Consider the following 64,842-nt stretch of genomic DNA (forward strand, 5'->3'; position numbering starts at 1 on the left):
TTTAAGTAAGTCAGGAATGAAAGTAAATGGAACAAAGGCCATATATTTTACACTCCTTTACACCAAAACTACAAGCACAGATCAGCATCCTCTTTCAAATCTTGTGGGATTTTTAGCTGTCTCCAGAGTAAATAAAGCTGTTGTTGCTATTGTTCCTTCTCTTCAAAAATATCCACAGTTCTGTCAAGTATATGAAAGTGATGGTGCAGTAAGATATTATCTCAAAAATCTGATTCCATATATGCAACAAACACCCTTTATTTAAAACACACATACATTTGTATTGCTTGCTCAGAGCTACACAATGACTAAAACAAATGGATAATCACATTCAGGAAATCTTCTTTCTAGTCATACATCTTAGCATCACATACTTTGACAAAGAAAACAGCTTATTAAGAACCTGCTGTAACACCAGTGCCAATATGGAACTGAAGTATCTTAAAACAGTTGCTCCTGCATGATCCAAAGTCAACTGAAATCTTTGGATCCTGAACTTAGTCCTCGCCAGTGATCACAGTCTACCATGTATTAATATAATACACCCACCTAAATAAAGTTGAAATGTTTGTGCATCAGAGAACAATTTGTCTCAGAAAAGCAAGAACAAAAAAATACTTTCAAAGAACAGTTTCTACTAAAAGCTTAATATTAATATTTTACCACTAGGCTCAAACACCAGAGAAAACAGCATATTATAACCTTGAATGGTGACATAAGAAATCCATTATAGTCCTAATTAAAGTGCATTTAGCATAACAGCAAGTCTTGGCTGTGCAAGTCTACTACATCTACGAAACGCTATGAAATGCATTTGAAATTTGGAAAGATCATGTGCAATTCTTTTTTTAAAAAAAATATAATCTAGCTCAAGAGACAAGGATGTTTAATAGCATTTGACTATCCTAACATTTTAAATTTGCCTGAAATTACATATTCATCATATAATCTGGTCCTTATAAATGTTATTATTTATCCTACTGAAAGCTATCAGACTGTCAAGCTTGGGCTCCCAGTAATCTACTACTATATAGGCAGAAAAGCCACAGCTTTGTCCAGAAAAGCTTAACATATGTAGCTCTGATCCAACAATTGCTCTCCATCGTACTCTCTTTGGCATTAATAATTTATTACACTTAATGAGATTTCTAACATGCAGAAAATTAGACAAGTCATTACATCTTCAAAAGATCATTTCCTGCCAGGTGAAAGTAAGAAAGCAGCAGACAACAAGGTAGAGGAACAATCAGTCTGGTTTAGACAAACAGCTCACTAATTCTATTTTTAAGAGTATGAATTAATCATCTCCAGTTACCTCTTAGAAAGCCACTGTTACTTAGTTTTTATATATAACTGTACACCTCAAATCCTTTTTTCAAGTGTTGCACATCTGTCAATTAGCATTGCTGTGATTCAAGGTTCTGTTAAGGTCTGTTTGCTTGATAAGCTTTTTGAAAGCTTAAAGTAATTTCCTCTCAGGTTGCTCCTCAGCACCAAGCCTAATTTCAAATCAGTAAAATCATTCTTCTCTCTCTTTAAACCCTTCATTTATCTCTTTGTCAGAAGCAGTTCTACTTCCTTTACACAAATATTGGTATTTCTTGACACTGTGACGGCCAGTTCCCACAGCAGTAAAAATATGGTCCTTCTCCTCTTCTACTGCTTCTTCCTTTCCTTCTGATCTCACGTACACCAGACTGGAGTTAGACTTATAGGATCTTCACCAAAAGGGATTACCCCAGACATGACTGGTTCAGATTAAAACCTCAGATTCAGAAACAGAAAACAGAAAATTGCTGTTGTTTGAGCCAGCTCATCTCAGTCACACACACCCAGATGAGGAAGTTGTTCTTGCCATGAAGGAGGGTTATTCCACCCTTGTGAAGAAATTTTAGGAAAAAAGAGATTGAAATATCCTAACAGAGTCAACACCTGCTCCTAAACCTTGAGCCTCTGCGGATACAAGCACAAACACAAATTACCTTCTGGCTCCACAAGCAGATGCTGCTAAAAACTGGCAAAGCAATAAGCATGGGCACTGGCAGAGCAGTCTCTTGACTTTAGATCTCTCTTCCCCTGAAAAACAGCAAACTGGAGACATTCAAACTATCAGCAAAGCTGAGACACAAAATCTTCCAGAACATCTTTGAAAGCAGCAAATTACCCTTGTAGGAAAGATCTGAAAAAGATGTCAGCATAGGATGCTGCGGGTGCTAACACTTACAAAACTTAATGGTTTTGTAAATATACGCCCATATTCATCTGCACAGAGGCTAAATCAGCCTGTGCACTCATTGTGCTTTCTGGGTTTGGTTTCAGTTTTATTTTAGAGTGAAGCTTGCTCAATAAACCAGATAAAAGGAATCCATGAGAAAAATAGGAAGATGCTAAACCAGGGTTGAGGTCAGCAAAGTACAGATGCCAACTTAAGAAGGCAGGCCAGTTTTAGAAATAATAGGATATGGATTTACACTGAGAAAATTGCTTATGGTAGGATTAAATAATGCAGACAGATATAAGACTCAAGTGCATGGAGCTTAGATTTTTAGCCCTTTCTTATCTCCAAAAGATACTAATTTTCAGGGTATGATCTGCTTTCCACTTTTCCATTCAAATACCACAGATCCAGTTACCACTTCTTTAGACTACAGGACCAGTCTGTGTGAAAGGAGAAAAGTGGGAGACAAAAATGATCTTTACCAATTGTAGAGAATAAATACTGGCTTGGAACTGACCACTGTTTCCTTAAGGGACTTTGGAGGAAAAGACTGCAACCAAGATACAAGATTCATCTGATTTGTTTCAGCATTTTACACTGCTCCAAGACAGCACAATTTATATTGTGTGCAGAATTAGAGAAGACCTATTGAGCCACCAACTTTTGCCATATTTTGTGACCAGTATGAAACAAGTGTTGGTTTGTTTTGTTGGGGTTTTTTTTCTTTTCTTTCAGGTGGGAAGGGGGATTTAGCATCTGGGATGTTTTTCTGTTGTGATCTTTTAACCACTGCATTTAAAATGTACCAGAAAGAATGCAAGTCTCAATGCTTCTTGCTGTTTCATCTGCATTTACCTTTTCTCATTAAAATTTATGTTAATAATCACACATTACTCCAGAGCAGCAAAAAAACGTGTCCTTGTTTCTGTTAGAAATATTGCACTTAGTATGGAAAGTTGTTTTTAACCTTCAGATTGGGCTGCATATATATAGATAGCGCCTTACAGCATTATTTTTGCAGCCTTAATGGGGAAAATGTACACACTGGGGCAAAGTAATTGGATTTCAGCTGAGAAGCAGCATTTGAATGAAATCAATAAAGATTCTGTCATCTAATATTTTAAGTTTGGTACAACGTGTATACTGCAGGTCAGTGTAAATTCATTAAAAAGATCAATGTGATGGAATTTGTCTTGGGTGCCTTGAAATATCCTATGCTGGCTTGAGAGGAAGTTGCCAAGGAAACAAGGAATGCAACCCAGAGAAACATTTGGGTGTTTTAAGTTGATGGCTGAATTCTACTCAGTTTGTATGATAGTATAATATAGGAAGTTGTCATGGAAACAAAGTTCAACAATGGCTAATGAATAGCCAAGCTGGGCAATTACATCAGGTGGTTAGTTTGGGCTAGAACACCCTTAAAAATGTGAACACTCTGCAGGTTCTTAGTTGTTTTTTACACCATATAAAAAGAGCTAATGGTGCTTAGGCACCAACATGGCAGATCCATTAGCAAAACTATTAACAGATATATCTCTTCATAGCTGGGTTAATTCGAGATATTATAAATCACAACTCCTTAACTAGCATCTAGAAGCTTTGCTATAGGTAATAAACTTGCCTGGAATTTCAAATATACTTCTCTTGTGTTATTGTTCACATTAAATGAAACATTTTAATTAGAAATACTTTGAAAACTCAATTAGTGTCTTGATTGGTGTCTTTTCTCTGCTGAAGGCATTTTGTTTGTGGTGATGTTTTGGCTTTTTTTTTTCTGGGTTTTAGTCCCACATCTAATTTTCTTCAATAAATTCTTGCTGAAGTTATTTTAATTTCTGTAACAGAACATAACAGTCATTTTCCAGGATCATTCAGGCATCAATGTTTTTCTTCTTTATTATTCCGTTTCAGCTTTTCAATTTCCTTTCTTATAAAGTATGATGCATTTCTTAGCTTGTGTACAGTGCTTTAGGCTCTCAACACTAATGTGAAAACTTCTATAACTTTCTATCAAAATCAAAGAAGAAATCCAAGAACATATACCGTAACATGCAATTCATATTCTTTTTTAATGTATTAGAGAAAACCATGACACTTGCACTCTCGGGGAGATTAGCTGATATAAACACTATAACTGAGGATGTAGAGGGCATGCTTTCACTCTCTTAGATACAGACAGACTACATCTAATGTATAGATGAATTAGATTAGGTAACACTTCTGCATGGAAATTCCTTTCCCAAAGCTACTCAGAATTTATAATAATTTTACTTCTCCAATGAAACCCCATTTTTAGCGTTCAAATACTTGTTCCTGGGAAGTTTTTTCTTATCTAATACTCATCCTAAGAGCATCATTCCATTTAATTTGCTAAAAAGCTCCTGGCCATTATGTACTAGAATCAGCCCGTCACTTGTTAAAAATAACAGCTTTTTGAGATTTTTCACAAACATTTTTGTCTGCCTTAAATAGCAAGGAATTAAGATGCCAAATACTGTATAATAACATTTGTATCTACCTCATCATTTTAAGTTATAGCTACAGTTCTACATTTTACATTATGCCATTTCCTCCATCTCCACAATCACACATGCACAATTGTACATTTTGAAGTGTATCTGTGCTTGCACATGAATGGAGGTGAAGAGAGCTTGTGCCATTCACATGGCCAGTATAAATGCTGTATGTCTTTAATGAGATTCAGCTTCTTCCTGAACAAAAACCTTCCCTTTGGCTCTCTCACCTCCTCCTCACCATTGTACCCCAAAGGTGACATAGGTTGGTGGAGTATCCACATACCCTGGGTCCTGTCTGCTCTCTGCCTTGCTGTCCCAGGTTGCTCCTCATCCAGTGCAGCATTAGCTGCAGCTACACTGATGGCTGACAGCAGGAAAAAAAGAGATCCCGTCCTAAAGTGCAAAATTTTCTAGCCCAGCAAGACCTCTCTGGTTTCATGTACTTGGACTTGGAGAAAGGGAATGTAAGATGGAGTGTTACTTTCACATTCATCTTCACATCAGCCTCACAGAGTCCAGATGGATTCTTGGGTAGAAGAAAAAGGAGACTCAACCACTCACAATTTCATTAAAAGTCTTGAAATTTCAGCACTTTCCCAGACCTTTGAATAATGATTTCCAGGAGAATCTCAGCTTTTACATATGTTTCTAGACTTCGTGGTCATGCAGAAAAGGTGTTTAAAAGGTTTAGAAAGAGAGGACAAAGAAACAACCCCCTGTATAGGATTTTTGGGTAGGCTTTTTTTAACATCTCTGTATTTTTGAGAGGCTTAAATCATAATACGTGAATGGTTGGGACCGGTCAAGAATCAGAACTCTAAATGTAAACCATTTTTAGCATGAATGCATGCCCTTGGAAACTACACACGATTTCTTTTACTGTCATTCCTTCCAGAAGAAAAACTAAATAGAACGAGGATTTCACTGAGCACCAGATGCTGTCCCTGCGCTATGAAGGGCACAGTAAGATAGAAGCAAGCAAAAAAAAATTCATTGTCATTCGCAACATTCTAGTTAAGCCTACCTTGCCCTTAAATGTATTTTGCAACCTGTATGATTTCGTAATTGTATAGCTTTGTGTAAAGATAATAAAATAACCTTGAATTGTGCTTCATAGCAACACAATCAATTAACTACTTACATATGGACAAATACTTGAATATATTGTATTGCGTCTGGATGCTATGTCACACTTCTCTCGTACACTGCATTCAATTAACTCAAGGCTGTTGCTAGTTCCTGAGCATGCTGCAGAATAAAGGCCTTTAGAGAAAGGGCATTTGCCTCTTGTAACTGAAGATATTCAAACTTTCAACTTGAATGAATCCTCTGAAAGTTTAATTTCAACACAATTAGTGCTAGAAAGTATCATTTTAAGGCCTGTTGCAGTTTAAAGCAGCTGAGGAAGCAGATCAGAATCTGGCTCATTGCTCATCGCCCAAAGATGGTGCAGTCAGCTGGATAAAGGCAAAAATGCTTCTTTTTGTTTTCCAGGTTTGCTGTGAAGTTAAATGCCAGGTGTTCTCTGGTTTATTATAGAACTTATTAGAAGTTATTAACTTCTTGAGACCTGAAGGGCATGGGAATAAGAAAACTTAAAATTATTTTTCCCTTTGTTTTCTCAACTATTCGCATTAACTAACAAGGAAAAAAAAAAATGAAAAGCTCAGGTGCCAGAGCAGTATTTGCCAAGCAACTGATTTTACTTGATGTTATACAAATACAAGCTGCAGCTCTGGGAATCCTGGGATACACAATTGTGCTACTTTAATAATTGTCTATCCGCCTTAAATGCTCATCTGGGTTAGCACTTACACAAAAATTACTGGCATCACTGGTGTTTCTCATGTTCTTTGTAATCATCAGTGCTACTAGATTCACTCAGGGATAACAAATTGTGCTTTACATAACTAATATGGCAAGCATTTCAGACTTTGACTACTCACAAAAGGTTATCTGCATCCCTCAAAAATATTAATGCTGAAATAGGCACAGAAATTTAATGTATGTACCTGTGAAATCTGCAGCAGGTGTATAAAGGAAAACGCAAAATTTCTCAATTGATTCCTTATGAATAAAGTCTCCAACTGTAAATATGAAAACTGAACCTTATAAAAGTCAACAGTCCTCTTTATATTAATGTAACTTTCGAAATTAATAGGTTTGCGAACTTTTTATTCTTGAAAAACGTTCAAAAAGCTCAATCAACTTGAAAGGCCAGAGCTGTCTTCCTGGGAGAAAGTCTCTTAAATAATAAATATAAAAACCAATAACTTTCAGGCATTTCAGGCATGAAATACAGAAAACTCACAGTAGTTATTCAGTGTATCAGAACCAGGGATTCAAGCCATTTTTATTCACTAGTGCAACTCGGAGAAGTTTGTTTGTCATGAAAGTGCTGTTCACAACAAAGCATCCAGAGCAGAGAAACATTTTAAACATCTCGTGTATGGGACTTCCTATTAGGAAACACAGCCTGTGATATGGCAATTAAACAAAAAAGAAATCATGTCTACACATGACCCTCTTAAAGGAGGAGCAAAGGAAGGATTGTGTCTTCCACTGATTTGGGGAAAATCCTCCCATTCCTTACATGCTCCTTCAGAAGACTTCAACTCTCTTCTAATCTGCATACCTCTCTGCATTTTCCCAGTATGGACTCATGGGCAAATTTAAGCTATGGCCAAAAGACCTAGCAGGGATCAAGCAAGAAAAGGCTCATAAACAGTGCAGGTTGGGACAGAGAATCCAGTAAGTCCCTTGGTTAGCATCAAGACAATGTTCTTGCACTGCAGGAAAGACAGCGTGCACAACTGTGAGCTAAGTCTATATCAAACTCAGTATGGTCTGGCCTCAGTGAAGGGTGGTGAGGAGGGAGCATGGAGGTGAGGCTGTTAAAAGCCAGTTGTCACTTGTTGGGAGGCTACAGCCTCCAGGGTGGACATCTGCAGCAGTGGCACCAGCTTCTCCTCTGGCTGAGGAACAAGACTACCTGGTCTCAAATCCATCTGGTGTGGGGCCTGCTGGCCCTGCCAGTGGCATTCTTCATCCTGGAGGCAGAAATCCCAATGTCTTTCATTCTCTCCCAGTCATTGCAGCCATTCCCCGTACCAGAGTGGAACTGCCAAATCAGACATTCAGAGACCGCCTTTCAGGAGCAGCTTGGCTTTAGCCTGTGCAGCCTTGCTGGGCCAGCAGACATCTGTCCAGAGCTCAGATAAGCCCAGGTGAAAAGTTTAAGTGCTCTGCTGACAGAGAGATTTGTACTAAAATGTGGGTGGAAGCCTGAGTTAAGCCTGCAGTGAAGACATGCTCTCAGTCTAGATGATCAGTCACAAGAATGGCATATCCAACCTGCATCAATGTGCATTTACTGTCCTAAATCACACTGTTGCTAGTGTCAGGAAAGAAAAATGAGTGAAGCAGAGAGAAAATACCAGGTAAGGACAACACACAAGTGAAAATACATATATATGTACACCCAGAAGTACATGTACACGCCCCACACATACACTGTGTAACATAATTGCATTTCACCTAATAATACCTTCAGGGAGATAGTTCAATTTCAGCCATAAAATACAGCTTCAGTATGTCATATATTTCAAGTGCTGTAGTTTCTAACTAGATTGAGGTTGAAATGATCACCTTCATTCATTTCACTGAGAGTAATCACGGTGTACAAACCAACTGGTTAAAATGATAACCTAAAAAACAAAGGGCCAGAAGCGAGAGAGAACCTCTCCACTCCCCTCTGCCTCTACTTGCTTCCCACTCCTCGGCGCTGGATTCCTTAACCTTTGCCACAACTTGCTGGTAAATAGTCTGGGCTAAAATTAGATGTATAGCAAAGGGTAGGTGTTGCCATCTGCTGCATGTTGTTAATTCTTGATGGCCTGATAACATCTATTTTTGATGTTCTTTATTAGCTTTCTGGGGAGGAGAATAGAGGGATAGGCCTCTAGTGCCACCATCAGTGGTTTTCAGTATTTGCCGCTTTCCTCCAGTTGACAACCAGTTTTAACACAACAGAGGGCTTTTAGAAGAACATGCCAAGTAAGACAGGAAACCATGGATACTCGTCTTGAGCACACAATAAAAGAACTGGCAGTAACATCTGGATCTGCTCGCAGTTCATTCGGTAACCAGCACATCTTCTTTCATGCAACTGTGGACTGTTTTCTCTGCTGGGATCTTTTTGTTGTCATTGTAAGCAATAGTCAGATTAGAACTGAGCATTAATAGTGTCCATCCATCTTGGTTGTCTGGCAAGTCAAAACCTCTCCCAGATACTGAGCACGTTTAAACACCTGTGCATACTGCGAATATAAGCTTAGACTCTCAATGAGTGACCGATGGCTATATTAGCTGTTAAGGAAAGTAAAGTTCACAAGCAAAATAAGTATTATTTTGTTCTATTAATCAGCTGAGGAATTACCAACTGTACCTGCTAAGCATTTCTACTGTTTAGAGCTAAAGAAATACAATATCCTTGTCTCAGCTGGATTTTCAAGAGTCTGTTCTGTGACTATGTTCTGTGACATGAAAAGTCACATGAAAGTATAAATAAGTCCCAAGCAAATCTAGGTCTAGCATGACATGAGACCAATTGCTGTGACCAGCACAACCTACCACAACATTGTCTAATAGAACACCATCCCTTTGAATTACATTATTTTAGACATTACCTTTCATTGCAGTGTTTTGAAACCATCACTTCTGCTTTTTCTTGTCTTGTTCTGGACCCTCTATTTTCATTCTTCACCTACTATCATGCCCCCAAAGATGGAGTAAACCAGAAAAATGACTTAACACATATGTCTCTTACTCGGTAATGAACCTGTGAAAAGTGGTTCTCGAAAAACAACAGCTGAAAGCCTGAGTTGCCTTTCTGATCTTTTCCATTACAAATGGCCAAGCATTTTGTATCATGAATGGCTGAGCATACTGCTAACATAAACTGGGAGAAGAAAATAACCTATAAATGAGTTCAGACCACACAAGATAAACAGAATCTTCATCATAGGTAAAATTTTCAAGAAATAAGTAAAGGTTTGTTAATTATTTTAAAGGTTAGTAGTGGAGACTTGCTTTTTTAACACGTTTGGCATTACAAGTTTTCATGAAAAATCCTAACCTTTCTACTGACCCTTTATTTTGGGATTCAGTCTTTATATAGACTTCTTACATTTCTCTTGGAGATTCTCATAAAAGCTCCCTCATTGCATGCTACGTACAAGTTATCTCTTCCTAGAGGCCCTGTAGGTCCTACTCAACAATTCTTTTTCTTCTCCTACATGCTAGAGATTCAGTCTGACACCACATGTAACAGTTGAGTGCTTCCTCCTCTAAAGAACCAGCACCAGTCCAGCTCTCACTGTCACTGAGCTATGATCCTGGCTGGGTGGCTCTGTCATCCTGACCCGTCTGCCCAAAACCCTTCCTGTGAAGGCTTCCTTTTGTCCTTCCAACTGCATGAAATAGCGAACCAATCAAGCACTGCTATCCAGACTGGCAAGTATGTTTGTTTTCAGCATCTCTGTGGTGAGTCAGTGAGACAGATGTACTCCACAGGGCTAGCAAAGTCACATTGCGTTTTTATGAATCGCTGAGGTGTTTGAAACTGCAAAATAACTTCCCAGAGGAGGCGAGTGAGCCTCAGCCTGAGACGGCTCAAACCTTCCTGGAAGACTCACTGCCTAGAAACATTAGAAGGTAAGAAATGGCAACAGCAACTGCAAATGTCAAAGAAGAAACCTACTACTCACAAATGATACATTAAAGATCCGCGTCCAGTGGGAGAACTGCATGATATTAAGCTCTCCCCAGACACAGAGGTCTGTTAGATAGAGCTGGAATACTTTTAACCAAAGTAGATAAATTCTTTAGCTGCTTTTAGAAAGCCTCCTGAAATATTTGGTCTTTTTCAATCTAAACAGTTTTGTATCGAAACATGAACAAGCTATACTAGGACAAGCAGATAAAAGGGAATGTCTGCAGGTGAAAGTGTTACCGTGAATGAGAGAGCACAGCTCCAGCACACCGTGTGAGATAGAAGCAAGAATTGCTAGACACTTAGCTCAGTACTTCTAAAACCGTGGTCTGTAATGTTTCTGATGATCAATAATAAATATAAAAGATGTTAAAAGTGTTAGGTAGCAAGAGCAGCTGTAGCTCATTTCTACAGGAGGTGGGATATGAATCCCTATCATAACAGGAGGCTGCAACCTTCACGAGACAGGAAACTGCACAGACCCTTAACTGCTGCTAGCAGCACAGTTCCTTCAAAGCAAAGGATTAAGTATAAACACATGCAGCCTGTAATTATGGTTTGGTTTGATGCCCCTGCAAAACATGGAAGGATCTACTTCTGATGCAGCGAGTAAAAAGGCTGGGGTCACATGGAAAAAGATGAATCAAAAAATAGTCACAGATGGTTTAGAAAATACTATGCCTGCCTTATACCAAGATATCTGTTGTTTTCTACAGTCCAAATAAGCTGAGAAATTCACAGAAGAAATCATCAATGATGGAGAAAGTGGATACCAGGAGCTGTCAGGCAAAGGGGTATGGTTTTGCTCATGTAAACTAGCATTTCACCAACTTCAGTGAAACTGCCTATGTTCATACCAGCTGAGAACCATCACATGTACCTCCAAGTACTACTATGCAGAAAGGTGAGAAAGAATAAAGGTTTTTCAAAAAATTAAGCCATCATCTACAGCACCCACTGAGAGAAAGAAAACTTAATACTTGCATCTGTAAACCTTACTCACATACTCACTTCTCTCACAAACACACAAATCTATAGAGTATGGAAAAGGATAACGACTGTTTGCTAATCCCTGCCTATTACAAAGGAAGATAAGTAGTCCTCTATAATCAGATCTGTTGAAGCTTCCACTTCTTCATAATAAAACATTCATGTTACAGATGCCCTGACAGATTTTACCATCTTGCCATTTTATTGATTCTTAAATAGGAAAGCTATCGTACTTCTGACAGCTTCTCATGAGGAGACTAATTAGATTATTTCATCATCTGGTTTATCAAAGCAGGAAATACTTAAGTGTCACAGCTGGTCTCAGACTAAATATCTAGTACCAAGATTTTAAATGAAAACTATTACATCTTCACTGGGTAAGCATTTCATAAATGGCTAGACAGTAAAAGATGATCTCACATCTCTGGTGTACAAAGGGAGTCTTAACTCTACAAGTACTTTTGGATTTATTTTCACTTTCTTTTGCTACTACCATTATCAAAGAGACTTTGCATAATGATCAGATCTGGAAAACTCAAGTGAGCTACTTAGATTTCTGGCAAAGATTTATGACTGAGAATTAAAAACTCAGAGACAACACCTTCATTTTAAGTGTATCCCCTGTTATTGATGCAACCTTTCCAAGCAGAATACTCACCACTACGGAGGGATTGACTACAAGGAAGCGCACCCCCCACAGAGAGGACCACTGTCTTATCTCTATTCACTGCCCATCATTCCTCTCCGAATTTGTGTGATATCTTCCTCTTTTGCACACACTACTTTATACAATAATCAAATCCTCCTGTAAAGAAACACATGTGACAAAGCCGGATACTCAGTTTTATTGTTCTTCACCTACTTATATGTGTATGCAGGGAACAAGAATAGACAAGCTACACATTTTAAAGAAGTTTGTTCACCATAGTGATATGGAGTGAAATTGCCAACTATCACCAGCAGACAGCAAAAGGCCTAGGCTTTGGAGGTCTACTTAAGACCTCAAAAAGAGCAGTGTGATAATGGGTAAACCATTTCCTTTGAAGAGCATTCTCATAAAATCATATATAAAAGCAGAGTCTTAGTATAATACCAAAGCCTCAGTAACTTTGTTATGGAATAATATAATCCTGTTTCTCTTACAGACCTATAATGTCATTATGTAAATGGCTATACAAAGCCATGATTACATCAAGAAAATGAAATTGTTGTGTAAGACAGTTCCCAGTCTCTGTAAATGAGGCTTTTCAGCACTACAAAAACAGAAATTTTCCTCCTATAATGTTAGGAAGGAACATTAACATTGTTGATTCTTGTTGCATTTTTTACTTTGAGGGTTATCACAATTAACCTTGAAGATCACAGGACCCAAAAAATTATAGATATGTAAGTCACATCATGCAGCGAAAATTGTAATAATATTTAGATTCCTCTTATGTTCTGCACTTCCTTGACCTTATTAGAAATTTAGAAATCCTTGTAACTTTGCCTGCTCTTTAGTTGGTCAGAAATAGCTCTTTGTAATCTAAACCCTCTTGGGTTCTTTTAACGAGTTAGGCCGTAGGCCTCATAAAATTTTAGATGGAAGTTTTGACTGGGTCACTTTGATGCAGGAAAATGTAATTTTTATGTCAGAACTGTCTTTTTGAAGTTATATGAACCAATAGATGAACCATGAACCTCAGAAAAGGACACATACTTTCTTTCTGAACTCAGCCTAACTTTTGGTGTGCATATAGCAAGGAAAGATACAAAGGTCACATAGTTAAAACCACTCACTGAACAGTTTGAGGGCAGTAACAGAGTCATAAAAATATTTTCAACAAGCTGTCTCCTGAATTAATAGCATATAAGACAGTACTATTAAACAAACCCTGTAAAATTTAGCTACAAACTTCAGTTAATGATCCTGTAAAATCATGACCCACATTGCTGATATTTTTAGCCTGTTACATTATTAGCAATTATTTCAATTTCTAAGTTATAGGTAATTTCTGCTTCCTTGTGCTGTTTTTGGCTGGGATAGAATTAATTTTCTTCATAGTAGTTGGTATTGGGCTATGTTTTGGATTTTTATTGAGAACAGTGTTGATTACACAGGGATGTTTTCATTATTGCTGAGCAGTGCTTACCACAGAGCCAAGGCCTCTTCTGCACCACCCCACCAGCGAGCAAGCTGGGGGTGCAAAAAGAAGCTGAGGAAGGCACAGAGGGGAGAGGTGACCCCAACTGACCACAGGGATATCCCATACCATATGGTGTCATGCTCAGCATATAGACTTGGGGGAAGAAAAAGGAAGGGGGGGAGGATATTTGAAGTGACAGCATTTGTCTTCCCAAGTGACCATTAGCATGATGGAGCCCTGCTTTCCTGAAGATGGCTGAACACCTGCCTGAACATGGGAAGTAGTAAACAAATTCCTTGGTTTGCTTTACTTGAGCATGCAGCTTTTACTTACGTTATTAAACTGTCTTTACCTCAACCTACCTGTTTTCTTTTACTCTTCTGATTCTCCTCCCCATCATACTCAGAGGGGAGTGAGTGAGAAGCTCTGTGGGCTTAGTTGCCGCTGGGGTTAAACCACGACAGCCCTTTTTGGCACCCAGTGTAGGGCTTGAAGAGTTCAAGATAATGACAGATTTGGTTGGAAAGTGCTAGATTGAATTTATTGCTGTTAAAACTGTTTATCTCTTAATCAGCAGGTTCCTGTGCTTGCCATGTGGTTTGTCTGCCCCTCTGTATATTAGAGTCTAGTGCTCATTAGTGGCTGCTTTTTGCTTTCGCTGCTTGCTGTAGTGCTGTGCTGCTGATCATCTTACTCTGCTGTGCCTGGAAACACTTTTATAACAGCAATGGCCATGCGCCTGGGCTGGCTGATGGCCATGGCATCACTGCGTTCTGTGCCACCGTACCAGACAGGCTGGAACTCCAGTGGAGACTCAAGTCAAAGGGACAGTGACCTGTGGATGGGTCCACGTGAGAGCAGGACACACAGAAGTATATGTGGCTGTGAATATGCCCATACCAAAGCAGGTACATGTCAAAGCATCTGTGCTGTTTCTGCCTGTTTCCCCATGCCACAAAGGGGGAGTGAGCGAGCAGCTGCGTGGTACTTAGTTGCCTGCTGGGGTTAAACCACAACAATCCCTTAGGAAGACAAGAAAACTATGACTTTTTTGTCTTTTTCACCTCATCCTTCAATTTGCATGAATAACACAATTGTTTACCTGAATCCTTCTTTAAGCAAAATAGTTTTTAAAAACTAAAAATAAATAGGGAGAAAAAGGTCAGAAATGAAATTCAGATTTTTGTACTTTCTGCAATTGACCTGCAACCAGCAGTGTGCAATGTCCACTGTGCTAACGATGCCAACCAGGGGAACTGCACTCACTCTTCTGTGTTGAAAAACGCTACCATCTTCGAAAAGGCTAAGAGATTTGGTGGATAAGGAATTGGCTGGATGGTCACACTCAAAGAGTTGTGGTCAGTGGCTCAATGTCCAAGTAGAGAACAGTGATGAGTGGTGTTCTTCAGGCGCCCGTATTGGGATCGGTGCTGCTTAATACCTTTATCAGCAGCATGGACAGTGGGACTGAGTCCACCCTCAGCAAGTTTGCTGAAAACACCAAGCTGCGTGTTGCAGTCAACATGCTGGAGGGAAGAGATGGGATCCAGAGGGACCTGGACAGGCTTCAAAGGTGGACCGATGCCAACCTCATGAAGTTCAACAAGGCCAAGTGCAAGGTCCTGCACCTGGGTTGGGGCAATCCCAAGCACAAATACAGATTGGACGGACAATAGATTCAGAGCAGCCCTACAGGGAAGGACTTGGGGGTGTTAGTTGATGAGAAACTGAACATGAGCCAGCTTCGGTGTGCACTTGCAGCCCAGAAACCAACCGTATCCTGTGCTGCATCAAAAGAAGCGTGACCAGCAGGTCGAAGGAGGTGATCCTGCCCTTCTACTCTGCTCTCGTGAGACCCCACCTGCAGTACTTCGCTCAGCTCTGGGGCGACCAACACAAAGATGGATGCAGACCTCCTCAAGCAAGTCCAGAGGAGGCTACAAAGATACTGCAAGGGCTGGAGCATCTCTGCTATAAAGACAGGCTGGAAGAGTTGGGCTTATTCAGCCTGGAGAAGAGAAGGCTCCGGGGAGACCTTAGAGCAGCTTTCCAGTACCTAAAGGACTAAAGCTGGAGGGGGACATTTTACAAGGGCGTCCTAGTGACAGGAGGAGGGGGAATGGCTTTAGGCTGAAAGAGGGAAGGTTTAGATCAGATAGAAGGAAGGAAGGAAGTGGTGAGGCACCGGAACAGGTTTCCCAGAGAAGGTGTGGCTGCCCCATCCCTGGCAGTGTTCATGGCCAGGTTGGACGGGGCTTTGAGCAACCTGGTCTAGTGGAAGGTGTCCCTGCCCATGGCAGGGGGGTTGGATTATATGATTTTTAAGGTCCCTTCTAACCCAAACCATTCTGTGATTCTATTGAACTTTATAGATTGTAAAGTCTCAAACTCTTTACGAGCTAGCCCACAGTAGAGGCTTAGAGAGTCATGAGCATTGCAATGGCACTAGCTTTGGAATAGACTAGGAAAGTGTACAATTCTCTTCCCATCTGGGCATCAGTTTCCACTTTGTCTCTTGTTTCCTCTTTACAGTCCCTCATTTTCTTATGCTGATAAAAATGGCTGCTTAAGGAGGGAAAGGGAATGGAAAAAAGAGGAGGTCTAAGACAGGCCAAAGTGAGTGATATCCCACCAGTTTGGAATACTTACAGGACTGCCAGCCCCACAAGGTTTAACCTGAGGCAAATAGAGACAATGTTACAGCCAAAACAAGACTGACTGACCTCCCCTTCCCCCAGCAGATGATGTTCGGTTTTTACAGAATAAAAGAACTGAATAAGGATGCCCAATATTCCAACTAGCAATAAGCAATACTTTTATTTTAAGTCAATTTACTTACTGACAGGAAAAAAGAAGACATGTCACTGAATATTGAATGTCAGGGTGACAAGATCTTACTCAAATATTTGCCTTCATAGCATTTTATTAGCAGTACATGAATACTATCTCCCTAGCTGATCTGGAAAGTCGCCTATATTCAGAAGCAGGACTATCGTTTCCTTTAGGGTCCTCAAATGAGGCTTCTCCTTGCTCTTTTCTTATCAAACAGGAAGCACCAGAAAACTGATAAATAAAATCCTGGAAAACAATCCTGCTACAGTACTGTTTTCTGTTTTATCTCATTTACTGCTGATTCTTTCCTATCCTCATTCCTACAAATTAGGCATCACAAGGATTAACGGAGAAATCACAGCTTTCTCTCACACGGCTTGCACATTTTTATGTCCTTGTTACAGCAGCAAATTTCGCTATTGTCATGATTTCAAATCCTCAGCTCCCAGAGTGCAGCCGTGTTATGCTTCACATACCTGAGAATGGCTGCAGTTGCACATTCAATGATGCTGTTGCTTGCAGCCTCTCTGTCTTCCTTCACCAGCAACTACTTGTTTCCAACCCCATGCTACACTCTGTTATGCACAGTTGTTTGTGAGAACAGGAAACAAATCAATTCAAATTGAGTTTTCCTAAACCATACAATTTTATGGCCACGCTTTCCCAACAGTTACATGAAATCTAAGGCAATTCCTGTAACACCAATCAGACTCTGATGTAACAAAATAAAGTTACTGATGTGTAAATGGATGCTTGATTAAAGCAAATCAATTGAGAAACAGAAGATGGAAAAGGAGAAATGAAGAACTAAACTGCAATAACCAGAGCTTATGGAAAGTCAGACTTATTTTGTCCTAAGTAAATGGCAAAGTACTAACTGAAATAGGTAAATGTTCTGATATGGGTAATACAAATCTCAGATTTTCTCATCACAAGGAAAAGATTAAAAATGCCACATTTCTTAACGAAAACAACACTGGGATTCCAGTGCCAGGACCTCGGAGTAAACGGTGCCTCCCAGCCCCTCATCTCTTAGGACTGATTGGGAACTAAAAAGCTAAAGAGCTGGAACAGAGGACCACTGAGGAGGACCACCTGCAGTTCAGCAACCAGATAGCTTCCAAGAGACAATGCCTGGAAACAATGAGCTTTTTGGGTCTCAGCCCCACAGAGCAAGGCCTATTACTCTTTAATCCCAGGACAACACACATGGCAGGCTCAGAGCCAAAGCTGAAAGCCACGCTCTGCAGTACACTAGCAGAGTTCAAAAAGCTTAATAAAAAATGCTTGCAGGTGAAAATTTTCAATCCACCCAGAAGAACAACCGTGAGGAGTTGATAGCCTCACCTCCTTTATGCCAGCAATGAAAATCCTCATAGCTAGGCCCAGCAAGGTGACGCCGCCTAGTTAGAGCTGGTTTGATGTCATTTGAGTGATGCTAAAGCTGCTGTAGGACCAGTGAAATCACCCCTCTGTCCAATCCTCTGCATGCTTCCTGCACTGTCGAGATGTGGCCAGGGCCCCAGAAACCCACCTTGGCAGCTGCTCTGCTGTTCATTTATCAGTGTCAATGTTAGGCCTTTGAAAAAAACACCAAGCAAAAATATATTTATCGTGCAGTCTCCGAGCAAGCTTTTAAACCATGTGTGTTATCAGGGTATCTCTAACCAAATCAAAGTACCTTTTCCCCATAAATTAGTAGCATTAGGGCACTGACAAGTAAAAATACAAAGGTGTTAAATTCCTAGTAATACACAACTCTGGTTGTTCTTGAAAGGACAGTTTACCCCTGATTCACACTACTCCAACAGACCAGCTTTGCATGTACACACAAATACACACACACATGCAACTCTACAAAATACTGGCACATCAGACACCCTCCCAGTGCTGTCTGATCACAGCCTTACATCAAGTTGTTATGCCTTCTCATATCTGACCACTGGGCCACAAAGAATATTATACCTGTTCTCAGGTGATCACCATTTAGGTTGGAATACCCAAGATGTCTTCTCCAGCACCAAAAAGCACTTGTGGTTGAGCCACAAAAACAGCTTTCTGAGTGAGATTTCCATTGTACCATTCTGTATGAGGCTCCCTTCTCCCCTTTGGAACAAACTGTAAGACCCAATTTAGGAATGTTGTCTTGCAGGAGCATCTTCCGCCAAAGGTCTCTAGTTAGACTGGTGCATGCAAGTTGCTTCTGATAACCAAAATCTCCTCTCACCCCTCCTAGTGCAATGATTTTTAACTGTTTAACAACTGCGGGCTCAAGCTTTGTCAATGCAACAAAGCAGATTTTGTCCCTAAGCAAGACATGACCCTAACAAGACAAAGGCGATGCCTTTGTTGTATGGGTAGCAGCTTACCTACACCTAACAGTTCCTCTTCCTGCATTTTTCCAACTCCCCACTTTCCTGAAACAACATCAGCAAGCAGTTACCATCACTAGTGAAAAGTACCCAGAAATTTTAAGGACAGATTTTATGATGATGCTTGCTGTAACAGCAGACTCCTTGATTAACTCTAGGTCACAGCATGCATCTCTTCTGTAATGCCAGCCCTGACCAAAGCACAGTGGGTCTCCTCCTGATCCTGGGAGTCCTTTCTATGGAGCCACAGGGTGTCCAGGGCACACAGCTAAACCAGTGAAACATTTTTCAGGTCTTACAATTTAGATCTTGGCTCTGTGAACAGCAGCTCCTTTCCGTAGCCCTGTTCTCTTCAAAAAGCAATCCCTGCCCAGGTGAGGACTGAAGAGCATGGGATAGCAATGTGCTGCTGCACTAGGAATGCTCCTACTCATCACAACATAAGCATGTTACTATATCAAAAGTTAAGCAAGATCCAGGCTGTCAGACGATTCAGAAAATATTTAGTAGTATTGTTTAGTATCTTCATTAATGACATGGACAGTGCAATCAAACGCACCCTGAGCAAATTTGTTGATGACAACACGCTGTGTAGTACCGTTCACGTGCTGGAGGGAAGGGACACCATCCAAAGGCACCTGGACAAGCTTGAGAGGTGGGCCCACGTGAACATCATGAGGTTTAACAAGGCCAAGTGCAAGGTCCTGCAATACAGATACCAATGCAGGCTAGGGATGAAGAGATTGAGAGCAGCCCTGCGAAGAAGGACTTGAGGGTACTGGTGGATGAGAAGCTGAACATGAACCAGCCGTATGTGTTTGCAGCCCAGAAAGCCAATGATATCCTGGGGTGCAAGAAAAGAAGCGTGACCAGCAGGTCAAGGGAGGTGATTCTCACCCCGTACTCCACTCTCGTAAGACCCCACCTGGAGTACTGCATTCCGCTCTGGAGCCCTGAGCACAGTAAAGACATGGATCTGTTAGAGCAGGCCTAGAGGAGGGCCACAAAAATGATCAGAGGGCTGGAGCACCCCTCTTATGAGGGGTTGTCTAGCCTGGGGAACAGAAGGCTCTCAGTACTTAAAGGGTGCTTGTAAAAAAGATGGGAACAGACTTTTTCTTAAGGCATGTTGCAACAGGACAATGTTTTTAAAACTAAAAGAGGGGAGATTTAGGCTAGATACAAGGAAGAAATTTTTTTACAATGAGGGCTGTGAAACACTAGAACAGGTTGTCCAGAGAGGAGGTAGATGCCCCATTCCTGGAAACATTTAAGGTCAAGTTAGACATGGCTCTGAGCAACCTGATCTAGTTGAAGATGTCCCTGCTCATAGCAGTGACTAGGTGACCTGTAAACGTCCCTTCCAACCCAAACTATTCTATGATTATACCTGCCAGCTGGGACACCACAAGACTTCTTTCAGCAACTTGAACAAACCTCATCCCTTGGCTATTCTCTAGCCATCTTCCAGTCCCTTACTGTTAGCTTCAACCCAAACTAAGCAGTAGCTAAGTCTTCAACGGTATGTTGAGGTTAATGAACACAATTCTCAAGGCATAGTAGCATTTTCCTCCTGTAATTTTATAGTTGTTTATGTAGTTTGGAAATCGATCTTCAAAGTCAACTCTTTACTACTCTTTACAGGCATCTATGTGAGCTGAGTCCTATAAAGAGGTAAGAGCTGCTCACTTACTTCACTTTTTCAATAATGTTTAATCTTACAAAAGAAACTTCACTGTTTCCACAGGAGTTCATGCCTAGCAATGACTATTCCAAAAACATATCTTATTGGTATAATTCTTTTTACTTCAGAGAAGTTTAAAAATACAAGTAAAGGTCATATGCTAATTTGACATTTCAAAAATCATACTCAAACCTGAAGCTTCATAAAAGTAAGTTTGATTATGACACTTGATGTACTCTACATATAGGGGCAGCTTAGAATTACTTCTTATTGCTTTATGAACTGAAATCTTATTGCAATAAGACATAATTTTAAAAGGCCTAAAGTAGTAGAGAACACCTAGCCCCAGATTTTTAACATTGTCCTGCTAAAATAACAGCAGATATACCAAATAAAGTATTTTCTGAAAATCACAGTTCTCACTTCACTAAACTGCTATAAAAAGAATTTAGAACTGAAAAAAACTTCTCTTTTGTCACTGTTGTTAGTAAAATACTTTACTAACATAGGCTTCGCCTTCTTTTTCCTTGGAATGTGCGTATTTTAACATACCAAAATAGAAAAGCAGAAAGAGGGAAAAAACTACCATTTCTTAGGAACACTCAAGATGCACATAATACCCATGCTGCTACTCACTATATTTACCTTAACATCTCACTGCTATCCTGTATTCCTCCATCCTTATCTTCTCTCTTGTTCTTTAATTTCTTACCAAGTTTGTATCCTTCAGAGGAAATTTTCTTTTTTATACAAGGCTTGACACAACATCTTTCCACCACAAAATACAGAAAAACTGATATAGATAATATTCTTTTATAAAAGGAAACCAGATCTTAAAACTGTCCTTTTACATTAGCGGGCTTCCCTTATCACTGATTTTTCAGTACACTTCAAATTCTGCTTTAGGGGAATCATCTGACAGACACCGAAAGATCTGATGGCTAGCTGGGGACAGCTGGGATTTCAGACAGCTAGAAAAGTCTAAGAGGCTATTTAAATTATGAATTAAGCCTAACAGGCCGATAATTATGAAACTTCCAACTGCTAATAGCACCATGAGACTTCTGAGTGGGCAACAAACTGAGATATATTGAACCTCCTCCTGAGAAAACCCAGTAGTTTCAGGTTGGCTGCAGATGTAGAACACCACTTCCATCATATTCACAAGGTTTTCTTCACAGCCAGAGTGCTGGAAAAGTAGCAAACAGCTGTCCAAGGCCCAGTTTTGTAACCATTTATGACAGGATCAAGTATTATTTAGACTTCAATCATCAACTTTCGATTTCCAGACTGAGCAGCTTATAACCTGCATGCACATGCCCTCCACATATAAACCATACTCAGGGTCTGGATTCCCAGCTGCTGGAATTAGCTGCTCAGTTTCTGAGCACACCAGCTCAGAAGACAGAGAGAGTGCTAGAAGGCCACAACTTGCAAAGGGACCCCACAGAAAAGACAGATTAAATACTTCATCAATTCTTAAACAGCTTGAAGAAGGTCATTCCCTTAGAAGGCTTCTGCTGGTTAGCTCAAAGGAGAGAAAGGTGGTTTCCTGATCTCCAAGATTGTTCATAACTTTCCTTTTTTTGCAATTAAAAGATAATCCAGAGCCACAGGTAGCAGCAGATGTGGAACAGACATCATAATTTCTTGTGCAGGTTTTAGAGTACAAAGGGAAAACTAGATACATGCAGCAGTTATGATTTATTCCACACTTGAGTCTCCTACAGCCATTTAGTACTGAGACCATCTTCAGAGGGCAGGAGATCTCTGCCTGGGACCACAGAAGCTCCAGGTAGGGAATACCTTGTAAAAATGAAAGCAAATAAAAAACCATTGTAGAATCATGGAAAGGTTAGGGTTGGAGAGGACATTTAAAATTACCTAGTTTCAACCCCCCTGCTACAGGCAGGGACACCTTCTACTTCTTATCCCTTACAATTCTAGGTAAGGTTGCTTAGGCCATGACAGTTTAAAATGTAGGCTGAATAAAATTATGCAGCAAGAAGTGTCTGGCCTGATAACAACTTTCGCTGTTACATTATTTACTGGTTTTGGGTATGTGTTTAACTGTTGGGGGGGGGGCAGGGGTGGGAAGAAAAGAAAAAAGCATTTTTCTGGGTTTGTTAACTCCAAAACATAAAATTGAACAGTAATATAGAAACTGGTCTGCAAATGAGACACTGACAGGGTTTTATTTTTTTTTTTTTTTTAACAAAATTAGAAATAAAAAATCTCCTACCATTTAAAGATTAAAAACCTTCACAGCTCAGACTACCAAAAGGGAAATGAATGTAAAGAAGGTATGCAATACGTTTTGTTCCCCCATTATAAGCACTCAGAACTCAGGAGCTTCCATCAGGGAAATCAGCTTGTCCAGCAGCTCAGCCTCTATTGCTGTGAATGAGTAATTGGCAGAGGCTTCATTAAGTCACGTAAGGAAAGAGAATTTTTAAAATACTTATAATCTTTTAAAATTTCAGGACAATCTAACAGCTTCACATGCAGAATTGTAAGATGTTGAGACTGATCATTTACAAAGTATTCAAAGAATTAGAACCATATACAGAAAGATAGCATTGCTAACTGTTTTAAAAGTGTAATTTTACATAGAATACGGTCAATCAACAATTCATTTGCCAATTAACACAAGCACTGCTCCTTTTATTTCCTCTGAGGTAGACGAATGTAGGATACAACTGCCTTCATATTTATTTTAGTTCAAAATCCACTGTTCAGCAAAAATCAATCTTCTTTAAGGAGACATTATGTAATTCAGCACTTCTATTGCCAATGTTTAAAAATTATACATCATTCTTTAAAAATAATACAAGCGCAACACTGTAGCACTTATGATGCTTAGATTTAATAGCAGCAGTTAAAACACCTTAAAATATCTTTCCTTTCTTAAGGTTTGAAAAAAACAGGGATGGCCTTACACTCTAACATCAGTATTTAAATATCTCAATATAATCGAAATAAAGGACCAGCTCGTTCAAATGGAGATACCATTAAACAGATAGCCTGTCACTTCAAGAATTTTAACTGAAGTGCAATTGGTTTTATTTCTATTACCTTCTGAGTGCACCATCACTAACAGAGGCAAGTTTGAGAGCCTCCTGAGAAGGTGTGGAATTTCAGAATAAACCTACAAGACCCAACTCAGTTTTCATTCCGCAGAACAGTGAAATAATCAATGTGCTGAAACTTCAAAACCTCATTTCCCCAACTGGTCCAGCCAGGCTGTAGGTTGCGAGCAAACAACTCCAAGCATTCCACGTCTGGCTTGAGAAACTCTGCCAGAACTGCTGTGCAAGAGAAGAAACAAAAGAAGGTAACAACAGTGACAAAGGTACAAATAACGACAGTAAACAAATAAAAACTTCTCTGTGCAGCTAGTGGACAAAAAACTGAATGTTTCATTACAAAAGGAAGAGACAGCAAATTAATTTCAGGGGTTTCATCAAGCAGCTAGACTATTTATAGTGAGAAAGTAATTTTAAATAAGTGCCCTTGAGATTCTGAACAATACTGTCAAGGCCTTCAATAGCCTTGATTTATTGGTTTTCATTTAGAGAAAGGGAATGAGGATTTATTTCAGCCTCTACATTGATGAGTTCTGAATTTTTCACTAATATCAACCAAACACATCCTAAAGACTCACTTTGCCCCTACAACACAGGGGCAGTGTTTATAAAAATAAGTAAATAAAACCTTTCCTTAATTAAGATCATTCTTTTCCTCTGCATCTTAAAGGGCATAAAAGCAATTTTTTTTGTTTTTAATGACAACTGAAGAAACACCAGTTAAATAAGCATAGCACTAAAAGGGCTATAAAAATGCAGGGACTTCTTTTTCCCCAATACCAACTTGGCAACTGAAGAAATATTTATATAACTGTGTTCTTTTATTCAGTAACACAGATTTAAAATATCTTCTATCGCTGGGCATTTTTAATGCTTAAATCCAAGTAATCCAGATGCCTGTCATTAACATCAACTGTGTCACCAATTATAACTACTATTCTTGGAGTAACAGAAAAAGATCTTGCATTTTGCCTTAAAAGTATTATTGCAAACAGCTTATTATTAAACATGTTACGTGTCATAAAGATCCATTTAGGTTCATGGCTGGGTCAAGCAAATTCTGAACTAGGTTTCAGGAAATCACTACAAAGATATTATGTATAAAAATATGCCTGAGAAAAGCAAAGGTTTAAGGAGTACCCAACACAGAGGAAGCAGAAAGACTGAAAAACATACCTCTACTAAAAATTACATGTTAAGTTTTTATTTTTGTTCCCGAGGACAAAAGAAAAACTATGAAACCATTTTCTATTCCAAAGGATCTCTTGGTCATTTATCAGATCTCGCAGTGGTTTCTGAATTTCCACAGCTTAAAAATATGGTTCATAAATCCAACATTATGTTGCTTGACTCAATCTCTTCAGATACGATCATTGCAGAAAGCAAGAGCATATCCAATCAGCATACATCAAAGTATAAGAGGGAGTGCTGTTTGATTTTTTTTTGGTGCAATCTAAGCTCTGACTTTTTGTATCAAATCTGCCAGTCATAGACTTCCTGTGTGAAACCCCGGCTCATCTTGTCAAGGATTGCTCCTGTTGCAGAAAGATGAGCATCCACTTCACTTTCTAACCAACCCCAGATGCATTTCCTGCCTACATGGTTACCTCTTTGAAGACTTCAATCCATTCAAAACTTTTTCATAAATATTTTGTAATGGATGTTTCTGGACTTTCTTATATTTTGGCATGGCATGTAAATCTAGTCTCCTTCCCTCATTCTTCAACAAATGTCAAATGAATGTGTCAGATAGGTTATCATTAAGGCAGATTTTAATCTAAAAAAATACCACTACCAGCAGGAATCTTACTCTAAAAACCTGCTTATTTTCGAGGCAAGCTAAAATGTTTAAACAAATCTAACATTTGCAGAGAAGAGTCTGGGAAATTTAGAGGAAAATGTACATTCTGACAGAAAACTTGCTGCACTGAACATTGCTGTTTGGTGTCACAGGAGTTCATCTAATTAGACACTACTTATGAGTAGCTGTTTTTATGCAATGTTGCAAAACCACCATATAAAAAAAAAGTTAAAAAACGAAACTTATTTTTCTGTTTCCATGCTCTGTTTAGTTAAGGATTTCTCACTTTCCCACCAACATGATCAGAAGGCTGGAGTACCTCTCCTATGAAGCCAGGCTGAGAGAGTTAGGGTTGTTTAACCTGGAGAAGAGAAGGCTCCAGGGAGAACTTATTATGGCCTTTCAATGCTTAAAGGGTGCTTATAAGAAAGATGGAGAGACACTTTCTTGTAGGGCCTGTTGTGATAGGACAAGGGGTAATGGTTTTAAACTAAAAGAGGACAGAAGGACATGGACCTCTTGGAGCAAGTCCAGAGGAGGGCCACAAAGATGATCAGAGGGCTGGAAAACCTCCACTATGAAGACAGGCTAACAGAGTTGTTCAGCCTGGAGAAGAGAAGCCTCCGGGTAGACCTTAGAGCAGCCTTCCAATACCTAAAGGGGGCCTACTGGAAAGCCCGAGGGGGACTTTTTACAAGGACATGTAGTGATAGGACAAGAGGAAATGGCTTTAAGCTGGAAGACATGAGATTTAGATTAGACAGAAGGAAGAAGAAACAGGTTGCCCAGAGAAGTTGTGGCTGCCCCATCCCCAGCAGTGTTCAAGGTCAGGCTGGATGGGGCTCTGAGCAACCTGGTCTAGTTGAAGATATCCCTGCTCACTGCGGGGGGGTTGGACTGAATGACCTGTATAGGTTTCTTCCATCCCAAACCATTCTATGACTAACAAAGGTCTTCCAAAAATTTATTTTCTTGATTATTTAAGAAAGCCCATATTGTAAGAGGTTGCACTTTTTCCACAGAAGAGAACGGAGAGGCTGTGCAAAGCAAAGCTGCACAGCTTTCACTAAGCTCTGTCTGCAGATCCTGACATCTGTAGGATATCTTTTTTTCACCCTAATGGGCATAAAGTCTTGCAGAGCTTACTGCAGTCCAGCTTTATATGACCTTTTTCCCACTCCATACAAAACCAAATTAGAACCATTTTATTTTTTACATAGGCTTCTAAGTAAAGCAATTAGATGACATAATTTCATGAAGAGCACAATACTGACACTTGTTCTTAAAATGTATAGATTAAAAATATCATCACAGCACTAAGTCCAGTAATCAAAAGTAGTTTTACTAAGCACTAAAGACTTCCATGTCTAAGAGAACAAATTTTAAAAGCACACTTAGGAGATTCAACCAACCTCAAAGTTTGGTCCGCCATAAAGGAAAAAAGGTAGCCAATAAATGGGTCAGTGCAGCAGAAGCAGAAAGCTTGTGCCAATCTGTCCATCGATTTGGTTGTAGTATTTAAAAAGGAAGTCCCAAGAATCTCCCCCTCTTTCCCCTGCTGCCAGAGACAGGGTCTCTTTTAAGTCAGAGATTTTTAAAAACAGACAGATCACATATAATTCAAGATCACATTACAGTATGATTTTTCATTGCTAGGTTGTAGGTATTTACATAATCACATCAGGCAGCAACTTGCACTGCAGTGGAAATTACCATATCAAGAGGGCTATAATGTGGCTGTATTTTGTTGGCATAAAATCTCATTACGCTGGTTTCTTTAAAATATAAAAAGTCAGCATTCAAGTTACAAATCACAGCTTCTTTCTTAGGCTTTTATATCACCAGAAGGCTATCTTAACACACATGTATCTGACTTGCAGCTCTTAAGAAAACTCTGGAGTTTTTTCCTCTGAAAAAACAGGTTAGAGGATCTACATCAGTAGAAAGATGAAATACTAAAATTCTTCTACCGTAGGAATAGATTTTTAAAAAGCTATCCACAGAATTAATTCTATCCACTTACAGATACCACTGACAATAAAGAGCTTAAATAGATGATAAATAGATTATTTTATATCACTTGTAGGTGTCATAAACCCTATGACAGCAACTCAAGCAGCTATACTTGGGCATCTAATGCCACGGGATACATGAAGCTAGCACAAAGCTGACTGGTAGATATAACACTGGTCTTCCAGAAAACCCACTTCCTTCTGAAGCATGATCTGAAGGTCAGGCCGGATACCTGCCATACCTACCTGCTCTTAATCCTAAATATGTATTGACAACACATGCTGCTTTTTTAAACATTTTTGAAACAAGCAACAGTTTCCCCTTATCTTCTGAACTGCCATTACCTAAATAGCAAGTTGTTCATGGCAAATTGGATACATGAAGTGAAAACAACTGTCAGCTTTCCACTGTCTGATTTGTGAGTCATGCAAAGCACAAAGCACATGATTGAACTAATTTCACAGTAAGCCTTCAAAAGAGTTTGCAATGTATAGGTCTTTATTGCTCAGTTTGTCTAATCCATGAACAGAGTAGGACACAAAACAGATCTGAAACTCAGTACAAAAACAGTTTTACATCTCAGCATCTTTCCTGAGCTTCAATTTAAACCTAGATGTTGATGCACCTATCAACTGCAGTATAACAGTAAGGGCTCACAAGGTACGCAAGGAAACAAAATGCATTTACTTCTTTTTGCTTCCAAGAACACTTTTATAACATGGCCTTACAAGCCAAGGTTGCTACAGGAGAAGAGAGTTCCCAAGATTTCCCATTGCACTCTTCTGCTGGAGATATGCAAGGTGGCTAGAACAAAGCCAAGCATTAATTCCAATGTTTTTAGTCATACACCTATATAACAGCATGAGTTTCTAACAATAAGCCTACATGCTTAAAAACTGGAGGAAAAATAGCTATAACAAGAACCTATAAAACAGGAAAAAGAAAAAAAGTGTTTGAAGCTCTACATTACTTCACATCATCTGTGTAACAGAATACCTTCTGTATCTTAGATGAGTAATTGAATTAGAAAGAAAACCTGCTGTTATTTGAATCAAAACCAGGAGTAATAAAATTTCATTTTAACGCATTTGCATAAAGAAGCTTAAGTACATTTACAATGACATACTAAAGCCCTAAGCACTGAACTCAGCACATGCATCACCAAAAACCCCTACAGTCACAATTTCGTGGTTAAACGCACTGTAGGAACCCAAGCCTCTCTTTTTGATGGCTTACTTTAATTTACATCTTTCTCTTCCCCCAGAGAGATAAACTGTTATGATCAGTCATGAGTGGCTACATATGTACCAACATACAACCTTTAGAGTAGTAATAAGAAATAAAGTGCCAGACAGCATCAGTAAATACTAATTTTTTTGGCTTTGTTACTACTTAAACAAAGCATAAAGAATGTGTGTGACTCATCAAGCGTCCCTCTCCCCCACTGCCAAATCTCTGCTTCTGTTCAAATTTCTTCTGAACCACTCTAGGATGTAGCTCGGCTGCTCTCTACTGGCCACTTGAGAATATTGTTGGGTTCTGAAAGCAATAGCCTGTTACAATGTTGAAGTCAAAGCATCAGCAATTAGTTTTTGCCTTATAGTATACCTTTTCATTCCACAACCATGTTCTGAATGGAGCTGCCAAAACTGTAAAATACATATGGATTTTTATAAAACACTTGTTAAAACCTTGATATTGCTCAACAGCAAATTCCTTTTTTTTTTTCCAAATAGAAACATAACTGCTGCATGATGGTATCGAATCTCAGCATTCAAGTAAAGACTGAAGAAATACATAAATTAGCACAGACAATTTCTTTTAAAACCCATTCAGGACCATAATTTATAAAGGCTTCCCCAATACGATTTCTAGATTCTGCCCTCTAAGACAATTGTTCTGAGGACTCTTCTGGCACTAGAATTCTCTAAAATATACACAAAAGCTGCTGTTTTGCACCCTTGGATACCTTACAGATTTCCTGTTTGTGTCCGAGAGTGCTGCTAAGCCTTAATTTTCTGAAGAAGACCTAGGTGGCTGCCTCACAAATCACTATCCAACCATTCATAAGCTTAAATCAAATACACACACTTCCTGCTGTAGCCCTAATTCTTAAAAATGTAACTTCAGAACTTCAACAGAAAAATCCTCCTAGAATTGCTTTTTATTGTTTTACCTAACCAAAGCATGTCTTCCACTAGTTTGAACAGGTATATATATGTTAATTTAATAAACAAAAGCCCAAAATAAAAATTTTGGAACCTTCCCAAACATGTAACAAGTGTCCAGATCAGCTTCCTAATTGAAGCTGTTCTGTCCTTGAGAACAGCAGAAGCAAAGCATGTCTGTGATGCCTCTCCTTTCCAACAGAATTATACAGTTCTTCTACCTGTGTTTTCTGATGTGATTACGTAACACTATGTGCACCTGGAATATTTGCAGATTCATCCTGAGTTTTCCTCTTAGGGGAGAACAGAACCATTTTTGAGAGAGGTATTTAATATCCTACGATGACGAAAGAAGTACAGCTTTCTACTGATGAAATTAGTCAGTGTTCCAGAAAAATGTGCAAAAGGTAAACATATCACACAGAAAACTTCAAATCCTTTGAACTAAACTCTGAAAAGTTGAATTCACACCCACACTAACTGGCTGGCTGAAATCAGTGCATCATTTTCAGTAAATTAAATACAGCTCCTCAGAAATAAGCAGGGCATGCCTTGTTTGTCATATACTGTTAACAGCTTTTAAATAATTAAGTTTTTGGATTTAAAGGCACAACTGTACTGCAGGGGTATAAGCAATTCATGCAGAAATAAGAATATTTCTTTCAGGATGACATAATAAAGTAAGAAAGAGGTTTCTGCTTTTATTAACTAAGTAGAAGATATCCTTCTTTATATATACCCAAAGTCATTGCGTCTATCTCCCCACAAGGTACTTCAGGTTATACGGCATAACTTCATATATAATCTAGAAACTGTTCCTGCAGCATTCAAAAAAAAAAAAAAAAAAAAAAAAGAGAGAGAGAGAAATGCAACCTTTTTTTACATGTCTACCTAAAATATCCACACAATAATGCCTGAAGTTCTGCTTTTCATATTCATCTTTAGAGACTAAGACTTAGCTGCCTGACAACATTTTTAGAAATGTTGAGGAACCACAAGTCCTGTTGAGCAGAATTACTTGGCATATGGGAAATTAAGGCACTTCATATAAAAAGGTACCTCATTCCAGGCACATCATTTCAGACATCCAAGTCCAATGCCCTAGAGAAACATTACACAATGAAACAAAACGTACCAGTAAGAGGAGGCTTATGCGAATGCAGACTGCAGGGTATGCTGACAATTAACTTATGTTCTGGAATTGGACGTACATCTTCAGATTTCCTGTTGTATAAATCAGAACAAAAAAAGAAGTATGAGAATAAATATCACTGAATGTGATGCTCCAGCTTCACATGGGAGCTAAGACAGAATGTTCATTCATAGTCAAGCTTCAGATAAGTCTAAGGGAAATTAAACGTTGGTCAGCCATAATATATGTTTAGGATAGTTTATGAAATCACTGAGGCTTTATTCAAAACGTGGTTAACAAAAGCCAGCAAAGCCACTGAGAACAAACAATGTAGTCCTGTGTGTTTTCATGTGTAGAAAAACATCAGCATCCCCAAGATGGCATGAGTTTATGCCAAGGACTCACAGTCCAAGAGAACCTGTCAGCAAAGGAAGCCCTGTCCACAAGGCTTTTATCTGAGCCAACTCCCCAACACAGACTGATGTAAGGAACAAAGGTTTCCATCCTTCAATCTTACTAAAGCACTCTCTTATCCCAAAGCTAATAATGCTATTTTTAGTTCCACAAAGATGATGCCAAAAGAAGATCTTGGGACATTACATTGTATTATATATATGTATGACCTATGAAGAGAATCCTAGCAGCGTCAAAAAAGACATTTACCATAAATATCCTGGCATACCTTAAGGTTTCTTTTACTTCTCCTCGAACTCTCCCCAGTACAAGAACTTCATAGGGCTTTTTGTGTAAAGAATCCAAAGGAAATACAAATTCTCCAGCTCCAGTAATCTGACACAAAGGAATTAAAAATAGACAGTGGAAGATTTTCATATCCAATTTTTTTGAGATATTTTCTTTGATCAAAAGGAAGATACTGATGATACCATACATTTCAAATATAAAAGCACGTGGTAGTAAACAGACAAATCATAATATAAAGTGTCACAGTGCAAGCCCTCTCAGTCTCCAACAAAGCAACAAAACAAATCGAGAACTTACTTTTACCCAGTGCCACTCAGCAAGTGTTTTCACAGACCAATGAGGATAAAGTTCATCCTTAACAAAATGTAAGTGCTTCTGTCTATTAGTCACCCATGTGACTACAAGACAATTTGGAGCAGCTAGTGCTGGTACAGGAATCTGCTTGATTTGCCATGAAGACAAGTAGCTGTACCTGTATGCCGATACAGTGAGAAAACAAGTTAGCATATACCAAATATAAAAACTGCAAAGCAACACAAATGGATAAAGAAATTACATAGCCTAGACATGTCAAGAATTATCTCCTGACAACACATCATAAAATGGATCAAGACTGACACCCAGTGGCCAAATCTGATGGATTCTGATAAAAAATAATTAGTGCATATATTTATGTTTTACTGAGCGGAACCTTTAACTACATTCTTCTATTATTCCCCCAACTAAAGTATTACAAGTTGTGACTCTGAAGAAATCTAAAAACTCATGTTTAATTTAAGAAATATCATATGTAATTCAATACTCTCATCTTTATACCAGATAGTGAAAAGTAGCTCTTTAGTCAATGTAACATTATTCACTTTTCACAATAACAATTTCTCTTTTGAACGAAAATGACAAGTGAGCCATTTACAAGTGCAAGGGCAACACTAATATGACCAGCAAGTTAAAAGGGCAGAAAAGAGTAATCGCTTCTCCAATTATTTGCAGAAGTTATTTATTATTTCTAAATTACAATTAATGATAAAAGTTCTCTAGGCTATTCAGAACAATTCTGCACATTTTTGAGCTAACTATATGCTACATCGGTGTGCTATCCAGATCCTCTCTTGCTCTACCACTTCTCATGTTATTCTATGCTATTAGTGATATTACAGTTCATGGAACCTACACGTTGCGGTGCCAAAAACATGGGCACACTGCCTACTGGAATCAACAGCCACCGTCTGGGTACCTGGTATCCCTATACAATGCAACAGTGAGAACAACAATGAGAAACAGGTAACAAGGATAAAATCTAAAATAATTAGACTGCTCAGAGATAACAAGATTCACAACAGATGTGAAATGCTTAACAAAGATTAGCTGTCAACAAGGTAGCAAACAGCAGTGATAGCTCTTACAGCTTTTGCTAGAGTCCTGCTGGCTAATTCATGCTTGTGAATAACTACAATTTTCCTCCGAGTAACTTAGTTAAGAAAAAAACACTCGAATGAGTTTAACTCTGAGTTTCTGGAGGTTTCTATAGGGCCTTCCAAGTAAAACCTACTAATCAGTTTCTGCATCTTCAAATTATGTCTTCATAACAAGCTTCAAAAGCTACAGTAGACATTATTCTAGAAAGTTGTAAGGCTGTATTTCTTGCCTGCCCTTCTTTCACACGGATACAATTCTATGGTAATCAAGGCAGCTCCACTGGCATAAGCCTGATGTTACTCAGTGGAGAAGGAAGTCCATAAAAATTTTAAGTTAACGACTTCATAAACTGCAGTAATCACAAAGTTCCTACTGCACTTGAGAATTTTACTGCTGCATTATCACTTTCTTCTACCCATCAGACCGAAGCTCAAACCACAGCTCAAATTAAAAAGAAAAAAAAAAAAAATAAAGACTTCTAAATAGGACCTCAGTCCGGAAATACTTACACATTTATCTAGCTTTATGCCCACTGAAGTAACCCTATTATTTTCAAATGACCTGCACGATCAATCTGCATGATCTGGGCCTTAGAAAGCAGTGGACTCAAATTTTCCTTGTAAGTCTCAGGGACTAACATTCTCTCACCAGTTAGGTAATTTAACATCTACCCTTGCAAATAATTTGTATGCAAAGTACCCAAGACATTTCAGTGAAGTCCATGAGACATTTCATAGACTTGAAGGTAGGCATGCACCAAAATATTTGCTAGTTTAAGCTACAGTCTCACAGTTATATTGGTCTCTGACTGCATCAGTATATTAAAATGTTAATCACCCTTCGTAAGCTAAGATGACAAAGTTTTACCATAAAATTTACCTGCTACTCCTTTTAACAGACTTGTTCTCCCATGGTGGGTCAATCACGATTACATCGTACTTTTTCTTGTCTGGAAAGTAAAATTAAAAAAAGAAAAAAAAAAGACAACAATAAATTAGTTTTAAAATAGATCTACTAGTTAAAACTGATATGCAGCAAAACTGCAAGTTTCTTCTGATCTTTCCAAATAAGAAGTTAAATGGCTTTTAGCATGCTTGTTTTAATTCAGATAATCATATACTTCAGAGACATTTAGGCTGATTACCTAAGGAAAGGATGTTTATGTGATCTGTGTCAGATCCCTTCAAGAAATTTGGAGCATCTTGGGGACTCTTCTATCAGTCTTTATTCTGAGAGTGCAAGTCTCAAAGATTAAATTTTCTAAGAGTTTCCTAACAGAAGGTATGTAACAAAGCACCCAGCTGAGTGAAGGGCTGTATCCCTGAATGCAAGATTCTTCTCCTGTTTAATCTCTCAATAGGCCAACTAGGACATGTAGAGCTCCAAACCAGCCCCAGAAAACTGTTTTTCACTGCTGGAGATCAAGAGAGACAGAGCGCTAGACGCAATGTATGAAATGGAAAGTAATGGATAAGAGGAAGAGAACTGAGGGAGCTTTCATGGGAGAAGCTGTGTTTACTTTAGTTGGAGGATAGAAGATACAGGACACATCCATGAAAAAACAGGATCTTCAATTTTTTTTTATCCACAGAACATAATTGTTCTTTCATTGAGTCTGATACTAATTATTTAAATAGCTAGTAAGAATAACAGCTTTATATTTAATGTCCAGTAAATGTGCTTTCTACATCTTATCCCTTTATTAACATTGGAGATGCTATCTTGATAGTGCACTGACCAGAAACACTTCTCTTCCGGCAGGTGAAAGGGAAGAAAAATATTAATTAAAATGAACAGCAGACTTCCTCAAAAAGATAAAACATCTGAAGTCATGGCATTAGAGGGTAGAGCAGTAATCCCCCGGTCTTGCTCACAGGCAAGATCTTTCCTATGAGACAGTCTGATGAAGCTTAGCTGCTGCTCATAATAATAATGAAGGCCAAACTTAAAGCTAATGGAATGGTGAGGTACAGTGAAGACTGCTGCATGTCGTCAGCTTCAAGCTTTCTGCACTGCCCATTAAGGCTGGGGATACTGGACAGCTCTGGATTCACTTTTACAAAGGAGTTACTAATTCTAAAATCCCACCATTTCCCTGTCACTGATTTTGGCTTACGCCAATACTCTCAGCTGTGAAATGTAGCAGCTAAGTCAACTCGTGTTGGCTACTCATGGTCCAGCTGGATGCAGCAGCCTCTCAAACTGTTGTCTTCTCTGGGGGACACTGACATTGGTTTCACAATCAGTTTATGCAAATCTAAACAGCCCCTGCTGCTGAACAGGATGAATCTGTAAGGGAACCCTTGCTTTAAGGTGCACAGTCTCATCCCTCTCCCATGGTCTAATCTAGCTAAAACCAAAGACAGCAGGAACACCACCCCAGCAGCAGCATGAATTTATCTATTAAAGCCTCACCCTGGAGATAGGGACCCAGCAGCACAGCTAGTCCAAATTTAATGCATCTACATGACTTCTGTACTGACAGTGGCTCAGAACATGCTCAAACTGTTGGAATTTGGCTGAGATTTTTTAAAGGAGGCTCCGGCTCCTGGAGGTAGATAATTCCTCCCATGACATGAGCTCCTAACCACTTAAGATGCCTCTGAAAACCTTAACCTATTTGCACAAACCTCTTTGAAAGCTTGCAGCAGCATTTCCTATCAGTATGATGCTGTATATTACAATCTGTTCATTGAGTCATTAGTCATCTTAACACTAACTGCCCTTCTCAGGCAGGAGGGAAGTGGTAAATTCTAATGCCTAAAGATACTCACAGTTCAGCAGAGGCTGTAAACATGAAACGTCAGATAAAAGGAAACTGCTTTTTGGTGGCACCAAGTACTTCTGCCCCATTAACACAACTATCTTTGCACAGTTTGAGCTGTTTTCTGTAACACATGACAGCAAGTCCTGCTCTGGAATGGAGGTTTCATCATCTAGCACATGTACAGCTTGATGGTCACTTTCATTCACAGCTGGAAACTGCTTTGCCATTTCACATAGTTCAGCCAACCCACAGCCGATGGGTCCAGGAACAGCATTCTTCCTGCAACTGGGTTCTGCAATACTGTGGTGAAGAAAACCACTTTTGCGTCCTTCTTGGACTAAATGCAAAGTGCCTTCCCAAATGAGCTTCCTGACCTGTTCGGTTATAGACAAAGAAGAGAAAAAGAAATTATCTTTCAAGTGTCTACTTGGTCAGGGAATGTGACAGAAACCAAAACATTTCCAATCTGCAGAGTGGGAAAAGGATCTTTGCCAAACACTGAGATCACTGACTCAAAAGCTCCAATAATAGTAGTAATAATAAGGCCATGCTAACTTTTGCTGTTGGTTTGGGGTTGATTTTTTTTTTTTTTTGACAAAGTTACAATAATTAGAAGTCTGGAGAAAGAAAGAGTGAGAACTATAGAATAAAACATTTCGCAGACAGCAGAGGCGGAATATTATTGTTCCAAACAAACATATAACTTTTGAAGTAATGATTTGAAGTAAGTTAAAATTCTTATCTAATTTGAAGTTACCATGCTCGTAAACACACTTTAGAGATGTATATAGGGATCCAAAAATTAGTATTTTTCCACATTTTAATTCACTTTGAAAAACAATAGTTTATGCATTTTTAAAAGTAATACAGAAGTACAAATAGTAAACAGAATTAAATTATTATAATTTGGTTTTGCAAATTTTCTAAGTAACATACCTCTCAATCTGCCAGTGAGTCCAGGACAATAAGATCATTGGATCTATCAACAGTCTCATTCACTTCAGCATCCTCCCTTTGCAAAATTTAGAGACCTAGTTCACCCCCAAATCATTGAGCCTTTATGAGTCGTAATTAACAAAGAGGCAGCTCTGTTCATTTAGAAGAGCAATACAGAAAGAGCAATTTAGAAAAGCCGGGTACAGTGGCTTTATCAAAGGTTTCAAATACTTATGGTTTCTAAAGCTCCTGATTATGCAATGCTCAACTTCAGAAGATATTTTTACAAAATAGTCCTTATTACAATCTTCAAATTAATGGCAAGGGAAGAAAAAAAATTTTAAATAATTTAATAGTGCTACCATCTAGATATCTGATGGGACAAAGCAGTTACTTTTTAGTACCTAAATTTGTGATAGTAGAAGTTCATACTGCTTTAACAAAATAAATAACTGTATCTTTACAAATGCTACAAGTTGTACAGCTGAATTAATGCAGATAGCTTTTCTTCTTACACCCATGTGTTAATTCGCAGGTGGACAAAGCCTCTTGGCTATCAAGCAGTAGTTTTAACAAATGGCTGCTGAAGGAATCTAGCATCTTCTGTACTGTTTCCTATGTTGACTCTGACTGAAATTCATAAATGGATTCAACACCTATTTACACTGGAAGACACAAATTTGGGCCTTTTTTTTGCAAATTATTCCAAAGATATGAATAAGTGCCAAAATAATCTGAATTAACTTGCAGAGCTACCACTTCTAACACTACAAATACAGTAAAAACCAACACATTCTAATCTGAGAATGGTCCTGAGTCAATCTTCATACACATTATGCTGTTTATTTCAAACCAGTCACTTCCTGTTCAACTAATACACAACTTATCACTCTTACATCCGTAACAGTAAAAGGTATTTTGTGAACGCAGATTCCAGCTCTCTGAAATGTCTTAGCTGCAGCTTAATGTCTGGTTTGTTTCACATGTATCTACACAGAACACATTCTCTGTATACCCTTATTCACTTAAGGACTGGAAAGATGACCTTCCCATTAGTGGAATAAGCTACAAGAACAGAACTTGTCTGCAACCACCTGTTGCGCTCTGTACATGCCCAAAGTCAGGTGTCATATACCTGCAAAATATACTTCTGTTCAGACTTACCTTTGAATGGTATTCTAAAGCATCCAGTTCACCTTGGTTGAATACACATTTCCTTTTGCGTTTCTGCACAAAGAACAAACAATGAACAAAAACATACTACTCCACAATGAAAGGAAAAAAATAAAATAATCAAATATACCTGAATTACAAATTAACTTTCAAAAGCAGAAGAAACTTTACATCTTTTTCTATCACAACTCCAAATAAGCAAAAATATGACCTCAAAATACCTAGTCTGCTGTAGGCATTCTCAAGGTACATAAGCTTAAAGCTATGTTATGTTACTCATGGCACTGGAATCTGAAGGTATCTAGCGCATGCACAGTTCACGTTCATGCCTCCTTTGGGCCCATACTTGAATGTATGGGCTTCAAGTGCAGCTTACCAAGAACAGGAGAAAATTAGCTACATTTTCAGGATTACAACTGTTGGTTTAGACCTGCCACTCTTTTTTTGTCCATAAGGAACAGTACTGAGCAATCTACATACTGATAGTAAATTCATACTGTCCTTCTCTTCTTGTTAATCTGCACAATCTTGACAGCTACCACAGTTTCAGCTCAAGCGCCTGACCACAGCCAACATCAGATGATTTTATAAGCAACACACTGCTTTTGCATCACAGGATGCACATTACTGTCATAAGGGACACAAGAATACCCTTGTAAGCGCTTGTGAGAGATGTTTTTCCATGCATCTTGAAACTTGTGGTGGAAAAGCTCCTGCTCTCATACATAATCTCAGGAAACTGAAGTGTGCAAGACAGTATTAGTGGTATGTTATCTACCAAGGGATTACTATAGCTTACTGTATTATAGCTTACTTACAGCAGAACATACCTTCCTAGCACTGGCAACAGAATCTCCGACACCTGTCTCGGTTCCTGCTTGGTGTTCCCCTCTGTTGCTGCTGGCCTTTAGTTCTGTGAGACTCACCTCAGGGCATCCCTGCCACAGCTGCTCCTCAGGAGCTGCAGCTATATGGGGCTTAGAAACATCAAAGAATTCCTCCCGGAACATGTATCTTGTTTTTGCTGGTTTACCTCCTGTTTCTATCGCATCTCCAGGACCAGAAACACGACCATCTCTTGAGGAGGTGGCAGCAAAGGTAGAAGTAGGATGACAATGTCCAGTAGATGTGACAGAAGTATTGAGAGGGACACCACCAGGGTACGCAAAGGAGTCACAGATCTCATAGCCACACTGGTTGATGAAAGACAGATGATCCACAAGCCACCCTGCTGTCAGCCAATGTACCACGGACATCATTGCTTTCCTTTTCAGGAGGAAAACTTGACTCCCTGAAACTGCAGCTGGTAATCACACATGCTTCCCGGAGCAAACTCCTCCTGTGGGAATTTTTTACAGAGTTGACTTTCCAGAGCTACCACTGTATAATAAAGCAGCACCTATCTTCTGACAGGCATTCCCCAGGACACACTGTAGGAACTTCTAACTTCAGCTGGTTTCCCAGTTATCACTGCTGTTCTATCTTTAATCCTCATTTTTATAGCAAACAAGTTTTTAAAAACCCTCTATGACTTTACACAGCATAATGAACTTGAAGACGACTCTCTTAACAAGTTAGAAAACAGCACTACGACACAGCAACTGCATACACCAGATTTTACACGGCAGCGCTCGGGAGCAGTAACACAAGCCCCAGCGCGGCAGAGGCCGGGCCCCAGTGGCCGGGCCCCAGTGCCCGCACCCCAGTGCCCGCACCCGCACGCACACGAACACTGTGAGCTCGGGTTTTCCCCGGAACCTCCTCCCCGCCGCCACATCCCTTCGCGGTTCGGTGGGATGAGCAGCCAGGCACACCAGTACCCTCCTTACCGCCGCGGCAGGAAAGAAGCTGCTGAAGGCTCGTTACGGCGGTGGGTAGAAAGGGGGCTGCCTTCCACTCCTACCCCTCGCTGCAGACGGAGAAGAGAGCCGGGGCTGGCCATCGCACAGCAGCACCTCACCCGCTTACCTCCACTGCTCCGCCACCCCTGAGCGCCGCCATCTTGTTGTACGGCCACAACCTTTTCCCGTAAGAACTTCCGGGGGAATCCAGTGGGTTGTGCGTGAGGGGCCAGTCAAGCAGAAGCGACAAAACACTCCCCCCATCTCTTCACTCTTTATCCTTCTTCGTCGCTCCGCTGTGACGTAGGCGCTGCGGCGCGCTGCGTGACGTGTCGGCGGGTGGATTTGAAACGGCGGGGACGGCGCCGGCCGTAACGGTCGGGCTGTGGGGACGGGGCTCTCCGGAGCGCAGGCCTTCCCACCCAGGCGGCGGGGACAGGCCCGGGGCCGCGGCCGCGCCGCGCACCGGGGGAAAGCCGGGGCTTTGAAGAGGCCGGGCCCGGCGGCGAGTATCGGCGTGTTGGCGTGTAAACGCGCCTGGATTCTCTGTTTGCGTTTGGTACGGATTAACCGCGCTGTTAATGTAAGTGAAAGCAGTTGTGCCCAATTCTGCCCATTTTTTCCTGCTGGAGTGTGGGCGCTAACAAACTGCTCTTAAACCAGCCGCTTGGTATGTTAATGAAGACAACTTTGTCTGCTTTGCGTCGCTGGTAAAGGAATGGAAGAATGTCGATTCTTCTGTGAGGTCGTGGGTAAACCACCCTGTGAAGCGTCCTAAGCTAAACTTCTGTCATGGTTTGCGAGAAGTGGAACTAGAAATGTGATTGTGAAAAAGAGTTTATATTTATAATGTGTTTTGGTAGTGTTTATAATGAAGGGCTTTTTTGATTGCTTTATAATTCAGTCATTTGAGCCCATCCCATTCAGACATTTGAGCTCTCTGTAGAGGGCAAAAGTTGGCATTTTTTTCTGAGTTAATTCTATTTACCTCAAAATCTCACTTAATGCCACTGTGGGGACAGTTCAATGCTTGCAGTTTTATTTATATTTTGTGTGTGTAGTCTGAAGATAACCATAATGCTCCATCCCTGGAAGTGTTCAAGGCCAGGCCGGACAGGGCCTTGAGCTACCTAGTGTAGTGTGAGGTGTCCCTGCCCATGCAGGGGGGTTGGAACGAGATGATCTTAAGGTCCTTTCCAGCCCAAACTGTTCTATGATTCTATACTATTTCAGAACAGGCTTTCTAGTCATTGTGCAAAGATACTGTGAGATCATTTTGCAAAATCAATAAGCAGGCTCAGAATTAGGGGCTAAGGAATAGATGGACGGCTGAAGTGCTAGGAACAGTAGTCATTTAAATGTGGCTTTCCTTCCAGCTGATTAGACTGAAAAACTTCTTAAGCCGTTTTGCTTTTGGAACCTGTAGGTTAGAAGTTACCACAGATGAGTAAAGGCAAAATAGTAGGTTTGGAACAAGTGCTGGCACTTTCATCAATAAAACAGTTAATTTGAAAGGCTGTGGCTGCTGCTACCTAGTTCTGGAGTCTGATAAACATTTTTTGTGTGTGTGTTAATTTATATTTTTTGAAGAGAACCTAATGTTTTTTGGAACTGTCACACTGGTTGGCCCGAAGTACTGTTCTACTTGTTTGTTCTGACCCTTTATAAAGTCATTGTGGTGTTTAAAAATGCAAATATTCTTGGATCCTGAATTTTCCAATACTGACAGGTTTTGATTTACAGTTTAGTCACAATGAGACGAAGCTCAATTATTGCCGGCAGCTCTGGTCGGCAGTCTGTGATGGCACTGCGAGTGCAGGACAACAAGATGGGTCTTCAAACACCTCAGATGTAAGTGTTGCTTATCATTTGCTAAGAAGAGGTATATAAAACTAACTCTAAAGAGATTTACTGTAGTGTGTTTGGGTGTCTAAGTAGCAGCTAAAAAAAAACATGAACAGCAAAAAGAAAACGTTCTGCAGATAAAGATATTTGCACGAGTTCTGCAAAAAATTTTCTTTAATCTATTTGTATACCCATGATATGTCTCAAATTGTAACGCTTTTCCTTACTATTTCTTTAGAGGTAGCTGGGGGAGGGCATGTGTATGGAATGTATACTTACATATCTTCTGCAAGAAGAAGTCATGATAATTAACAAATAAAATCACTTGGCTTTTCTGAGATGCTGCTATGCTGAAGATGCTTAGGCTTATATGCATGTGTTTATAGTTTTCTTACATGAGCAAAACATGAAATGGTAGAAATACTCACTTGAATCCTTCTCCCTATCCCTCAGGAAGGAGAGAGGTACGTTTGGGAAGCTAAACATGAGCAAACCTACACCTGGAACTTCGGAAAGGAAAGTCAGCTTTTTTGGCAAGAGGTATTAAGTGCTTTGGATCGCTGTAATGTAAATTAAAACAATAACACTCCCACACCATTTTGTATTCTTTGTCTCTCAATTGCTTTTTGTTACAGGGAATAATGGATCTGAGGCTAGCAAACCTTCAGATCTGCCTTCCTCCATGCTTTGATCACTAAACAATAATGTCGTGGAGTAGGAATTGCTCCGAGAGCTGTTCTTCCTCCTGGGAATGATATGCATTGCAGACCTTAAGAGGTCCTCAATACATTTGCCTGTTTAAGGAAGAACAGTGTCTTCAGTACAGTCTGCTTTAGGTCTCCTATTCTCTGAGATGCAAACCTTCCAAAAGTCTATAGTCTTTCAGCTTAGTTCATGGTTTTCTGTATTCCAGTGTCTTGCAAGGATCTTCTTTCATAGGACCCTGCTGTTGCAAGGATCTACTCCTTTTAAATATTCCTTAAATACTTTAGTCTTTATATTTTCTTCAATAAACTGAAGAAAATATTCACCTAGGATGCAGTAATCCCTCTGTTGAATGTGTGCATCATGGATTCCAGGTTGCTGTTGTTTTTCCAATCATCATAAATAAAGAGAAACCTTCAGGCATCGAAACATAAAAATAGCAACTGTAGTGACTTAAACGTTAAGAGAGTCCTCCTTTATTTGTATTGTCACAAGAACTGTATGTATTTTTTGTTCTTAGAACTAGTGGGGTTGGAGGCTCACGCAACAGTCAGTATGGTGTGTTTGGTACAGAAAAGATCAAGGATCCCAGGCCACTTCATGACAAGGCATTCATCCAACAGTGTATCAAGCAGCTTTGCGAGGTAACTTTTTAACTTATTCTAAAAGTATGTTGTTAGGCATAAAAGATGCTAATCAGAATATTTCTTTTTCACGGTTTCAACTTTAGATGTTTAGTGACTAATATGCCATGTTTCTTTCAGTTTCTTGTTGAGAATGGTTATGCCCATAATGTTTCCATGAAATCACTACAGTCTCCATCAGTTAAGGACTTTTTAAAAATCTTCACTTTTGTCTATGGATTTCTTTGCCCTTCCTATGAACTGCCTGACTCCAAATTTGAAGAGGAAGTTCCCAAAGTTTTTAAAGAGCTTGGGTAAGATTATTATTGTTAGTCTGTTATGCTAAATAGATATGACACAGCTAGAAAATTAAAAGCTAAGAATTCTGCATGATAGCTGGGGAGAATGGATAGGCTTCATTATACCTCTGAAACTACAATGTTGTGGTTACTTTGGTTAATTTTTGTTTAGCTCCAAGTTTAATCTCTGGAGTAACTGATTCTCTGATTCTCAGACTCTACTATACATTTTATATTTGAACTTAAAGAACTACAGGTTGTTGGAAGCTGGCTTTGTAATGTAAAATCTAATTATTTGTCTTTATGTCTTTTAAAATTTGAAAGACAGACACAAATCCTCCACTCCCTGGAAGACTTCAAAGCCAGGTTGGACAGGGCTTTGAGCAGTCTGGTCTAGTGGAAGGTGTCCCTGCCCATGGCAGGGGGTTGGAACTAAATGGAATTTAAGGTCCCTTCCAACCCAAACCATCCTATGGTTCTATGAAAACTTTTTAACAGACTGTTCTGGTTCATTCTGTTAAAATCCAAGAACTAAAAAAAAACAATTTCAGAATGTTTGATTAGTTAAAAATAACTTTTCCTGTAATTTCTCTGTTTGCTTTCAAAGCAGAGAGTGGAAATAATAAAAATCACCACTGAGGTGAAAAAAAACACTAAGTAGCTGGGTGTTGTAATCTTGTTCAATAAGTGTTTGGAACCAGTAATGCACCGAAACTTCCCAAGAAAGAAAATCCTCTGCTTATTGATAACAGTGAATTTTTAGGTCTTAGTAAAAAAAGTGAAGTGTATTTTGCTAGTGTAGATTTGAGCCCATGATGGTGTGAAAGCACTAGGACTCCTTAGATATAGGTATAAATCTGTTCACTTCTCAGTATTTTAATAAAATCTTGTTTTAACCTATAACATTTGAAACTGCTGACCTAGCTGTGAGGTTGAAAGGGAGGTTGTTCTCAAGAGGCTTTACTCTGCTGCATCAAGAGTGTAATCCTCCATAAAAAGGCTTGTTTTGAGAACTCGCTTCAGGTTGTCTTTTGAAAGTTAGAAAATGGACCTAAATAATTAATTTTTAAAGATTCTTAGCCTGAATGGCTCATGAGCACTTATTTATAACTATCAGTTTATCAGTAGCTGCCTGTTCTATGTTCTTAAAATAACTTTAGGCAGCAGTCAATCTAAAGACGGAATAAAGTCTGCACTTCTTTGTTCCTTGATATATAGAAGATTGAGATAATGTCTGTAATTAGCATGGTCCATATTTTTAGTATGTTAATACTTTGATATGCAACTGTTCTAAAATTCTTCTCTGTAATTGCATGACATTAAGCTGATAATCAGCTCTTTTGTTTTCAAAGTGCCTTTGACTCAAGAAACAAGAATCTTGCCCTCTAAGAACGGGACTCCTGTGTATCAATTTGTTTTCATATATTAGGAAATCCTTCAGGCTTGCACACCCAGTTTGGAAGTCTAAACATCATCTATTGACTATTACTCCCTCCCTCATGTTTGCCTTTCCTTTGAAGTCTTTGTCTCATCATGAATCACCCCATGCTTACAGGTTACCCACTCCTTTTTCCTTAGTACTGCAGTGCCCATCTTTCCTCTGTATGGGAGGCTAAGGAGTGCATGAAGGGACTAAGGAATGTGCGAAGGAATAGTTTAAATTGCTTTTTTATGAGGCCTTAATTGTTCCTAATCTTTGAATATACAAAAGTCCATTTCTTCAATCATTTCTTCAATAGTGAGCCAGTAGAGGGAGGTGATTGTCCCACTATACACTGACTGGTGTGGCCCTGCCTTGAATATTGTGTGCAGTTTTGGGCACCTCAATATAAGAAGGGCATCAAGCTATTAAAGTGTGTCCAGAGGAGGGTGGCCAAGATGGTGAAAGGCTTTGAGGGCAAGACTTATGAGGATCAGCTGAGGTCACTTAGTTTGTTTAGCCTGGAGAAGAGAAGGCTGAGGGGGGTGACCGTTGCAGTCTACAGCTTCCTCAAGAAGGGCAGCAGAGGGTGAGCTGCTGATCTCCTCTGTGGTGACCAGCAGTAATACACAAGGAAATGGAATGAAGCTGTGTCAGAGGAGGTTCAGATTGGACATTAGGAACAGGCTTTTTACCAAGAGGGTGGTCACTTACTGGAACAGGCTCCCCGGGAAAGTGGTCACAGCACCAACACTGTCAGAGTTCAAGGAGCATCTGGACAACGCTTAGTCATATGGTTTAGTTTTAGTAGTCCTGCAAAGAGCAGGGAGTTGGACTCAATTCTTCTGGGTCACTTCCAACTTGAGATATTCTTTGAATTGCAAAATGAGAAACCCATGGTAATTAAATAAAATAGTGCTGTAAGAACTCAGCTTACCTCCTTTGATGTATATTATAAAGTACAATTGAGTTTGTTCTTCATCTGTGCCTTGATCTACATGTAGATTGTTGTCTTCATGTCTACTTGTTTTTCATCACTGTTTGCCACAGCTATTAAAAATGTATTTTCTTTGGCCTTGTAGGTACCCCTTTGCTTTGTCAAAAAGCTCCATGTACACAGTGGGAGCACCACATACGTGGCCTCAGATTGTGGCAGCTTTGGTGTGGTTAATTGATTGTGTCAAGGTAACATTTGTCCTTTTTAAGCCAAATGTTTCCACTTTTTGGGCTGGAATGTTCATTTCAATACAGATCTCTTAAATGCTTTCTAAATATTTCTTTGATATTTATATACAGAAAAAAGTAGGTGTTCTTTCCTGCTATCTGGGAGCTAGTCCTTAGCCTTACTTTTAGTATTGAGTTTTTAATGTTATGTTATGATATTTTGTTTACTGTGTGCACTGGATAAATTTGTGTATGAGAGGTGTGGAGGGAGACGATGACTTATACGTAAAAACATGAAAAGTTAATGGGTGTAATCATGCATCTTCAGTGCATATCATCTTGTGACATCTGCCATCTTCTCCTACATTTGAAATCTAAAGATGGAATTTTCATTAGCAATTATTCAAGTGTTCTGCGATTGTTTTACAGAGTGGGGTGGGTTTGTGTTTGGGAGGGGTTTGTTTGTTTGTTTGTTTGTTAAAGTGTTAACTCTGTTGCTGCTCAGGTCTGAGCAAAATTTGGAATCTGTACTAGAAGTTCACCACAGCTGAACTGGTCACACGTAAAAACCCTGTCTTCTATGCTGAAAAGACACATTGGCTTAGCAAGGCAATTTGGCAGTGTTGAATTTGGAGTTAATGCCTTTTTACCTGGGCTTTTAATCAACTAAACACAGGCTTATTACCCTGATGTGATTGGTCACATTCTGAAGCAGCATCTTTATACCTGCTTGCTGAAATCCTAATCCAGTGTTACTCTGCTTCTTATCATGAACATGAAACTAATATGAAAGCTAATGGAGATCTTCACACTTACTCTTTGTGTGCACCTGTGCCTTTCAGTTGTATGCTGCCATGAGAGAAAATGCACCATCGTTTGATGACGGACAGAACAAGGGAGGAGAGATAGATGATGGAATTGTACATAATAAGGTACCATGATTATCAGAGCTGTTCAACTGAATTTTTCCATATGCTGTAACAACACAACTGAAATACAACACAACAATTTTATCCGAATTTATATATTCTGTTCTGGTTTATATTCACAGAGTTCTCTAGGAAGTATAGTGTCATTATATAAAAAGTCTGATCAACTAGTTTTACAGAGTATAGTGTAACGACAGTAACTTCATTATCAATATGGTGGCTCTTGCAGATACCTACTCAGTTCACCATTTAAAAATTGGTCGTAATATTTAATTTTCGAGCCACAGAATAGAGTGGCAATGTAATTCAGGCACTTAAAAATGCAGCAGCTTACTTTCTTTAAAATTTATCGTAGATTATTAGTACTACTCAGATTTAACTCAAGGTCAACCCACAACAGATGTTTGGAAGGGATTGTATGATGTGCAAAAAATCAAATCAGAATTTTGGACTAAGGTTAGAAATCTGACAGTTGACAAGTAAAAATGCTTTAAAACTTATACCCTGATACATATGCATATATGTTGAAACAAAATTTTACAATACTGTTGTAATTGCTTCTGAAAGATCTGTAGTTTAAAGTCTCCAGTAAATTCTTCTTGCATAAACTTTAATTCTAGATCAGTACTCTTGACATCTGCATATCTGAATTACAGTGGTCATACTTAGCTCTGTTAAACAGACCTACACTTTTCATAAACGAGCATGAGAGGATCATATGCTTCAAGATATTAAATTCTTAAATTTTGTATCTACCATCATTGTTAAGTATCACAGAAAAATGTATCGAGTATTTCCAGACCTTTCTTAATGTGAATTCTAGACATCACCTCCTGCCAGGATATAATCTGTTGACGTTCTGTGTTTTAAGTGAGGGGAAAAATGTTGATATTTTTTTTTTACAGAAGTGCCGTCAAACCAGTGAAAGGTATTTTTGATGTCAGTTCAATCCCATGGCTTGAGTAGATTTAGACTATGTAGATATTTTACAGCCCTTTGAATTGTTGAAATGAAAACTTTTTAAACTGTTTTCAGGTCTTCATGGATTACTGTGTGAAGTGCTATGAGCAATTCATGAAAGGGGGAGATACTTTTGAAGAACTAGATGCAGAAGTGCAGTCAAAATTGAGTAAGTTTTCGTGTTTTAATGAAGTATTTCTGTTACTAGTTTCTTTCCTCTTAGCAGCAGTTTTGCTCAGTTTACATGTAAAAGTGATCTGAAGTAGGGGAAGCCAAAATTCCCAAGCACCTTTCAGTCACTGTGAGTCTATTCTTCCTTTTTTATGCATTGTTACTAGTACAGACAGATGGGTCATGCTCTGCTATCAGCTATACCTGTGTAACCCTATTGTTTTCATGGCTTTGTGACAGAAAAGCAGTATACAGTTCTTCAGATGCAAATTCCATCTATGCAGATGTTCTTGTTTGTCTGACAAAATTAACAGTTAAAAAAAATATATTACCAGAGGGTGCACAGTTGATGAGTAACGAAGTTCAGCTTCTACAAGCTCTGAAAACAGCTTGCAAGTGTTCCAAACTGTTGTTAAGGTTCCCATATATGATTCTCCATGCAACCATGTTTATCTTCATGGAGATGGAAAAGGTTTTTTTGGTTTTTGGGGTGTTTTTTGTTTGGGTTTTTTTTTTTTCTTAATTATTTGTTTCATCACCTACAGAAATACAAACAGATTATGAGAACAAGGAGGAAAAATAGTTCTTGCTTTCTGTGCCCTTCTATGAAAAGCCAGACTAAAGACACTTCTGTTGCAAGCTGGAGTCATCAGTTGGAGAGATAACAAGCTACCAGATTGTTATTAGATATTAGTAGGAAAATGTAAACATGCCATTGTTTAGCAGACACTGAGGAAAGTAAGGGAAAAAAATGTCTCAAGAGGCAAGGAAGTATGTGGATGAGAAACAAGTATACAAATCAGCCTACCTTGTGAACCTGGAATAGATGGAACTTGCCTAACAAACACTATCTTGTAGTGTGGGCTATATGACAGTTTGGAAACTGACCTCGCATGAGTGATTTTGACCTCTTAAGAAATAAGTTTTTCAGTCCTCATGTCGTATCTTGTTTGTTTCGGATTTTTTGCCTATTTGCTTTGCAATGGAAGTGTGCAAGGTTTTTCTGATGGCTTCGTTAGTAGTTTTGGTTGGGCTTGTTTGTTGGTGGTTTTGTTGCTTTAAAATAATTGTCCAGATAATGGGTATTTACTGTGCTGAAGCTAAAGCACAGATACTCAGATTAGGTGATGATATTCAGTGAGACTAATTTGTAACTTCTACCCTTTTTCATCCCACCCCAGAGGATTTATTTAATATAGATGAATTCCAGATAGAAGGTTTAGCAGCTGACAACAAAAGGCTTCATGAAGAGATTGCAAGACTAGAAAAAGAAAAGGAAAATGAGCCGGTTAGTAAATTGTGTCTACACTTGTTTATATGGTGGAGTTGAATTTTCTGTTATTGACCATTATTGATTGTTGTTAAGCAAAGATGCTGATGATATATTAAAAAAATGGAAAATTATTTTCAGTGCTCTGAGATTTTAATTAGGTTATTACAGATTCTGTACCATTAACTCAAGGCATTTACTGTGGAATCTTCAATCAATGTTTGATATTGTGCAGATATTATCAGGTAATGAAATCTTGCATTGACTGATATTAATAGGATAGTTGAACCACTTTTTCTGAACTTCAACATTATTTTTTCAAAACATGTTGGTATGAAAACTCCTTAGGAATCAGAAGGACTTTTTATAAGAGCAGGTAGTGACAGGACAAGGGGTAGTGGCCTCAAACTGAAAGAGGGTAGATTTAGATGAGATATTAGGAAGAAACTCTTCACTATGGGCTTGGTGAGGCACAGAAACAGGTGCCCAGAGAAGCTGTGGCTGCCCCATGCCTGGAAGTGTTCGAGGCCAGGTTGGACAGGGCTTGGAGCAACCTGGTCTAGTGGAAGGTGTTCCTCCCTGTGGCAAGTGGGTTGGAACTGAATGATCTTTAAGATCCCTTCCAACCCAAACCAGTCTATGGCTCAACAGTTAAGTATATTTTAAGGAAAATTTTTTGTTCGAAAAGTTGGATTCTGCTTTTAATACATCATTAGTTCAAAAATAGTTAATGGCTGTGCAGCTGGCAAACTGAGACTCCTGTCTACTGTGCAAAATGGGCTGCTTGTGTTCCCAGCTTTTTGTAGCTTTCTGCCCTTTTTGTATTATTATACTTAAGCTGTGAATTACCTGTAGTAAGAAATTTATTAATGCAATGCCTAATCAAATCAAAGACTAAATGCAAGAACTAAGGTACAAACCATATTTTCAGACTTTTTTGTTATTACTTTAAAGATACTTAACTAGATTCAGCTGTCACAGATCAAATTTATTAAAGTTCTTTAATTTTATATTTATACTATTGAAGTTTACTGATTAACCTATTTTCTTGTCTGCAAAGTAAGACCATTATTTTAGATAAATATAATAATGGCTGTTCTTTCAATCCATTGACTAGGATCGTAGAGTATCACTACGAAATGTGAAAGCATCTCTTCAAGCAGATGTCCAGAAATACCAGGCTTATTTGGCTAATCTGGAATCTCATACAGCCATCCTTGATCAAAAAATGGAAGGTGTTAATGAGGAAGTTGAGACAGCGGGTAAGGCGGCTTTGGTCACAAATGCAATACTGAAGCTAGAAATAGGTTTAAAATAATTGTAATTCTTAGTATCAGGATAGAGAGAGATACTTATTGTAAGATGATGGCACAAATAACTTTGCAAAATGGGTTGCTAGTAGTGATTGTTATTTGGCTGATAGCTGCTTGTACACTAGAGTAACGAAATAGTTATTATTTACTAATAAAAATACAGAGAGATGAGGTTTAACTATATAGGCTGGTATTCTACATACATTTCACAAATGTTTTGTAAACTTAGAAATGGAAGTAGAAGCAATGAAGCAGGAGAATGCCCGGCTCCAGCACATCTTTGATAACCAAAAGTACTCAGTTGCGGACATTGAGAGAATAAATCATGAGAGAAATGAGTTGCAGCAAACCATTAACAAGCTGACAAAGGAAGTGGAAGCAGAAGAACATCAGCTGTGGAATGAAGAGCTGAAATATGCTAGGAATAAAGAGGCGGTATGTGAAAACCCTGCTACACTGAGAGGTGGCTATCAGTTTTCATCATGCAAGCTTAAACCTGGGACTTGGACTATTGCTAACTTCTTTCCTAAATAATCTTAACAGTAGCATAGATGTGTCTTAATAGCCTAAAGCGACAAGAATGGCTTCTGTTTACAATCTCGCTGAAAAAATGTGAGGTGGTTGTTTTTGTTTTGTGGGTGTTTCCCCCCCCCCCCCCCCCCTTTCTGTTTTGAGCATAATGGAACTGTATTCTTTCCATTTTTTTTTTCCTGCATCATAAGGGACATAGCTAGAATGTGCCCCACTGTCAGGTCTCACTGTTGTAGCATCAAGAACTTTGATAACATTAGCAATTTCAGGATAATGTTAAGATTTCATGGCAAGGAAGTAATGCAAAACTAGAGCTTTAAATCAGTATCTGCATGCATTTAGTGCCGGATTGGTCCCTTATATGGAAAGTCTAATAGATTTTAAGGGCCAAAGTCAGTTCCTTCAAACAGAGTGAAAGGATGTGGTCCTATAAGTGGTGGGATTTAAAAGCTTCTGCTTTGCTAAATGGAGAACTAAAGAACTTGCATTTGGCAGGGCTACCCTTTATCAAACACTTGCTATTAAGTTAAATTCCTCATACTGTGAAAGTATGAAGCACATAAAACTATAAAAAAATACTTCTGGGTTTTGGTGTTTGCATGTAAATGGCACTCGTTAATCAGAACATAGAGCATTTAGTAAGCTTTGGCTAGAGGTATGCTCAAGTGTTATTAGGATATGTGGCTTTTCCTGTCAAAACTAACAAGAAAAGCATATCAATGTGATGACTGATCATTGCTTTAGTTATTTGTATTCTTTTCAAGCACGCTTTTCCTTCCTTATCAACTAATCCTCGAAAAGCTGAGGCACCAAAAAATACAGCAGATTATTAGGGAAAAACCGCAGATGAAGCCATTCAGTCTCACCCATACACACTGGAAACTTTGAAGAGCAAATTCTGAAAGAATCATAAAACAGCACTTAATCAAAGCAGCACAAACTGCTGGATTGTCAGTACATACAGCTTTTGCATACTGTGGTATGACATGGAATCATGTTTCTACACAGCAACTCAGAAATCTGTTTAAACCTCTATATGTGTAATTTTTGCAAAGCTTTCCACTTGTATTTTCTGTATGATTTTTGCCCTTTTCTCCTCTGAGCAGATTGAAATGCAGCTGGCGGAGTACCATAAACTGGCTCGAAAGCTGAAATTAATTCCAGTAAGTGCTGAGAATTCCAAAGGCCACGACTTTGAGATTCAGTTTAATCCTGACGCAGGACCAAGTTGCCTAGTCAAATACAGAACTCAGATCAAGGTAAGTAAAGCCAACAGTAAATTTTTCTGTTAACCACTCTCAAAAAAATGTTTATTTGGAAATGCTGGAAAGGTCTCTCTTAACCTCTCCATGAAACTTAATTGAAAAGGCTTGTGTGATGCATTGCCATAACTACACTATAATATAGGAACGAAAATTGGTGTTGTAGGGTGTAGCAGCCTAAATAAAAACAGGAGAGGGAAGAGATGTACTGAGATACATCTTAGTTCAAACAAAAAAATTGCATTAACCAGATCTTCTTATATGTGTATTACAGGGTCCCCTTATGGAGATCATAAACCAGACTGAGGAAGAAATTAGGAAAGCTACTCAACAGAAAATGGCTTTGGAAGATACTTTGGAACAGGTCTGTTGGTTAATGAAGATTAGGACTAAAACACTGTAATGTTACCTGCTGGTCTCATTTGGCCTTTTGCATGGGTGAAGTGTGGTGTAGTGGGTTGGTTTTGTTGGGTTTTCTTGTTGGGTTGAGATGGGGTTTTTTTGGGGTGGAAGGCAAGTACTGTGAGAAGATTGCTTTCATTATGATGAAACCTAAAAGTTTTTGTGAGACTTAGGTCTCCTTCTGTTGGTTTAAATACTATGTATTCCCTGCAGTGAAGATTATGCAGCTTACTTATATTTGACCATAAACATTGGAAAGATTTGATTTTAATAAGTTGCCCATTCCAATCTCTTGTGTGGCTTACCATTGCTGACAAGTTGTCATCAGGAAGATTTTTAGCAATATTGGGTTCAGGATGGTTTAAATATTTCTAGGCTACCACATCGATTGCTTGTGATCACATGGGTTTATACGTTGGAATTCTTTTGGAATTATACTTTCTTGGTCATGTTTTCATTTTAGATGAATGTAATGGTAGTGGACAAGAAAAGCAGTGTGAAAACGCTGAAAGAAGAAGCTGAAAAGCTGGATGATCTTTACCATCAGAAGCTTAAGGTAGAACTTTATAGGTTGATGATAATCTATCCTTAATGATATCCTTAATCTTTGTATTTATACGTAAGTTTTAGGTTTGCATTTTCGTTTGTTTGGACCTCTGGCCTTGCCTTGTTCCATTCCTTTTGCAGGATTCTCTAATTCTTTTCAGAAATATTTCCATGCTACCCTAAGTGAGTCAGTTTTCACTTTCCTGTAAGAGAATCTGACATCATACTTCGGCAGATTCTGTAAATTATAAGCTACGACATCCAGTAATAAAGGTAGTGGAAATCATCTCCTGACCTCAGGATTTCTCAAAGCATGTGCTTGAAGGAGATTTTAGAGTTAACAGAATCTGCCCTGTCTATTCGGTTTGTATATAATAAATACACTTACAGGTTTTAGTAAACATGTTTAATCGCATTAAAAACTAAGGAAGAAATTATTTGACTAAAAGCACACTAAATGTTGTAATAATATAAAACTGCTGCTTTCTTGGTTTGTTTTTTTTCCTTCCCCAGTGAGAGCGGTCCCTATTCTAAGTGGCTGCTTCAGTACCTCCCAACTATCAGCATTGCTTTGGTGAGGCTGTGGTGCCCAGGAGAAAAGTGCTTTTTGAACTAAGCTAGTATTTCACATAACTGCTCTTAAAAATCAAATTCCTGACCTGTAACCACAAGAAAGGGTTATTTCATTGCTAATGTTTTTGCTTAGGTAGCTGAGGGCAATTCATTTAGTTCATACCTGAAACTTTAGGTTTGGGGGGATGTCCTTAGTTCTGAGTTTGGAGTTCCTTGTTTAAATTCTGAATTTAAGTATCAGAATGTAATCAGGTAATATAAATGAAGAAGGAAAATCCTAATTATTCCTGAGTTATACAATTTATATATTTTTCCTCTTTCCTTATGTTTACAGGAGGCAGAAGAGGAAGACCAAAAATGTGCAAGTGAACTGGAATTGTTAGAGAAGCATAAACAATTACTTGAGAGTGGTGTCAATGAAGGTCTCAGTGAAGCCACAAATGAATTGCATGACCTTCAACGACAGTAAGGCCTATAACTTCAAGTTGTTTGTGTAGTTTATTTTAGGGTTTATGTGTTCTAAGGATAAAGTCATTTTCTTGAATCCTGGAACTAAATTCCTTGCTAAGCTGACATCCATTTCAGTATATTAATTTCACAAATTCACACCTTCAGTATTTTGCTATAATATTTCTCTGCTGTATCAGAACTCCTGATACCCGTGTAATTTTTTTTCATATGTATGGTTGTAGGAAAGAAATTAGTTTGTTTCCAAACTTATGTGACAGCTACATTTTTACAGCCCTACAGTCTGGAAAAACTGTTCTGACTCTAAGGCACTTTGTTTCTTACTGGTTAGCACAATACAGTCCTTTTTCTTCTAACTCGAGTATTAATGTATAAATCTAACTTGGTTCAAGTTAAGACTAATAGAAGAAAATTATCACTGAAGATGACAATATATCAGACTTGGACTTGGTTGTTTTAGATGTCAGGAATTTAATAATTACGGACATGACTTTCAGGTATCAAGTTGTTCTGCAAACAACAACAGAAGAGAGAAGGAAAGCTGGTGATAACTTGCATCGTCTTTTAGAAGTGATTGCTAGTCATGTACTATCCACAGAGGTAAGCTAAAACTTGATATTCCTAACGAAGTCTTTCTAGAAACATTTGCAACTGCAGCTAAACACACAGAAATTAGAACTTACTTTTCCAATAAAGTAACTGCTCCACTGAGTCTGCGTTAAATAAATTTGTTGACAAAACCTTTGGCGCAAATAATCAGAACTGATCATTAAATTTCAGCAATAACATCCTGTCAAGTTTAATCTGCTTCTAGCAGACATCTTTCAGATAAGTGTTTAACTGAAATCACTTAACCTGTGCAATGACTGCTTAAAATGCTTTAGCAGAACCAGTTCAGTAGAGACCATGATAGTTCTAATAAACTTTCTATAACTCTTCTAGAAATATCTTGAAGAACAGAATGTGAAAATTGAGAAAGACTATAAGGAATTCATGTCTGAAGATCTATTGTCAACCTTGTCGGGAATTCTAGACAATTATAAAAAGAAGGCTGAAAGTCTGTAATTGCCAAAAAGGTGAAGATGAAAATTTCTGAAGCTCTGGTATGGTGCCTTCTAAAAGGATGGGTTCTTCTTGTGTTCAGCAGCGAAACTGGTTTTAAGTGTAAAGAAATGTTTTTATGAACTTTGTTTTATGGACACAAATACATTAAAAAATTGACCAATATATTTGCATTTTCTTAGAAAAAGCTTTGCTTACACTTCCTCCTAGCTATATATTAAACATGATTACAAACATCTGTTACAAGACAACTGTGGAACAACTAAATTTCGTTTTTCTCTATAATAAAATCATTTCTCTTCTGGGGACATTAGTAAGACAAGAGTACAGTTCACTTGTTACAGTAACAAGTCAGAGTGGACTTAAAGATGGAACTGCAAGTGACAGCACAAATGCAGAGGGTAGTGACAACTTGAAATACTGCAACATAAAAATAACTCCTGTTTTTTGTAAATGTGTAAGACTCCTAACTGAGAAAAGTTATGCTTTCCCTTCTTAGAGTATAGCTTGTGCATTTCCTAATACACATATATAGTTAGCACATACGCATGACTGCATATCCATCCCCAAGCCTTTCTTTTAGCAGCAAGATCAAATGTAAGCGTATTTCGGTCTCCATCTTGTTCAGTTATCTATGAAACTGCCCAGAGACGCCTCTTACGTAAGATTTCTCTTTTTTTTTTTTTTTTTTTTTTTTTAACCAAAACCTCTTTGAAAAGATCAGTAGTTACACTGTAGTCTTGTAAATAGTCTAGAGAAAGATAGTCAGTTTGAAAACAAAGCTCTGTCTCTAACTGCTCATAGTCCCAGATGAAACCTCACTGTACTACTTGAATGCATAAACCAGAGATAACTTTAAGTAGGGCAACGTGAATTCTGGCAATATAGCTAGTCAGTTGTAGATTTAGCTAATGTTCGATACATCAAAATGGTCCAAAATGAGTCTGCATTCTTAGATAGACCAGTAGGCCAGGTTCTGTTTTCTTTTTCTTCCTCAGGAATGTAGCAGTAAAATTAGTGCATGGGGAACTTCAATCCAAATACATTGAAGAAAATGTAACCCATCTCTTGAACATGTTCTTCCTTGTTCAATGCTATGTGGAAGTAGTATCTTATCGTACTCTGTATATACCTTTGTGTTGGGGGGCATGGGGGGAGAGAAGAAAAAAGTAATAAAAATTCAGCATTTATGTCTTGGTTAGTTTAGTTTATGACACCATTTTCTAATAAAAGTATTCAAGTATTTCAGTGCTTTTAAGTGATAAATATCACTGATTCAAAAAAAATAACAACTTTGCAGTCTGAACAAAAGCGTTTTAGCTGCCAATAGCTAAATGAAGTTGTTCCTTAGTTCTATAATTAGATAAAATATTTGAATGAAACATGGATCCCTAGGATATACAGCAAAACTTAACCTGGACCAAAACTTCATCTGAACACAGTCTGCAAATCGAAACCAAATTGCCTTTAGTTCTAGGCTATTTTTGCAAAGGATATATAAAACTCTTTAACATAGTGTGTGAATCTTCTGGCTCTGGTGTAAGTATTTTGTTTCATATATTATGATAATGATGGCATTATTTAAGCTTCTAACTTTCTGTTCTTTTATTGTACTGCAGACACTTAATTTGACAGCTATAAGAGTTTTCTGCCAGGTGGGTAGTATTTCTGCTTCCTTTTGTGATCCTCTTTCATTACACCTTTACAAACTTTTTTTTCTGTAACAGTCTAGTCCTTATCAAATCTCGGTTCCTTCTCTTTAGAAGCTTTCTAAAGCAATATTCTTCTAATTAAGGGAAACTGTGAGCCACTCAGAAAAATCACGTTCCTTTAAAATATGTGTTTATTTAGGGACTATTGATAGCTGTTTGTCTCTGCTTCTGTAACTGACTGTTCTTCTGTTTATTAGTATCCACAGGTTCTTTGCCATGTGAAGTAGTCAGTAGACTGAGTAAATGAAAGCAAAATAAATGTTATTTCTAAGGACTAACACTAACCCAATGGTAATGGGTTAAAAAGAATCAAGGTCATGACAACTCTATCATGTACTGGCAAATGTAATATTCTGAAATTAGCCTTCAGTAATAAAAAGTCCACATTTGTAATGTTGGCAACATGTTTTTGTTATTGGGCTGTACTGATCTGTGTGTCAGTTAAACTGAGTTGACTCTAGAACCAGCTCAGGCTTTGACCAAGATTCTGTAAAATACTGTGGGGATTTTTATCTCGTAGTACAACACAGATTAACATCAGCCAGTGTGTACTAGGTGATGCCTCTTCACATTTTAGAATGGAGGGAATTTTTCAATGCTGCTTGAACATGACTCCTGTGTGATATTTGAAGTCAGGTCATCAGTTATTTTTTATTTGTATTCTGGAATATGGCTTTTAAGTTTAGACAATAGACAGTAAAACATAATTACTGCTCTGGATTTTGGTTGTTTTGTTTCCTTTTTTTTTTGTTACCAGAATGTACCACTGGCAGCTGCTACATCTCAGTAGCATGAGTTATTTGTAATTGTTTTTGGCTTTTGTGTGGATACAGTTCCCTCACTTGTTGCTAGTGTATCTTTTTTACAGTTTACTTAATATGCCTTAAGTTTATGTATATTTACACTCAATAAAATTTCTTAAACTTCTTTCTCTGAAGGATAGATTCCTACTGCAAGTATGGAAACATGGCAGAAAAAGCACGATTAACTTGATTTTCCAGGAGGAACTATGTAATTATCTTAGCGGCAGATACTAATTCCCTGACTATCTTTCCTACTAAATGTGCATTGTGTAGAGAAAAATTATAGAAACATCTGTTTCCTATAAATTGCAAAGGAATAAAATTTGTCTTAACCTTTTAAAAAAATAGATGGATTTTTTAAAACTCTAAGGAACAGAGGTCCAAGCTGCTTTGACAACTGATTTATGCATGTAGATATGCCTTTGGCATTAATCTTCCCAACCAAACTTTTGCTATCTTAAGCATTAAAGGACTATCTCATTTATATGACCACTCTTCCTTTTAATTTTTTTTTAATCTAGTTATAAAAAGCTAACACTTGATGCTGCAGAAGCACAGTAGAACTGTGTTTATAGCTTTGTTCTTTTCTCTGGAGATGTAATTTTTCAAATTCTGCTGACAGAAACTCACATTACTGTCAAGAACTGGGTGGTTATTTTTGGAGTACTTCTTGAGTGCCACAATATAAGCCTGGTAAGGCTTTTTCACCTTTGCAGTGTCCATTCAGCTCATGTGTATGAGGCTACTCAAACCCGTCTCATTGGTTTTGCCAATGTATGGTACTGCATGTCTTTAGTTCCAAGCTGGCTAACAGGGTCTTGTTCTCCCTTAGTTCTTTAATACTTCTAGTATTTTGTGTATTTTGGTCTTTAATGGGAGATCTCATCCCTGCTCCACCTTTTGTGGTAGAATTGAAAAAGCATGTGTATATTTTTGTTGTTTTATTTCTGGAAAGAATACAAAAGAAAAGGCCAACAGCTGAAGACATTCCATTTTCAATAAGAAAAGGGAAAAACCCTTGCAGGTCCTGCATGCCCCCACAGGAGACATTCAAAACCTACCTGGAAATGTTCCTGTGTAACCTACTTTAGGTTACCCTGCCTTGGCAGGAGGGTTGGGGACTAGATTATCTCCAGAGGTCCCTTCCAACCCTAATGATTTTTGTGATTCTGTAGTGACTCTATGCAAAGCAAGAGAGATTTTGTAGGAATGGGTACTGACTACTATTTGCCTGTGTCTACACTATAGATTATTTGGTATGTAAGTATTGTCAGCGCTGCAAAGAATCTGAAGAGAATAAATATCTTACCTTTCCACTCTGCTCTGGAGAGCACTGTTTTGTTTTAATACTGGAACCCTTAATGACTTCTGTGAGAGACTGATCTGAAATCAGACTCCACTGTCCATTGTCTCAAAGATTTGTATGAGAAGTTGAGATAGAATTCCACCAATACATTGTCTCAGAGATGGGTGAGAGCAGTTGAGATAAGACTCCAATGTCCATTGCCTGGGAGAAGGCTGTGAGGAGCTGAAATGGAATTCCACCATCCATTGCCTGAGGAATGGGTGGGAAAGAGCTGAGATGAGACTCTTCTGCCCATTATCTCAAAGGTTGGTGTGAGGAATTGCTGCCCATTATCCCAAGAACTGCTGCAGACCTGCAGTTGAATAGCTGGCCGGGAGACCAGCAAAACTGGTCCACAGGAACACGTGATACATAAGGTTAAGAACATAGGTACTCCCCCCAACTTATTATAAAAGGGGAAAAAGGCAATCGAAAAAGAATATACCGCCATGAGGACAAGTCCAGAAGCACACCTTCAAAGAGACTGCCATGAGGACAACTCCATCAGGACACCCACCTCTGACGACTACTATGGACTCTTGGGGACACTGCTCCAATACCAACTACAAACCCTGAAGGACTCCCACCACCTCCAACGATGACAACGGATCCCCGGGACACTGCTGGATTCACGGTGTTGACTGACTCTCTCTCTCTCTCTGCACCCTGAATCCTTGCTTTTTTTCTGTCTTTTTTTACAATCTCTCCTATAGTTATTCCCTTTATTACAATAATTTCCCTTATTATAATAATTGTCGTCTTCTAATAAACCAACTGATTGATTACAGTACTTGACCTCGTTTGTGTCTTAATTTCACTCTTGGGATCATGAAGGAAATGGGTCCGAAACTGGAGTTTTCTCCAGTCGGACCCTGACAACTCCTTTTGATTAGGTTAATCTTTCTCGTGGCAGTAGCATAGAACAGAGAATTGTCCTGCTTTCTCAGTGCTTGTGCTCTTCAGATTTTTGGCTGTGAAAGGTTCCCGGCATGATGAAATCATGTGTTGCTAAGGTCTTTTTTCCTTGCAAATATTTCCACCGTATAGAACTATTGTATCTTCACTGGAGTTTTATATTTCAGGTGCTTGTTGAAAGTTCTGGATGATATCCATTCCTTTTCAAGGAATGAAAGGAGCACAGAAGTCTTACACAGGCCTCTGTGTCCCTCATTGGATGACGGACTACCGCTGCCTTGGCCAATGCCATATCTCAGGGAAGTCCACTGGCATCTTCAGACCTGCATCAGGAGATTGGCAGAGACTGCTCAGTCAGTCTGTGAAAACTCCTCATTTTACAGGCTTTTTCTGTAGAACTTGATTTGGCTACAGGATTTTTCTAGCAGGTGTCAGTTTGTACAACAGCAAGATCTGGCAGAAGAGTCTCTGCACACAGTTTTGCTGTCTAGTTTTTACATTTTCAGATTAAAAGTTTCTGAGAGGAATGAAAGGCAATTGTTACTTATCACAGGTCAGGCAACAGTAAAGAATGCCAAGCAGAGAAAATGGTCTAGATTTATTGCTCACAGTTGAGACTATCCACGGGAATGGTCTGACCATGGGGTACCACATAAAACATGACAGATGCCAGGTCTGTTGTGCTCCACTCCCTGTTGGAGAGCAGACCTTTTGTGAACCCCAGCTCATAAGGGTCTACCAGTCCCAGTATTTGCCTAAAATAGATGGGATCACTTGTTTGTCTGCAAGATGACTGATGGTATTGTCTCTCCATTCCTGAAGTCCTTATCAACAGCTTCATGACAAGCAGTCTTTGTGATGCGTGGTCTGTATGGTGTTTTCCCTAGTGCCTCATGTGTGAGATCACAATTTTAATCGGCAGTGTCTTATCTAATCAGCATTTTAGTCTTAAGAACCCTTTGCACAGGTCTAAAAGGCACATGAAATCATCTGTTATTCCAATTTCATCTCCAGAAATATTTACCAGTTTGGCAAGATTCCAAAGCAGAAGGAAAGACAGGTGGTGATGGGATGTGTATAAATATTTTGAAACAAGATGTATGGAATTTTGTTTCACTTTTTATGGCAGGGTTGAGAATAGTGAATGCCTTTGTATCAGTAGAAATCACATGGCCCTTTTGAGAACACCGGATACTAGCACAGTTGTGTGACTACTGGTGCACCCAGCTGAAAGGAAAGGCTTTCGCTATTCTGCCTCGAAAAGAGCATCTGGAGTTACTAGTTCTAATTATCTGACAGGTCTTAATTAGCTAGGGGCAGTATGCTACATTTGAAGTGCAGAGAGGACACCAAAGTAGTGGGCTCCACTTGACTAATATGGTATAGCGACTTACTGCCCTCTCCTTCTCCCAGCAGTTTGGCCATCAGTTGGAGTCACACAATGTAAGAAAGGGAAAACTACAGCCAGAGGTTGAACTGTTCAGGCAAGTGTAGGTTTTTTTAAGAGGAAAATCACCAATGTGGAAGAGATAAAGTTGTAAAGGAATAAACAAGAAATCAGAGAACGGCAATTCAGCATCACAGAGGATCTCTTCCAACAATGATGAACTTTACCCACCTGCCTGTTTACTCGGAAAATATTCCTCAGGTGTTTTATCATGGATGCTGAGCACACAAATGCTTAGCCTAAAAGCTCCTTAAATCCAAACTCTTTTGTGTGTGCTGCAACAAAACCTCTGTGAGGCATGCCTACAGAATCTCTGTACGGCAAGAGACGCCCACAGTGAGAAAGGCAGGGCAATGATTACTGTGTCACCATCCCAAAATGCAGAGCATGAGGCAATGCCATGCAGAGGCATTTAGATGACTAAGCCATCAACCAGTCTTGCCTAGCCTATTGAGTTGGACTCCATGGTGCAACTGTCTCTGGAGCTGGTGCTGAAGGTACTCCTTGATGCTTCAGGAGAAAGCAGCCAGGGGAAGGGGAGGAGTGTGAAAAGAGTGCCAAAAGCCAAAGGTGATAGGAAAAGCAAAAGGAGGAAGGAGCCTTCCACAGAAAAAGCAAGTAGCAATGATGTCCAGCTACAAGAAGGCTGGAAGATACTGAAATTAAGACCGCGTAGCAGCAATATCAACTTGAAAAGCATGATGTCCCACACATGTAGTAGGACTTTTTTCTGTGACAATGCATTTATGAAGTTTTCCTATTTCCTGCACATCTTACAGGAAAGAATGATGTATCTCATCCCAGTCTTTATAATTTGTAAGAGTGTGATTGGAGGGACTTCTTCAGACATGCTCTTAAAATAAAAAAATCTTTGCAAGCATAACAGCAAAAGCATTCTATTAAAATATTAATGATTGAAGACATTAATCTTATACTCCAACAGCCATTACACAAATTAAGACCTGTCTTTCCTCCAGTGTGTATTTGTCACATACACGTTTTCACATACTTGTTCAAAAATAATTCACGTTTCTTTGTCTCACAAAGGAAGAAAGATTTTAAGGTTTAGTCCATTCTCATTCATTTCCTGTGAGAGAGGAGACCATATTTGTGGTTGCAGCCATTTATCCCTGGCAGCTAAATGGCAAGAGTTTTTTGCTAGTTCACTTTTCACAGAGGTTCCCTGGTATTGCCACAGTTTCCCTCAGAGTTCTGTGACAATCCCAAGAGAGCTGCAAGTATCCTTCTGTAGGCTTAAATTATAGATTTAAATTAACAATAGTGTGTGTGGCTTTAAACTAACATAGTAAAATACAGCAAACTGTTCTAACTTGCTAACATGTAGGGAGTAAGGAATGTCCGGCCGATGGGGGAAGGAACATCATCGGACTGATAACGACTAAGGAGACAGTAAGACCAAGGATGCCAGCCTTCAAGATAGCAGAGTGGCGCCCAATGTGGAGCGAGACTGGAACAGAACAGAAGCAAGGACATGCCAACTGCTAACTCAGCACTAGGACCTTGCAAGCATGCACCAGCACTGAGGTCATTTAGCAAACACAGTGAAGACTATCGGTGAGCATCAGAGACAATCACTCAGCAAGAAAGCGCATGTGTAATTAGAATGCAAATACCATAATTAGTTTCGGAAAATCTCATGAATATGTAAAATGTTTCCTGGGAAAGCTGTGAATATCCATGAGTATGCTAAATATATAGCCAGTGCCAGCAAGTAATGGGTGCAATCACCTTTGCAAAACTATTCGCGCTGCAATAAAGAATGCCTGGTTTCTACAACTCCAAATTGAGTCTTAGAGAGTTTCTGACTGACTTTTCTGGTAAAACTTCTAGTCTGGTCTCCCTCCAAATACAGCTTTGGAAAATGGTGCAGAAAACTCTACAATAATCAGATATGCAATGACTTGTTTTCAAACTTAAACTCTTCCTACTCAGTAATACTTGGATTTTATCCTAACAGCAACATATATCATAGAATCATAGAATCAGCTAGGTTGGAAAAGACTTTTAAGGCCATCAAGTCCAACCATTACCCCAGGACTGCCAAGACCACCACTAAACCATATCACTGAGGGCCTCATCTACACAGTTTTTGAAGACTTCCAGGGACAGTGATTCCACCACTTTCCTGGGCAGCCTGTTCCAATGCTTGACTACCTTTTCGGTGGAGGAATTTTTCCTAATATCCAGTCCAAACCTCCTCTGGTGCAGCCTGAGGCTGTTACCTCTTGTCCTATCACTTGTTACTGAGGAGAAGAGACTGACACCCACCTCAACACAACTTCCTTTCAGGTAGTTGTAGAGAGCGATAAGGTCCTCCCTGAGCCTTTTCTTCTCCAGACTAAACAATCCCAGTGCCCTCAGCCATTCCTCACCAGACTTATTCTCCAGACCCTTCACCAGCTTCATTGCCCTTCTCTGGACCCGCTCCAGCACCTCAGTATCTCTCTTGTAGTGAGGGGCCCGGAACTGAACACAGTACTCAAGGTGCGGCCCCACCAGTGCCGAATACAGGGGGACAATCGCTTCCCTGGCCCTGCTGTCTGTGCTATTTCTGATACAAGACAGGATGCTGTTGACCATCTTGACCACGTGGGCACAAGCTGGCTCATGTTCAGCTGGCTTTCGACCAACACCCCCAGGTCCTTTCCTAGTGAGCAGCTTTCCAGCCACTCTTCCCCAAGCCTGTAGTGTTCCACGGGGTTGTTGTGACCCAAGGGCAGGACCCGGCACTGTGCCTTGTTGAACCTCACACAACTGGCCTCGGCCCATCGATCTAACCTGTCCAGATTCCTCTGCAGAGCCTTCCTACCCTCCAGCAGATCAACACTTCCAGCCATCTTGGTGTTGTCTGCAAATTTACTGATGGTGCACTCAATCCCCTTATCCAGATCATCAATGAAGATATTAAATAACACTGACCCCAATACTGAGCCCTGAGGGACACCACTAGTGACCTGTCGCCAACTAGATGTGATGCCATTTACCACCACTCTTTGGGCTCTGCCATCCAGCCAGTTTTCAGCCCAGCGAAGAACACGCTTATCCAGGCCATGAGCAGCTGGTTTCTCCAGGAGAATGCTGTGGGAGACACTGTCAAATGCTTTACTGAAGTCCAAATAGACAATGTCCACAGCCTTTCCCTCATCAGCCAGGTGGGTCACCTTATCACAGGAGGAAATCAGGTTGGCCAAGCAGTACCTGCCCATGAATCTATGCTGACTGGGCCTGATCCCCTAGTTTTCCTGCACGTGCTGTGTGGTTTGTATGTCTCCTAGTAATAATTTCAGCATTTTTCCTAGTTCTTCATCTCCTTTCTACTCATCTAAAGAAAAAATCGGTTTATGTCTCACTAAATTATTAATTATGTGAAAACATATTTCACAGTTCAATCAGATTTTTTATGAAAAGTTTATCTTCCTATCAGTTCTGCATGGTTTTTAATATAACTCCATGTCCCTTCTTCTTGCTTTATAAGTCTGGAAGTTCCTGGTGATCTTTCCTATTTTTATA

General features: G+C 39.1%; 2 protein-coding genes across 8 annotated transcripts; one reads left to right on the forward strand and one right to left on the reverse strand.

Annotated features, from left to right (window-relative positions):
* Positions 1-1,963: 1,963 nt before the first annotated feature.
* METTL4 (methyltransferase like 4) lies at positions 1,964-39,816 on the reverse strand. Of its 5 annotated transcripts, none has more exons than XM_030490386.1 (9): positions 39,674-39,816; positions 38,536-39,044; positions 37,697-37,759; positions 35,604-35,970; positions 33,709-33,778; positions 31,711-31,885; positions 31,394-31,500; positions 30,715-30,803; positions 1,964-2,091 (listed from the first exon to the last, which is right to left on the reverse strand). In XM_030490386.1, exons 2-9 carry the CDS (start codon positions 38,962-38,964, stop codon positions 1,979-1,981), a joined length of 1,413 nt encoding a protein of 470 aa, XP_030346246.1. In that variant the 5' UTR covers positions 38,965-39,044; positions 39,674-39,816; the 3' UTR covers positions 1,964-1,978. The 5 variants fall into 5 exon arrangements, with proteins under 5 accessions (XP_030346246.1, XP_030346257.1, XP_030346237.1 ...); XM_030490397.1 differs by lacking the exon at positions 1,964-2,091 and adding an exon at positions 11,657-12,302 and having other exon boundaries at positions 39,674-39,815; XM_030490377.1 differs by lacking the exon at positions 1,964-2,091 and adding an exon at positions 23,358-23,816 and having other exon boundaries at positions 39,674-39,815.
* Positions 39,817-39,825: 9 nt separating this feature from the next.
* Positions 39,826-57,728, forward strand: NDC80 (NDC80 kinetochore complex component). Of its 3 annotated transcripts, XR_003991977.1 has the most exons (18): positions 39,827-40,129; positions 41,290-41,397; positions 41,845-41,931; positions 42,617-42,740; positions 42,861-43,033; positions 45,521-45,623; positions 46,445-46,534; positions 47,567-47,660; positions 48,844-48,950; positions 50,050-50,194; positions 50,475-50,680; positions 51,883-52,035; positions 52,313-52,402; positions 52,904-52,996; positions 53,894-54,024; positions 54,525-54,627; positions 54,970-56,744; positions 56,999-57,728. XR_003991977.1 is itself a non-coding variant. In XM_030490348.1 (17 exons), the coding sequence occupies exons 2-17, from the start codon at positions 41,300-41,302 to the stop codon at positions 55,090-55,092; spliced, it is 1,920 nt and encodes a 639-aa protein (XP_030346208.1). In that variant the 5' UTR covers positions 39,826-40,129; positions 41,276-41,299; the 3' UTR covers positions 55,093-57,728. The 3 variants fall into 3 exon arrangements, 2 of the variants coding, with proteins under 2 accessions (XP_030346208.1, XP_030346200.1); XM_030490348.1 differs by having other exon boundaries at positions 39,826-40,129; positions 41,276-41,397; positions 54,970-57,728; XM_030490340.1 differs by having other exon boundaries at positions 54,970-57,728.
* Positions 57,729-64,842: the final 7,114 nt, after the last annotated feature.

The sequence above is a fragment of the Strigops habroptila genome, chromosome 1 (genome assembly GCF_004027225.2).
Source record: "Strigops habroptila isolate Jane chromosome 1, bStrHab1.2.pri, whole genome shotgun sequence".
Lineage (NCBI taxonomy): Eukaryota > Metazoa > Chordata > Aves > Psittaciformes > Psittacidae > Strigops > Strigops habroptila.

Coding starts and splice junctions, on each gene's coding strand:
- METTL4 (XM_030490361.1), bottom strand. CDS start 38,964: ATGATGTCCGTGGTACATTGGCTGACAGCAGGGTGGCTTGTGGATCAT. Junction 35,971..37,696: donor CTTTAGAATACCATTCAAAG/GTAAGTCTGAAC, acceptor ATAACCGAACAG/GTCAGGAAGCTCATTTGGGA. Junction 31,886..33,708: donor TCTGTTAAAAGGAGTAGCAG/GTAAATTTTATG, acceptor ATCGGCATACAG/GTACAGCTACTTGTCTTCAT.
- NDC80 (XM_030490348.1), top strand. CDS start 41,300: ATGAGACGAAGCTCAATTATTGCCGGCAGCTCTGGTCGGCAGTCTGTG. Junction 52,036..52,312: donor AATACAGAACTCAGATCAAG/GTAAGTAAAGCC, acceptor TGTGTATTACAG/GGTCCCCTTATGGAGATCAT. Junction 52,403..52,903: donor TGGAAGATACTTTGGAACAG/GTCTGTTGGTTA, acceptor TTTTCATTTTAG/ATGAATGTAATGGTAGTGGA.